The sequence below is a fragment of the Aethalodelphis obliquidens genome, unplaced genomic scaffold (genome assembly GCF_003676395.1).
Source record: "Aethalodelphis obliquidens isolate GAN/ISIS:26980383/991018 unplaced genomic scaffold, ASM367639v1 scaffold8, whole genome shotgun sequence".
Lineage (NCBI taxonomy): Eukaryota > Metazoa > Chordata > Mammalia > Artiodactyla > Delphinidae > Aethalodelphis > Aethalodelphis obliquidens.
Genome location: NW_020837952.1, coordinates 52,718,031 through 52,787,741, shown reverse-complemented (window position 1 = coordinate 52,787,741; position 69,711 = coordinate 52,718,031). Strand labels below are relative to the sequence as shown.

The 69,711-nt window shown below is 54.0% G+C and overlaps 2 protein-coding genes and 1 long non-coding RNA gene across 4 annotated transcripts; all 3 read right to left on the bottom strand.

The window, feature by feature from the left end:
• Positions 1 to 15,592: 15,592 nt before the first annotated feature.
• LOC113620973 (uncharacterized) lies at positions 15,593 to 17,452 on the bottom strand. The gene is made up of 2 exons (XR_003432995.1): positions 16,507 to 17,452; positions 15,593 to 16,476 (listed from the first exon to the last, which is right to left on the bottom strand). It is a non-coding gene; the product is annotated as an uncharacterized LOC113620973 (long non-coding RNA).
• Positions 17,453 to 28,279: 10,827 nt separating this feature from the next.
• On the bottom strand, positions 28,280 to 46,882 carry MCM5 (minichromosome maintenance complex component 5). Its single transcript, XM_027107494.1, has 17 exons — positions 46,530 to 46,882; positions 46,101 to 46,275; positions 44,581 to 44,707; positions 44,366 to 44,494; positions 41,529 to 41,701; positions 40,657 to 40,812; positions 38,416 to 38,582; positions 37,806 to 37,977; positions 36,689 to 36,800; positions 35,915 to 36,058; positions 35,501 to 35,566; positions 35,086 to 35,262; positions 34,318 to 34,430; positions 32,694 to 32,822; positions 31,531 to 31,673; positions 29,481 to 29,608; positions 28,280 to 28,566 (listed from the first exon to the last, which is right to left on the bottom strand). The coding sequence occupies exons 2-17, from the start codon at positions 46,265 to 46,267 to the stop codon at positions 28,465 to 28,467; spliced, it is 2,205 nt and encodes a 734-aa protein (XP_026963295.1). The 5' UTR covers positions 46,268 to 46,275; positions 46,530 to 46,882; the 3' UTR covers positions 28,280 to 28,464.
• A 2,577-nt stretch (positions 46,883 to 49,459) lies between these two features.
• On the bottom strand, positions 49,460 to 56,710 carry HMOX1 (heme oxygenase 1). 2 transcript variants are annotated; one of them, XM_027107492.1, is made up of 5 exons: positions 56,582 to 56,710; positions 55,273 to 55,393; positions 52,576 to 53,067; positions 51,134 to 51,233; positions 49,460 to 50,079 (listed from the first exon to the last, which is right to left on the bottom strand). In XM_027107492.1, the coding sequence occupies exons 1-5, from the start codon at positions 56,602 to 56,604 to the stop codon at positions 49,949 to 49,951; spliced, it is 867 nt and encodes a 288-aa protein (XP_026963293.1). In that variant the 5' UTR covers positions 56,605 to 56,710; the 3' UTR covers positions 49,460 to 49,948. The 2 variants fall into 2 exon arrangements, with proteins under 2 accessions (XP_026963293.1, XP_026963294.1); XM_027107493.1 differs by lacking the exon at positions 56,582 to 56,710 and adding an exon at positions 56,233 to 56,344.
• Between the last annotated feature and the right edge of the window lie 13,001 nt (positions 56,711 to 69,711).

Sequence of the window (69,711 nt, the reverse complement as noted above, 5' to 3'; positions counted from 1 at the left end):
GCCGGCACCAGGGTCACGGCCCGGAGAGCGGGTGACGGTGGCTCTGGAGCAGAAACACACACATAGGGCAAACCAGGAGCTCGAAAGTCGATGAAGAGCTGGGCTTCTGCTCCTGGAGGCTTCCTTGTCACTTCACCCGTAACGCAGAAAGTTAAGAGCAACGGTTGTCATCATGGAAGCCCAGCCCCATGCCAGGCACCTTCCCACGTGTGATCCCTAGTCTCGCTTCTCCAGGGGGCGCCTGAGGCAGCCACCGGCCTCTCCTCCAGCACGTGTTCACTGGTATGGCCCGATGCGCCTAGGCGGGATGGGGTACACGAGTGAGACAAAGTTCCCGTCGCACGGAGACAGACCTGACTCAGAGTGTGACACCAGCAACGGAGAAAGTGGACAAAGGGGCGTGATCCCGGCCAGCGTGTGAGGGGTGGAGGGGAGTGAGGTGTATAGAGGGATCGTGATCTGGGCAGGGGCTCGGCAGGTGCAAAGGCCTGGAGGACCAAGCTGAGGGTATCTGGGGAGTCGGGGAGCAGGGCAGAGTGGCTGGGACGTCCATAGTTAAGGGGACCATGGGGGGAGCAAGGCGGGGTCATATATGCAGCCCACCGGGTAAGGCAGGCCCTGGGTTCAACCCTGATCTGAGTCCAAGCGGGTTTCACGCGAGGGTGGAGGACAGGATTGGAGCAGAGGGAAGGGCAAGGGCAGAGGCCAGGGACTGAGGCTGCCCGGGCTGTGGGACCCAATCCCTCCCAAGCCAGACCCACCCCAGCTGCCCTGCAGGACGAGGTGCCCCGAAAGCGGATCCTGGTGGGGTTCAGACAGCCCCCCAAGGAGGCCAAAGGGCCTGATGGCCTCTAAGTGGCCTTGTCTATTCACAGATCGGATGGTAGCCTCTCTCCTAGTCACCCGCTGGTCTCAGTTTCTCCCTCCTTCTCCCGAGAGAGGTGCTCATTCTTTTAACCCACTCAGCAGCTGCTGCTGACAAAGCCAGGGTCACGTTCATCTGTGCTGAGAGCCCCCATCTGCTTTGCCAGGGGACAAAGGACAGACCAGTTAACAAGCGGGGGGGGGGGGCAGTAAGATGGTGACGAAAAGCGCATCTCAACACAAAGATGACCCAAAAGCCACCCTCTGGGAGCTCCATCCACCTGGAGGCTGCCCTGTGCAAAGCCACATGGGGCTTATCCCCTGTCGGAGGAAACCAGAGACAGCAGAGCAATCGTCTTGGCCCTTTGAGGCAGGCCTCCCTCCCCACAAATGCACAGCGTGGCACTGGCAGAACTGCCTGGCAAGGGGGCTGAGTCTGTATGACTGGCTAAGGGTGGTAATCTCCCCACACTGAAACCCAGGAGGTCCACTTAAATATTCCGGTTGCCATGGCAACCTTCTGGGCTGGCTCTTTCCCTGTCATTCTCCATCGCAAACTGTGGTAGGAAGTTTTTGCTTCAATTGGAAACTTATGGTTGCCAAGGCAACCACCTTAGAGCACACTGAAGATGCAGGTGGGCTGCAGGTGAGGCGGGGATCTGCCTATTGGGGGCCCGAGATGGCTGCATGATGGGCCGAGGAGGGGTCCAGGGCCATGATGGGCGGAGGTGAACACGTCTGGGGTTCTGGAAAGAGAGGACGATGGGCCTCCACAAACACATTCATTCACTCCCTCGCTGGTAAGTCATTCATTCATTCACTCACCTGCACACTCGCCACTTGAGCATCCGTTCTGTTTTCTGGCCCTTTTTTGCCTGTGGGCTGGGCGGATGGAGGCGCAACCAACCCTCCACGCGTGTACAGCCCACGTGGAAAAGGGAACAGAAAGTGCCTGGCTGTGGAACCCGGCAGACCTGGGTTTTTGTTTAGACCCTTGACTCTCTCCTCTTATAAATGGAGTGTAAGACTAGGACCTGCTTCTGACAATGCTGGAAGTAACAAACACCCAAGTGCCCATAACAAGGCATGGAGACAGGTCTTCTGCCCCTGAGGAGCATGTGGGCAGCAACCGTGGCTCCGGCGTGGTTCTCCAGTGGCAGGGGAGGGCTGATCCCGAGGGGGGGCAACTTGGAAACTGGGACTGGGCCAAGTCAGAGGGCAAGGCTGGTGGGGTCCTCACCCACTCGGAGAGGGAGACAGGAGCCCTTCCTTCCTCCCTTGAGGTCGGTCCCAGAAGGAAGCGAGAGGGGGGTGACGTTCCAGGAGGGCCTCCTGGCCTTCGCTTCATCCCAACGACCCCACCAGGCAGCCTTCCTTCCCCCAGTTTTGCAGATGAGGAAACTGAGTCCCAGAGAGGTGGAATAAGGTCAACCGGAAAGCAAGCAAGTTGATCCAGAATTCAACCGTGGGCCGCGCTCCTTCCAAAATCCCTCCTGTAATTCTCACAATGGTCCTAGGAGGCGGAGTCCATTCTCCCCAGTCCGTGGATGGGAAAGGCCGACCAAAGTGAGGCCACACAGCTCCCCCCGTGCCCGCTCAGCCCAAACCCCCAGACCTGGGGCCAGAGTAGGCCTGTCCCGCCCAGAAGTCACTGGGCAGAGGGGCGGAAGGGGAACTGACATCCACCTATTATTTCTGCCCCACCCTCAGCCCTCACCAGCCTGGCTTCGCTGGGACCCGGGCCTGGCCTCTGGTCCCAGCGCGAGATGGGGGAGAGGGGCTTGGGCGGGGCCCGCCGAGCTCCTGCGGCCACACGGGGGTGCACACAGGCCGGAAGCCAGGCAGGCAGCTGGGGCAGGACAGCCCCGTGTCCTGCTCCTTCACTGGAATTGTCAACGCCAGATGTCCGGGCGGCGCAGAACTGATCAGAAGCCCCTTAGAAGTGTGAAGGGGGCGGGTGGGAGAAGGGGGGAAGGAAGAAGGTGAGCCGGGGAGGTGCGGGAGTTGCATCTCCTCCCTACAGAGGAGGAAACCATGGTTCAGACGCATGAAGCGATGCATGCAAGGCTCCCAGTGACCAAAGGACATGCAGATCTGAGACTCCAGCCGGGCCTCTGCCCCACCTCCAGCGTCCCTCCGGTTACAGCGGGGATGCTTCTGTTTCTGGGCCCCGTTCCTCTTCCCCCCCACATGCAGCGAGGGCTGCCCCGGGCAGCAGACCTTCAGCAGCACATCAGGCCACCAGTTCTTCCTTATTCCTCAAACCCTCCAGGCCTCGTCCTTCCCAGGAACTTGGCCCTTGCTCGCCGTCCGGCCCGAACGTTCCTCCCCCAGATGGCCACTCACACTCCATGCCGGACTTTGCTTAACGTCCCTTCCTCTGAGAGGCTTCCCCTGACCATCTTACCTGATGCAAGCACCCCCTTTGCTTAAAATAATCAGCTTTGGGGGCGGAGGAGGGGGTGCCAGACGAATGAGGCGAGGTCGCTGTGCTAGGTGATGGGGGTCATCGATCAGGGGGTCATCAATCGATTCTCTGGAACTTTCTCTATGTTTGAAATTTCCCATAATCAAAGCTTTTAAAGGGAATTCCCTGGTGGTCCAGTAGTTAGGACTCCATGCTTTACTGCTGTGGCCCATGTTCAATCCCTGGTCAGGGAACTAAGATCCCACAAGCTGTGCGGTGCAGCCCCCCCCCAAAAAAATTTAAATAACAAATACTAGGGGAGTACCCTGACGGTCCAGTGGTTGGGACTTCGCTTCCAATGCAGGGGGTGCGGGTTTGGTCCCTGGCCGGAGACCTGGGATCCCACCTGCCTAGCGGCCAAGGGGCTGAGGCATGAAACAGAAGCTGTGTTGTAGCAAATTCAGTAAAGGCTTTAAAAAAGTAAATAAATAAAAGAAAATAATAAATACTAGAAACTGACATTCCTTCCCCCGACTCTATCCCATCACCCTGTTTTATTTCCTTCGTCGTCTCTGACTGCACCTGACATCTCATCGTGTGTCTAGCTGACCATTTGTAGGCGGCTCCATGAGAGCTGGGCTTTGTCTTGTTCACATCTGAATCCCAAGGGTCTGTGCCGGACACAGAGTTGGTGCTCTGTAAATATTTGCCCGGTCAGCGAAAGAATCAGACACGGCAATGGAAGTGCGTTCTGAAGAATAGAAGCGCCGTGGTTCGGGCTTTGGGCCTGGGCCAGTTTTAACCATAGATGTAGGATTGAGAGAGGGATGGATGCATTCCTCATTTATTCATTCCACAAATGTTTAGGAAACCCCTTCTTGCCAAGTCCTATGCTGGCGCTGGATTCACCAGGCTGGGTCTCCAGGGAGTGTGTTGGAGATAGGCCAGGTGCTATGGGAACCCTTGGAAGGGAAGCCTCACCCCGTCGCAGGCATCGGGGAGGGCCTCCTAAAGGGAGTGATTTCTAAGTTTAATCTTAGGATGAGTAGCATTTCTCCAGGGGAAGAGAAAGGATGCTCCAGGCAGAAGACACAGCCCAGCCAAAGGCCCAGCAATAGGACGGAGCACGGGCCCTGGGAGAACTGCCTACGTCGGTGTGACTGGGGCCGAGAGCGCCCGGGAGGCGCCCAGGGGGCCAAGGCGGGGGTGTTCAGCGCGGACCAGCGTGTGGAGGCCTTGATGGGCGGGCAGAGGAACCTGGCCCTGTACCAAGGGTGACGAGGATGACAGAGAGGGCGCTCCTGTCCCGCCTGCCTTTTTTTTTTTAATTGAGGTATAGTTGCTTTACAATGTTCTGTTAGTTTCTGCTGTACAACGAAGTGAATCAGCCACATGTATACATATATCCCCTCCTTCTCCTGCCACTTGTCGGTGCCAACGACGCAGCAGCTCATTCTCACTCCTGGCGTTTCGCGCTCGGTGTTCCCTCCTCCTGGAATGCTCTTCCTTGTCTGCACACGGGCTCTCCTCCTCCTCCAGTCTAGGCACGAGCCTGGGCTGCTCAGAGAGGCTGACCGTGACCAGCCATCAGAAGTGGCCGCCTCAGGCCACTTTATCTGTCCCAGCTCCCTCTCTGCCTCTTGCAGAGCCTGGGACAGTTTCCCTTACTGCTCCCAATTCTTCTCCCTGCATCCACCCTGTGTGTCCTGTGGCTTTGCAGGATCTCCCCACCCCAGAGGCAGGGTATCTTTTCCCAGCACACTGATGATGGACTTGCACATGACACTTGCTTTGGCCAATGGAACGTGGGCAGAAGTGTCCTACTTCTGAGCCTTAAGAGGCCTTCCAGGTTGCTCTCTGCCCCCTCACCCTTCTGCCATCCCCAGGAAGTCAGGGACGAGGGAGACCTACGGAGCAGCCCTGAAGCCAGGCCCCACTGAGCCCGGGGGAAATCCACTGAGCCCCAGCAGATCCGCAGACTTGTGAGTGAGAATAAGTGACTGTTGCTTTAAGCCACTGAGTTTGGAGATTGTTTGTTAGGTGGCATTAGCATGAGAGTAAGTGACTGATACACAGGACTTAACACTTTCTCATTAGTCTACCCATTTCACCATTGTCTTATCTTACACTAGACCACTGCCCTGTCTTCAGTGCCTGGCATGGTGTCTGATGCGTGGGAGAACTTCAAATACGTGTTGAGTGAGTGAATAAACGAATGTGATGTCTGGAAGAGTCTTAGGCAAAGGAGAGGCATGAGTGTACAGGGGGCCCAGGAAGATGATTGATTGCTATAAGAGGAGACAGACGTGGTGGGGGAGGATTTTGCAAAGGGGCCAGGGAGGAAGCTCTCGCCACAGTCCAGAAGGGGACAAAGGTGCCGGGACCCAGGAGAGAGCAGAGAAGGGTAAGCACAAAGTTAAGCCTGACTTAGCCTGTCCTGTAGGCCAGGTTCTCCCTACGTCTCACCTCATTAAATCTGCACAACCACCATACCAGGCAGGGACTTTGATAATCCCCATTTTCAAAAAGAGGAAACTGAGGTACGGAGAGAGTCAGAAACCTTCCCAGGCCAGGCAGAGAGTAAACGGCCATCCAGCCCTGGCAACCTCGTGCCACGCCTCGCCACCGCCACTCCAGTCTCATGGTTCAGAGCAAACCTCAGCAGACCCGAGACACTGAGGGCTTTGTTGGGGACCGAGAAATTCACCCGCAGCACGGGGGACGAGGGGATGGTTCCCTACGGGAGGGAAACCAGGGGGAGTGCGGTTGCTTTTTGTGGTTTAATTCAACCTGCTGGGTCATGGCCCTGGATTGCTTACTGGCCACAGATGCCAGGCTCCAGAGGCCCCTGACCCCAGGTGGGCTGGAGCGAGGCAGAGAGGCGGAGGGCTCCACAGGCCACGCGGCTGCCTTTCCCGCCCTGTTCCTGTTTCCTTCCCACTCCCGAAAAAAGCGCTACTCATTCATTCACTCATCCATTGACTTCCAGGCTGTCTGGCAGCTCCAGGAGCTGGAGATGCAACAATGGCTGGACGAGGTCTTACGTATGGGCGGCGTGGGAGCCAGCACGGGGCGCAGGAGAGAGGGCTTCTTTTGCTCTCACACCTGGGCACCTGACTTTCTCGGTGGCGAATCCAGGAGCTACCATGTTCCAGCCAAGAACTGGTCACAGCGGCCCACTCTCTCCTCACGGCAGCCTGGCATTCCCCAAGCAAGGCTTTGCTCCCCTTCCTCCAGATGTCGCTCCCTGTTAGACCTGCCCACCAAAGGAGAACACACTGGCCCCTGTCCATCAGTGACCCCTGGTGGGTCCTTGGTTTTATTTGTTCCAGTGCTTAGTACAGAGCCGGGCACGAGAGGTCACCGTGGGGTGTTTGCTGACTGGATACAGACAAATTCGTCTGCTCAGTAAATATCTAGGTGATGCCTGCTATGTGCAAGGCTCCAGGCCAGGCGTTGAGCACACCACGGTAAACCAGAAACATCATCGCAGGCCTGCAAGAACACAGGGTCTGGGGCTGGTGACAGGCACAGATCAAAACATCGCAATATGACGTGATGAGGAACCACATCTGTGTGGTCGCTCCAAGTTTCCAAGTATCAGGTATCACTGAGAATGTCTGCTGGGGTTTCCCTAGTGGCGCAGTGGTTGAGAGTCAGCCTGCCGATGCAGGGGACGCGGGTTCGTGCCCCGGTCCGGGAAGATCCCACATGCCGCGGAGCGGCTGGGCCCGTGAGCCATGGCCGCTGAGCCTGCACGTCCAGAGCCTGTGCTCCGCAACGGGAGAGGCCACAGCAGTGAGAGGCCCGCGTACCGCAAAAGAATGTCTGCTGAACTGAATTCAGGGGCTAAACGCCCAAAACTTCTCCAAAACACAGTCAAATGCATCTAACACCATATTACATTTTCCTTTATGGCCCAGAAGGACCATTAGAACTGTGAGACACTCTGACTGCCATTTCCCAGGTGAGACAACTGAGGCTCAGGAAGGCCACACAGCTAGGACATGGCAGACCTGGAGGGCAAACTCAGACCAGTGTGACCCAGCATCTATATTCTTTCCATGACAGTCCAGTTCCTGTTTTCCAAATAGCCTGGGCTTTCTCCTGCCTTGTCTTCCTCTACCAGTTGGAGAAGAGACCCGTCCGCAGCAGGAGGGAAGGAGCCCGGCACAGGGACACGCAGAGCCACGAGGTGCAGACCAAACAGGAAAACGGCAGCTTTCCCAGGGCCCTCCTAGCTGACTCCCATTTGCATCTCATGGGCCAGAGGTAGGTCACATGGTCAACCGAGCTGCAAAGGAGTCTGGGAGGTGGGTGTGTTCCCAGCCCCCAACACACCTGGCCTTCTTTCGAAAGGAAGAAGGAGGATGGACGTGGCTGGGCAACTTTGCTGTGCCTGCCTTGTTCTGGATGATGGTGATGAAGATGATCACTATGGTGATTATTATTATTATTATGGCCATTCCCTGCCTGTCCCCAGCACACCTCCCAGACCCAAGCCAGGAAGGCACTTTCCCCATCCCAGCCCACCACACACACACACACACACACACACACACACACACAGACCCTGCAGAAGGGACTCCCAAGCCCCCATCCCAGCCACTCAAGGCATAGGTCACAGGGGCTCCCTGCCAGGCTCAGGACCACAAGAGCCCAGGTCCCCAGGATGTGTCCAGACAGGGTTCCCAGCCCTGCCCCTCCCCCAGCCCCAGCCCCAGCAGGAACAGCTATTTTGAGAGCAGCTGGCTGGCAGGTGGCACCTCGTGACGGAGCAGTTTTCATCTGAGCCAGGCGGACCTGGCTGATGCCCTCTGCTCTCTCTGCCTCCCCCTCAGGCCACCTGGCAGCCTTCACTCCCCAGCCTCATGCCCCCTCTCTGAGTCCTCTCCCTCCCATAAAGCTCTTCCCAAACTCCTTCTCCTCTTTCTCTCTCTCTCCCTCTTCCTCTCTCTCTCTCTCTCACCTGCCTCCCAGTCCTATTAAATCCAGCCAACATTCCCTGAGTCCCTAGCAATGACCACAGATCTGATGCTGACGAGGCCTGAGCCTTCACTGTCTGCCAGGCACCAAGCTCTTCTCTTATAACGTCATCTCATTTCAACATCAAAGTCATTCTATGAGGCATCCCTCTCCCCACTTTACAGATGTGGAAACTGAGGCATAGAGAGGCTCAGTAACTGGCCCAAGATCACAGATCTAGTAACAGCAGAGCAGGGATCCCAACCCAGGTGCCCCGGCAGCTTCACCTCTGTATCTGCATCCTGCTCTTCTCCCCAAGGGCCTGCACTGGGCTCGAGGACACTGGCCTGAGATAGAGCAGCAGCCACCCTTGAGCTCACCATCCAGAGGGGGAGCAGCGAGGACTCGGCCTCCTGGATGGACAGGGGGACCCCTCTGCGCCATCGCTGTGCGGGCAGCCGCAGGACTGGAAGGGAAGGAGAAGGTGGCCTCCTATGTTGGAAGAGGCGGGCAGGAGAGAGGAATCCAGGCTGAAGGAACAGCAGGGTCTGGGCAGGAAAGGTGACATGGACACAGGGCCGGGTGGGGTGAGGAGGGTGGGGCACCGGCTCAGCCCTGAGAGTGGGAGCTTCCTTAAATCTGCACCCCAGGTGCCGTGCTTGCCACACCCCCCTGCCAGCCCCACGCACGCCACCAGGGGAACTTTAACCAGGGTGACCTGTGAAGGTGTGAGCAAGGCTGAGGAAGGCCAGGGCCCTGAGATCAGAAGCCACATCCACGGCTGGCACGAGAAGGGCGCAGCTCCACCTGGCCAAGGCAGGAGCTGTGGCCTCAGCAGGGATTCAGCCGATATAACAGCCCTGCGGGAGGGAGCCCAGAACACAGTCCCCAACCTCACTCCCCTCCACGTCCACCTCCAGCGTACCCATGATCCACACTGCTCAAACCCAACAGAAAAGCAAAGGCCAGGGAGCCTGTTGATGCTTCCATGGTGAGCAGAATGATGTTTCCCAAAGGTGTCCACAGATGCATCCCTGGAACCTTACATGGCAAAAGGGACTTGGCAGGTGTGATCCAGTTAAGGACCTTGAGGTGAGGAGATTATCCTGAATCATCCAGGTGAGCTCTATGTAATCACAAGCGTGCTTAAAGAGGGGGGCAGGAGGCTCAGAGTCAGAGAAAGAAGATATGATGATAGAGCTCGAGGGTCACAGAGAGACAGAGAGGCTGGAAGAGGCTCCACTGTTGGCTTTGAAGATAGAGAAACGGGGCCGTGAGCCAAGGAACGCAGGCAGCCTCCAGGAGCCAGAAGACAAGGAAACAGGTTCTCCTAGAGCCTCAAGAAGAAACCAGCCCTGCCGACACTTTGCCTAGCTATGTGGGGCTGATTTAGGACTTCTGATCTCCAGAACTGTAAGACAATAAATTTGAGGTTTTTGTTTTTTGTTTTTATATATATATTTATTTATTTTTATGGCTGTGTTGGGTCTTCGTTGCTGCACGCGGGCTTTCTCTAGTTGCGGTGAGAGGGGGCTACTCTTCGTTGAGGTGCACAGGCTTCTCATTGCAATGGCTTCTCTTGTTGTGCACGGGCTCTAGGCACAAAGGCTTCAGTAGCTGCAGCACGGCTCAGTAGTTGTGGCTCACAGGCTCTAGAGTGCAGGCTCAGTAGTTGTGGCGCACGGGCTTAGTTGCTCCATGGCATGTGGGATCTTCCCAGACCAGGGCTCAAACCCGTGTCCCCTGCCATGGCAGGTGGATTCTTAACCACCGCGCCACCAGGGAAGCCCTAAATTTGTGTTGTTTTACGCCACTGTTTGTGGTCATTTGTTACAGCGGCCACCGGAAACCGCCACACCGTCTCTGTAGACCAGCCTCCCAGGACAAGAAGCAAGTAGGGAAAGACAAGGGCAGCTCTGGAGGGGCAGACAGTGTAGCCCGCACAAGAGCAAAGGTACAGTGGGCATCAACCCACCCCCCCACCAGCGTGCGCGCGCGCACGCACGCACACACACACACACACACACACACACACACACACACACACACACGACATGTGTCTAGGGTATGGTAAACTGTCTGCTGGGGCTGGAGCCTAAGACACATGGTAGTAGGTGGCGCTAGAGAGGGTGGGACAGGAAGGTCTTGAAACAACACCAGGAGGAGGAGCTTGGACTTCATGCTCAGCCAATGGGGAGCCATGGAGGACTCCTGAGCGGGAGCAGCTTGACGAGCTTTGGATTCCATCAGATTCAAGAGGGACTGGACGGGAGTGGGGAGGCTGGAAGGGCAGAGGGAGGAAGCTGGTCAACACGCAGTTGGGATAAGCTGGCTGCCTGATAGGAAGGGCCCTCTGAACAAAAAAAAGGGACCCTACCGGCGGTTTCGGGTCTCCTGTAGGCAGTTCTAGCCCTGGCCCATTGGTCCCCGCCCAACCCTCACACGCATGCCATGTTCCCACATCCAGGCCTCTGTACCTACCGCTTCCCTGGCCTGGGGACACCCCTGCTTCTCTTCCCCACTGAGCTTTCCCAACCTGAGAGTTTCAGTTTGAGGGCACCTCTTCCAGGGAGCCATCCCTGATGAACCTCTAAAGCCACAGGGGCCTCAGGAACCATCACGCCCAGCCCCTCCCCTGCTCTTCTTTTCAAATTAATTTTTAAAATTGAAGTATAGTTGATTTACAATGTTGTGTTAGTTTCAGGTATACAGCAAAGTGATTCAGTTATATATATATATATTCTTTTTCCCATATAGGCTATTACAAAATGTTGAGTAGAGTTCCCTGTGCTATACAGTAGGTCCTTGTTGTTTATTTTATATATAGTAGCATGTACATGTTATTCCCAATCCCTAATCGATCCCTCCCCTCCTCTGCTGCTCTCCTGCATCCCCCTTCACCTCTGCTCACATGGCCCACTGCCAGGATGTTCATCACTTGTTCAAATCCCACCCCCTCCACTTCCTAGCAGGTGACTCACCCTCTCTGCCTTGATGTCTCAGCTGTAAACTGAGGACGGTGGTAGCATCTACTTGGTAGGGCTGTTGTGAGGACTAAACAGACACGAACACATGGAGATCCGCACAGGGCCTGTGGGGTGCTGGATAGGCAGCCAGCAATGTGTGCATCTGCTGTGATGAGCCCCAAACTGAGGGCTCAGGGGTGCAGGGCCCCTTCTTGAGCTGAGCTGGGTGTAGCCTTATGCTCACTCCTCTTGAGGCAGGAGATAGATGGGCACCAGGCTGAACAGTTTCTCCCCTGTGGACAGGAACTCCGTAATAGCAGAAACTCCATAAAAGCAGGATGATGGAGGAGGCTGGGCCCTGCCCAGATAAGAGATAAAAGACTACATATGCCTCATTCTCGAAGTCAAGGAGACCTCCCTGACTACACATGTGCAGAAAGGCTCCTTGGAAGTCAAAAAGGGAGGTGGTGCCACCCCATAGTAAGTGATGTCAACCACCCATAGGCCTCTTCACTAGAATCCATCTTGGCTAAGAGATTCACCCGCGTACATACGGACTCAGAACCAGGCAAAGCAAGATGATTGGCCAAAGGAAACCCGGAAGAAACGCCCCTTAAAAGTGATTCAAACTACCACGAGGGCGCGACTCTCTCTCTGAGCCCACGCATATGACTATCCCCACGTACTCTACTCTTTTTTTTTTTCTCCTAATAAAACACTTTACTTGTTTCACTACTTTCCATCTTTGTGGGAATTCTTTTCTGCAAAGCCGAAGGGCCAGGGCCTAGTCACTGGCCACTAGTCGAGTGGCCAGCATTTGGTGCTCTCACCGTGGCGACCCGACCTCAGTCTCTGGCAGGGGAACCAAAACCCTGCTTCAAGCTGCTGCAGGCCGCGGTCACCCGACATCACTCCCACTGGCCCCAGCCCTGCCCCTAAGTAGGAAGATAGGAGAGTGGGAAAAGGACAGGTGGGGAATTACCACTAACTTGCTGTGTGTCTTTGGGCAAATTGCTCCCTCTCTGGACCATGCCTAGGAGATAGTATAAGGCCAGGACTTCCTGTGGGTGGGCCTGGTTGGGTGGGCAGTGGCAAAGGAACAGTAAGAACACGGGGCTGCTCAGGGAAAACGGGAAGCCATGGGTTTGGGTTCAGTGCAAACCTTCCCACCATCACTGCCCTCCCTCCGGCCTTCCATGAAGTCTGCTGCCTCACACTGGAGACAGGGGTGTTGTAGAAACTGAGGAAAGGGCTGACTTCCACATCTGGGGTGAAGTCACACGTAGCAGAGGGAGCTCAGTGACGCCATGGGAAGCTCCGGAAGCTGGGTTCAGTCAGAGAAAGCAGAGCCACGGGGCCCTGAGGAAGGGGAGGCAGGAAGGGCGGGGGCCCAGTCAACACCTGGATCACACAGCACTAGACATTTTCCTTCTGTCTGGGGAAGCCCAGCAAAAACATCATTTCCTTTTCACTCTCAAGGAGACAGAGGCCCCAGAGGTCACCGGCAGGCCCGCAGCAGAAGCAGGCCTAGAACCCGGGCCTCAGCCTCCAGTAGAGGCTGGAGAGGCCTAGTCGAGAGGCTGACGGGAGGGAGCAGCGAGGGCTGAGGCAGAAGCCCAGAGGGGCTCCCCTTTCCTCCACCTGCCCCTCCTGGCCCAGGCACCAGAGGACAGGCCCACGGGACACAGGCTGCAGCAGGAGGGCCCGGGAACATCGCCACCACTGTGTGGACCAAGTTCTAAAATAAGCCCCAATCGCGAGAGTGTAGTCACCATGGCAACAGGAAAGTTGTTCCACAGAAGGAATCAAGCACAGCTGTCACCGTCAGTGTCACGGGGAAGAGCCTGCTGTGGCCAGGCCCTGGGGTAGGCACTTTTACACACACGCTGTCCCACTGAAGCCATCATCATCCTCATGCTGCAGATGAGGGCACCTGGGCTGAGACAGAGGCCCCGGCCAGAGTCACCCCGCAATAGATAGGAACTGGGAGGCCCGGATCCAAACTCCCATCTCCTTCCCTGTCTCCCAGGCACACCATTTCTTCTGAGCCTCAGTTTCCCCCTCCCCACCCAAAGCACTGTCAGGGGTAAAGATGGGGGTATTTCTGCATCCCTCCAGGGTGGCAGGGTGGGGGGAGCAGGCATGATTACCCATGAGCAGGGACTCTGGGACTCCTGTAATAATCTCCTGCCCTCTGGGCTTACTTACAGCAATGGCCCTCGTGGGATTCACTAATAGTGCTTCCCTTTGGCAGGTAGTGTTAAACAGACTTGTTAGTTAACACTTTATGAGTGCCCAAGCTTTCTCATCCCCTTCTTCTGGGGACCAGCCCTGTCCTCTGGCCACAATGGCAGGAAATGAGCCAGGTCTAACCAATCAGTCATTGACCCCATCTCTCTGACAACTATGACTGGTCCAAGAGAGAAGGACTGGCCCAGCAGAGCCAATCAGAGAGCTCCCATGGGACTGATATGTGGCTACCAGGAAAAGGAAGCTCTTGCTTTCCCAGAAGGGGGGAGGTTGCTGAGCTGGGACTTCCAGTGACCTTGTCCCATACACTGGAGAAGATGTGACTATTTCCCAGGCTTCAGTGACAACAGATTTTATTCTAGCTAGTCTAATCAAAAAGAGATTTTGTTTTAAAGCATATTAAGTGGCCGAGCATCCAGGAACAACTGCCCAAAACACACTGCAGAACTGGGCCACCAATGGGGCTGCAGCCCCTGCTTCCATCAGGAAGCTGTGGAAGTCACCACTTGGCTGCCAGCTCCAGAACCATGCCTGCTCGACTTCGATCCATGCAGGGAAACGGGTGCTCCGTGCTCTCTTTCCACACAAAACTCAGTTCCAAATTCTAGTCCATGCAAGTGTTCTTTATGGCAGGATTTGTTACAGCTGGATTGCTACCTGCAGGAGAGCCTGGAAAATGTAGTCGTGGAGTTTTGCAGCTTCTGCAGCACAGAAGGCATGCTACGTGGAGGTTGTGGCCAGTGTGACACATGTCACAGGCAAAGACTGACTCTCACCATCGTCACTATCACCCGAGGAAATGCTGTCACCACTTCCCACACGGCCCTGAGCTGGAGTCAGGGACCTTGCCTGGGTCCTGCTGTTTCCTCACTGTGTGTCCTCCAGCAAACCATCTCTCACCATGGGGCTCAGTCTGTTCTTCTGTCATTTGGGGATGTGGAGACCTGTCCCAAATACGTCTCCAAGCAGTTGTGAAGGTCAAGGTGAGAGAGTAGGTGGGAAAGGCCCTGTCCACTGCACAGACCTGAGCACCTGGGGAAGTTATTACTAGTCAGCAAGTGGCTTTAACCAAGAGGAAAATAAACCCAGAGAGGGTGAAATGACTTCCCCAAGGTCAGCTCAAAGTCAGGCAATAAAATGTGGAGGACTAGAACTTGAGACTGTGAACTCTCCCTTAGGTCTCAGGGGAGTGGGAGGGAGTGAGGAGGACCAGGGAGGGGGGGGGTGGCTCCAGGAGGTGGAGGTGATGGGTTTTATTAAGTTGTCCATGACTGTACATCAAACTTCCCCAAAACGTAGTAGAGCAAAACAACATACATTTATTATAGTTTCTAGGATCAGAAATCTGGGCAGAGCTCAACTGGGGTCTCTGGCTCAGAGTCTCCCATTGAGGTTGCAGTCAGGGTGTCAGCCAGGGCTGTGGTCTCATCTGAAGGCTCATCTGGGGAGGGGTCACTTGCACGTTCACTCCCACAGCTGTTGGTCGGCCTCAGGTGCTGGCTGGCTGTTGGCACTACCAGGCAGCTCATGACATGGCAGCTGGCCGCCAGCAAGCGAGAGAGAGAGAAAGAGGGGGGGGGGGCACTCCCGACACAAGCCACCGTCTTTAGTAACAAAATCTCAGAAGTGATATCCATACTGTAAGTCCGCTACATACGAACAAGTTCCATTCCGACAGCACGTTTATAAGTCCAACAAAGTTAGCCTAGGTACACAACTAACACAATCGGCTCTATAGTCCTGTACTGTAATAGGTTTATAATAATTTTCACACAAATAATACAGAGAAAACAAAGAAAAAATAAAGAAAACATTTTGAATCTTACAGTACAGTCCCTTGAAAAGTACAGTAGTGCATTATAACAGCTGGCATACAGGGGCTGGCATCCAGTGAACAGGCAAGAAGAGTGACTGACTGTTGGAGGGAGGGGAGGTGGGAGATGGTAGAGCTGAAGGACTGTCAGCAATAGGAGACGGAGGGCGAGCTGCAGTTCCACTCACGCCTGACGTGGATGGCACAGGTTCTGGTTCCTTGCTGGATTCAATTCTATCTACCCTCTTGAAAAATCGATCCAGGGATGTCTGGGTAGTACTGTACTGTGCCAGCTACATCACTGCTGCTTTTCGCCTGCTTCCAGACATCCTGGGCTTGAAGTAAAGATACTGTACTACTGTACTCTATACAGTACTGTACAGTAAGGTACACAGAAGCACAGCCTCTTGTAGAGGATGCACGCACGTGACAATGTACGCCAGACACGTGAACTAAACGTGACTGGACATGCAAACGCATGTTCGCATCTTTGAAAGAGCGCAACTTGAAGGTTAGTATGTAGGGGACTTACTCATTCCATTTTTAGACTCAAGTCTCTAGATCAGCCCACACTCAAGGTGGGAGGATGACACAAGAGTGCACGTACCAGGAGGTGGGGTCACCCAGGCCATCTGAGAGGGCACCCACCACAGAGCTTGAGGGAGAAGCCCCACCACAGGTCCCTGCCCCCCAGGCCCAGCCTGCCTCTGAGAAGAAGGTGGGTCGGTGGGGTAAGGGAGGCTGCCCAGCTCCTCTGCACCAGCCCTGGGCCGAGGGTGGAACAGCTGAACGGAATCTGCACTTGCTTGTGCCCTTTCCCCTGAGGGGAGAAGACGGAGGAGGGAGAACAGGACGGAGTGCAGGGTTACACACATCAGCAATGGCAGCAACGTGGCCCCCCTCAGATTAGGGTTTTCTAATAAAACAGGAGGCCCCGAGGCCCCAAAAGGCGGCGTGGTATCGTGTGAGGAGCACTGGACTAAGAATCAAGAGGTCTGGGTTCTGACTCTGGGTAAGCCCCTAACTGGCTGTGTGTCTGTGAGGAAGTTACACATCCTCTCTGGGCCTCAGTCTCTCCAGCTGCAACACAGGGGTGGTGATCTGATATTGCCCAGGTGCTCTTGGGCCCCAATGGTCAGACTTCCCCTCCATGCAAAGGGGCTCATGATCAGATGGAGGCAACACAGGGGTTTGGCCTAGGCTTCCACCACCTGCCCCCAAGGCACCCGCCCCCAAGGCACCTGCCCCCAAGGCACCCGCCCCCAGCAGCCCTCACCTTCCCCTCCATCCTCTCTCCCTCTGCCTCCCTCCTTAGTGCTGGTTCCCTGGCCTTCCTTCCTGACCCACCGTCTGTGTGTTCACACAGCCCAGCCTGCTCCCAACCTCCTTCCCTCTCCTCCAGCCACCCCAGCCCTGCTGCCGCTGAGGGGCAAGGTACGTGTTGGGACCGTGAATAGAACCGGCAGAGCAGCACTCTGGCTCCCAGGCTGGGGGCTTCCGTAAGCGCTGCCGGCCACCCCCAGCCCCAGCCAGCCCCCGTGGCTCCATCTCAAAGCACAAGGCCACCCCAGTCCCCACACACCAGGCCTGCACGGAGTCCCTTCCTATTGGAAGATCCCCTAGCGCTCTGTGCTTGCTGACAGGCTCCGCACCTTTACACTGGCAGCAACATTCTTTTCTGGGCCTTACTCCCCCAAGGTAGGAAGGAACAAGCTCTGTTCTCTCTAGTCCCAGGAAACACAGTGGATGCTCAGTAAATTTTCTTGAATGAACTAGAAAAGACTGATAATAACAATGGAAACATTTATAGAGTATTCACCATGTGCCAACCACTCTAGGAACCTTATACACATTAATGTATTTAATCCTCATCACAATCTTATATTGGAGGTACTATTAATATCTCCACAACAAAAATGCATGAATGAGTGAATGCCATATTCTTTCAATGGGAAGGCACTAACCCACGAGAGATCAGACACATCACCAGGCATAAAGCATGAGAGGGTGTGAGGGTGAGTGATAAGATAATAATCTATTCCCTGTTACATACATCTCTTTTGATTATCACAACTCTCCAGGGAGGTATAAAGGGCAAAAATAAACAAGGTCCTACTGTATAACACAGGGAACTATATTCAATATCCTGTAATAAACGATAATGGAAAAGAATATGAAAAAGAATATTGTATGTGTGTGTATGTGTGTGTATAACTGAATCACTTTGCTGTACAGCAGAAATTAACACACCATTGTAAATCAACTATACCTCAATAAAGTAATTTAAAAAAAAATACCGTCATAGGGCTTCCCTGGTGGCGCAGTGGTTGAGAGTCTGCCTGCCGATGCAGGGGACGCGGGTTCGTGCCCCGGTCCGGGAAGATCCCACATGCCACGGAGCAGCTGGGCCCATGAGCCATGGCCGCTGAGCCCGCGCGTCTAGAGCCTGTGCTCCGCAACGGGAGAGGCCACAACAGTGAGAGGCCCGCGTACCGCAAAAAAAAAAAAAAAAAGTTTATTTCTCACTTGTGCAACATATCCAGTAGAAGGGTGGGAACAGGGATCTCTGTTCCCTGCTGTCGCCGCTGAGGAACCCACCTGGAATTTCCCATCACTGCTCAGGGGGAGGGCAGCAGGAAGAACCATGCACTAGTTCTGAAAGGTCTCCACCCGGAAGTGACATGCTACTTTGGCTCCGATTTCATTGGCCAGAGCACGTCACATAGCAAACTCAAGGGGCTGGGATGTGTAGTCTTCGGTGGGCCCAGAAGCAGGCGGAACTGTGGGTCTGGGTGGAAAGTATTGGGTTAACTGAGTCATCTATGGAGTGTCTGCTCTGTGCTAAGCAATGGGAAGAAACACGAAATTTGGTAGGGCCCTGTCCTCCCCGAGCACACCTTCTAATGCGGAAACAGATAAACAGAAGAAAATCACAATCCAGTGAGACTAGAGCTCTGACAGAGGAGAGGGATGCTCAGAGGGGTCCCTGACCTGGCCCCGGGGAGGAGGGCTTCTGAAAGAGGAAATAACAGTTGAGTAAGGCCAGCCTTCCAACCCCGATCCCAGGTGGAGAAAGGACACGGCAAGGCCTGCCCTGCGTGGACCCACCACCCTAAGCCCCCATCTTGCAGGGTACCCCATGGGGACAGGGGTCTAGCCTCGGTGCCCAATGCCTACCATGTGACTCTGGGCACTTCCGCTCTTCCCTCCACAGGGGGCAAATAGAAAGTGGGTCCACACCAGGAACAGGGGGGCCTTTCTGGGATGAGGACCCCTGGAGGAGGAGGGGCAGAGACAGAATGCAGGACCAACTTCCTTTGTACTGGTGGGGACACTCCTCTAAGTACCACTGCCCCTTCTAAAGGGATGGGTGGACTTGAAGCCGGGTGTCGGGGGGGATTCCAAGAGCCAAGAAAGACCCTTTAGATCACCTGGGCTGTGACAGAGACACCAGTGGGAGCCTGAGGGCAGGGGGCTAAAAGCAGCTGGGGCCCAGGAGACCAGGTCACCCAGAAATCCACCGAATTCTAACATCTGGGAAGAGACCCAAGAAACTGTAACAGTGGTCACCACCAGGGAGGGAAAGTGGATGGCTGGGGCCAGGCTGCAGAGAAGGGGGACTGATTCTTCCTTTTGTTTTTTCAACCAGGTATTACCTAAGTGGGAAAAAAATTAAACAAGTATATATTTGACTTGAATAAAAACTTCTATGGGTCTAGACTTTATAAACCTCTAAGATTGTAAGATCCTTCTAAGACTAGGGTTCTCAGAGGCAGCTGGCAAAGACATGGGGGTGAGATGCCCCTGGGTTTGAACCCTGGCTGCACCCACTGCTGTGACTTAATCTCACGGTGCCTCCGTTTCCTGGTCTGGAATCGGAGACAAGGATACCTCCTTCCCCTGGAACATTTTAAGATTAAATTAGATAAAGTATGTCAGGTGTCCTCCCAGGGTCTGGGACACCACGAAGCCTTTGTCTAAACAAAGCACTGGTGAATACCCAGAGCCTAGAGGATTCTCCAGGCTGAGTCCCAGCCAGGGCGTTTCCTGATTCCCAGGGAGGAACAGGAGGTCCCTGGGAAGCCGCTGGTGACAGCAGGTGGGCAGGGAGGGAGGGAAACAGACACTGCTGCTGTGGCTGGTGCTCTGGCGCCCCCTCCTGGACACTGTCCTCCTTACACCCCTGGGAGAACGGGAGGCTTCACTTTTATCAAAAATCTCCCTTTGTTTGGGGTTATTTTTTAAAAAAGGACCAACGCTAGGGACAAGGTAAGAGGCCCACTGGCTGCTTTGGGGCCCCAGCCCAATATACAGCACTTGGCAAAAGTTCCGCAGCTCTTGTCAATGACTTAGTAAGCACATTATTAACCACAGGCACCACCTGCTGAGCCAAAGGCGATGCCCGCACTCTCCAACGAAGTGCTCTGCCTGCATTGTTTCACTTCAAACTCCTCACACTTACTCAGTCTGCATGACTATTAACCTCTTCTAAAATCTGGGGAAACAGCGGGCTTCCCTGGTGGCGCAGTGGTTGAGAGTCCACCTGCCGATGCAGGGGTCACGGGTTCGTGCCCCAGCCCGGGAGGATCCCACATGCTGCGGAGCGGCTGGGCCCGTGAGCCGTGGCCGCTGAGCCTGTGCGTCCGGAGCCTGTGCTCCACAACGGGAGAGGCCACAACAGTGAGAGGCCCGCGTACCGCAAAAATAAATAATAAATAAATAAAAATAAAAATCTGGGGAAACGGAGGCCCAGGGAGATAAACTAAACTCAGGGCACACAGCCAGGCTGTGGCAGCATTAGGATCCAGGCTCAGGCCTTTCGGCCTCCACCTCGCACTCAGGAAGGCTCAGTACCTGCACCTCCCATTGATCGAGCACTGGCCCTGTGACGGGTACCGAGCTGAGTGCTTTTACACATGCCGTTCAACTCTGATTACAACTCTTCGGGGTAGTTTTTTATTTCCCCCATTGCAGGGGGACTGTCCTGGTTTGCCCAGGATGGAGGGAGTTCTGGGATGTAGGACTTTTGGTACTAACACCAGAAATGCCCTACCCACGTTACAGACAAGGAAACTGAGATCCAGAGAGGGCGATACACTACAAGCAACTATATGCCCATAAAATGGACAACCTAGAAGAAACGGACAAATTCTCAGAGATGGTGATAGACAGCACTGCTATCAGGCGTGGAGCCTGAAGTCTGGATCCAGAATAAGGCAGGTCAAGTAGCTCAGAAACACAGGCTGAGGGACTTCCCTCGTGGCGCAGTGGTTAAGACTCCGCGCTCCCAAAGCAGGGGGCCCAGGTTCAATCCCTGGTCGGGGAATTAGATCCCACATGCATGCCTCCACTAAGGAGCTGGCAAGCTGCAACTAAAGGAGCCCACCTGCCGCAACTAAGGAGCCCACGTGCCACAACTAAGACCCGGTGCAACCAAATAAATAAATATTTTAAAAATCTTTAAAAAGAAAAAAGAAACACAGGCTGAGGGACTTCCCTGGTGGTCCAGTGGTTAAGACTCCACGCTCTCATTGCAGGCGGTCTGGGTTCGATCCCTGGTCAGGGAGCTAGACCCTGCATGCCGCAGCTAAGACCCTGGCACAGCCAAATAAATAAATATTAAAAAAAAAAAACCACAGGCTGAGCTGGTTCCATAAGGAAGAACAAAGTGAGAGGGTGGGAGGGGGTGAGGAGAAACAGTGGGAGAGACAAGAAGCCCTTGAAGGCACTAATAAGACAACCCTAGGTTGGTAACCTGGACCCTCCACTTACGGGCTGAGACCTTCTTTTCCTTAAAATCCGAGCCTCGATTCCCCATCTGTAAATTGAGGATGTGCTGCTCATTCATACAACGTCTATTTACTGAGTCCCTATGGCAAACCCGGCACGAAACAGAACGTAAACACAGTAACGTGTAATTAATGGGTGTGAGTCCCTGGCACAAAGTACTGATTAGTCACCAGGGAGAATTCTAGACCCCCAGACCTGAAGACCACGCCCTGCAATGGGTCCTTGACTGCCTACAGAGACAGGGCGCTTACTATCCCACAACACTGCCAATCTTTTAGCACGTGCCAATGCATGTCGGTTCCTATATGTCTACAAACGTTTCTTTTTAATAAATAAATATATTTATTTATTTACTTTTGGCTGCGTTGGGTCTTTGTTGCTGCACGTGGGCTTTCTCTAGTTGTGGTGAGCAGGGGCTACTCTTCGTTGCGGTGCGTGGGCTTCTCATTGCGGTGGCTTCTCTTGTTGGGAGCACGGGCTCTAGGCGCTCGGGCTTCAGTAGCTGTGGCTCGCGGGCTCAGTAGTTGTGGCCCACAGGCTTAGTTGCTCCGCGGCATCTGGGATCTTCCCAGACCAGGGCTTGAACCCGTGTCCCCTGCACTGGCAGGCGGATTCTTACCCACTGCGCCACCAGGCAAGTCCTATCTATGAGGCTTTTTTTTTTTGGTCGCGGCTTGCAGGATCTTAATTCCCCAACAAGGGATCAAACCCATGCCCCCTGCAGTAGAAGTGCAGAGTCCTAACCACCAGACCACCGGGGAATTCCCACGTTTGATAAGCTTTTACTCTGTGCCAGGAGCTTCTAAGTGTTTTCCATGTTTTAACCCATTTAATCCCCATGGCAGCCCTCAGTATCCGGGCAGGGTTTGGGCTGGAGCAGTCTGTGCCAACGGAGAAGGAAAAAGCTTTCCGACCAATTTGAGATGTGGACTCCTCCTCCCTCTCTCTGCCTCTGCCAGGGTTCTGCCTGAGTTGGGGTTCACCCTCCTGATATCACCTGACCCCCCTGATTACTGATTTGCTTCCTCAGGCAAAGATTTCACTGGCAACCTGGCCCAGCCCCAGCAGGACCTCCCTGCCCCCAGGGCTCTCTGGGAGGGGGAGGTCTGGCTGTGAGCACCCTCCCCACTGCAGCGGTGGTGGCATCATCAGCCCCCGCCCACCCACCCTGCTCCCCGAACTGACCCAGGAAGGCATTAACCCGGAGAGCATGCTGAGCATTTGGGCCTTCCAGTGAGCAGCAGCTCCAGCCCTTCCAGCTTCCGAGGTCCATCCTAGCCCCAGGCCTCCCACCCCATCTGTGCCGCAGAACAAGGCTGAAAGTCACATAAAGTCCTCTCTGGAGCTGCAGGGGACTGCTTGAGAAGAGACCCTGGCAAAGTCTCAGGGGTCTTCCGACACTATGGACACAACATCAGACTTGTCTTTGTCTGATACATGTATCAGGCAGCTCATCTGTACATGAGAGTCCTCAGTGTGATGCCACTGCTACCACTCTTCAGCTGTGTGACCTTGGGAGCCTTACTTAACGCCTCTGTGCTCGGTTTCCTCATCTATAACATGAGGGTAATAAACCACGAATTCACGGGGTCTCAGGGAGGATCAGATCATAGAATGTACAAGGAGTGCCTAGCACACAGCAGTGCTCAATAACTGTGGGTCGCTGCATTCGTTCATTCATTCAACAAGCATTGTGCTGGGGAACTAGACTCAACCTACACATGAACTGCCAGGGAGCAGGCCAGGGTAAAGGAAAGCACCAGAAGACCCTGGTCCCCAGGTGAAGCCTGCTCCCAGTAACCCCTCCGGCCTAGACGGACCATGTGAGGCAACGACAGGAAGGCAGCCACACACAAGCCACGGAAAGGAGCCTCGGAAGAAACCAAACTCTCCAACCCCTGGATCTTGGACTTCCGGCTCCAGAACTGTGAGAAAATCAATGTCTGCTGTTTACGGTGCCCAGTCTGTGCTATACTGTTATGGCAGTCCTAGCAAACCGCTCCACTCCCCCCCACCCCGCCCCCCAAACCCCAAGGACAAGTTACAGGCTCGCCGGAGCTGGCCTTTGGCTGAGTTTGGGTGGAAGGTGCTGGTTACCAGTCGACTGCTCCCAGCCAATTCCACTTCCCACTAAAACAGCTCTCGAGACTCAGAACATGGGGGTGGGAATCATAACTGCCTCTTGCAAAGTTTCCAAATGATAACTTGCTTATTCAACATTGTGCTCGAATGTTCTAAATGCTCACTGAGGTGGCCGATCCACTGTCCCCAGGGCCTGCCACATCCTCCAGCTTCTTTTTTTTTTTGATTCACAAACAGTAACATGTGCCATGAACTTGGAACCCACTTTGAAATGTTTATGCTTTTGTAAGTTTAATATTAGCACATACCCAGAACACTTCCTGTGTACCAGGCACAGTCCAGTGTGCTTTATAAACACTAACCTATGGAATCCTCACATCTCTCCTGAAGAGACAGTATCACCCCCATTTGACAGGTGGGGAAATCAAGGCTCAGAGAAGTGCAGTTAAGTGGCTCAAGGTCACGAGCTAGAAAGCAGCAGAGCTGTAATTTGAGCACAGGCCATCCGGCTCCAGGTCCATGCTCTTAACCACTATGCCTTATTGCCTCACAGTGTAGGAGAAACATTGTTCTTTTTGATCTATATCCTATCAAAAGTTGTACTAGAAATCCTTTTAATGTACTCCCTGGCCAGACCATAATGATTAAAACAAACATCAGGACTTCCCTGGCGGTCCACTGGTTTAAGACTCCGCACATCCCAATGCAGGGGGCATGGGTTCAATCCCTGGTTGGGGAACTAAGATCCCACATGCTGCACGGCACAGCCAAAAAAAAAAAAGTCTACTTTGGCTCCTCCAGACATGAAGGTTCCATTTACATCATTTATTGTCAAATACAAAACTGACATACATACTTTTATGTTTAAATACATAAATTTGTTATGGCATCCCAAAATATAAAAACTCCTTTCATGAGCTGATAGATGGAATGCCTGTCTCTAGTATTTTTTTTAAATCCAGTTTTTTTTGTGGTTTTATTTCTTAAAGAGTAGAGAATGCGTTAGGCTGCTACTCACAAGCACTTCTCCAACATCACACATTTCAAGTGGGGACTCTGTTTATTTCCAATGCAAAAAAAGCCAAACTCACATAATCTTCACTACACTTTCCTTTATAATATGGGTCTTGAGCACATCTGCACCGTAAGACGTCTGATCCAGTGCGTGTGAACTGACAGGGGAAGATCACGTTGAGGGTTCCCACTGTGGGAATAAATTAAGCCGTATCTGACTAAGGGCAACTGCAGCGGTGTAAGTCTCCAGACCACGGGCAGAGGGCCTCAGTCACAGATCCTCATCAGCTCTCTCCTCACTCATGCTTTTTCTCCTGAATTTTGGACTGGGGATGGGGTACAGGGTGGTTCTCTTAGTGGAAACAGAAGTTCAAAGACCCACAGAAACCGGGGATGGGTGGGGGACAAGGGTGCCAGGAGAGGCGCTCAGCCATCTGGGTAGGAAAAGGTGGAGACAGAATGCAGAAGCCAGAGGCAGAGAAAACCACAGATGCCCAGCCCTTCCTGGGATCCCCTCCTCTGTACCAGGCACAGGCCCGATGGGATATCGGTCACCTCATGCGTCCTCATAGCCACCCCAGGAGAGAAAGACTACTTGTCACCTCCTTCTTACAGATGAGAAAAGGGAGGTGAGAGATTACAGGACTTGCCCAGTGGAGGAGTCTGCAGGAGAGCTCTCCTTGGGCGAAGGGAGGGAGAGATCTGAGAGCAGTGAGGTCTCAGGAGAGGGAGCTGCCTGGGACGGACCCAACCTGGGCCAGGACCCTTCTGCTCAGACTTCACCAAGACCCTGGGCACAGTCCCGCATCGCTCCCACCCTGGATGCATCCACACAGCCTTCCTTCCAGTCTCTGTGGAGGCTCCGTCGGCTTCCCCAAATGCCCAAGTATTCCACCTTCACAGCCCCTCTGCCTGGAAGGCTCGGGGCTCCACGACCTGTAGCTGTCCAAGTTCTCAGCATGAGCCCCACTCCTGCCCCTACCAGCCACAGCCAAGCTAGTCGCACCCCATCCGGTCCCTCAGCCCTCCGCCTGCCACAGTCGGGCCATCTGCCCCAGGGGACAGTGACTACGCCCGGGAGGTCTTGCCCCTGGACCGGCACCTCCGCCAGGCTGTGGTCCAGGAGGCTGCGTGGTGGGCAGGTTCAGAGCACGGCCGGGTCTGAATCCTGACCCCGCCCTCACTCACTGTGACCCAACCTCTCCGAGCCTCAGTTTCCCCATCTGTAACAGTAACAGCAGCCATGACTGCTGGGGGGACAAGTGCATCCCAGCTTACAAATGTGGGGTGATGGAGCTGGAAAATCACTGCTTTGCAGTCTCCATGGCTTTGGGCACCAACCCTCACTGGCTGAGACCTCCAGTGAGCATATTCCTGGGAGAAAGTTCCCTCTCCATCCCCAAGAAATGCAAACCCAACCCGGCTGCAGGGTTAAGGCTCCCACACTCCTCAAACAAAGGAACAGAAGGATGGGTCCTGCAATGAATGTAGCAAACACTCAAGTGTCTCCGGCTGAACAAGATGAAAGGTAAAGAGGAACCGGAAATGCTCTGATGCTCTCAGGAAGGTCGGCATCCAGACAAGACAACAAAGCGCTGTGTGAAAGGTTCTCCTCCAATTATCAAAGCAGAAATGGGCTTTGAACACGAGTGAGTCAGAGGAAAGCTGATTTAGCCCTTCTCATCTCTCCGTTTCCCGCAACGGTGCCGTCTGAGAGCTTGAAGCAGCTGGAAATTGTGGCACAAAAATACACTGTGATTCAGCAATGACCACACTGGGGCATCAAGTCTTCCTGTTCAACTCTTTAGGAAAATCAAATCGTCTTACTCTGGGTTTCTCATGATTGTCTTCATTTTTATATGATAGTTATTTTTAAACACTTTAATAATTTATTAGAATAAGATATTAAACATATACTGGTACATTCGTGCTTTGCTTGAGGTTTTCTATTTCCAAATGTATTTTAAATATCAAATATTTTATTTCACTGATATGTTGTTAATTTTGTGAATTCTACCTTTTTAAAAACAAAATATACTCATATTAGTATTTCAGTATTAGGCAAAATAATGACCAAAAAACTGGCACTGGGCTTCCCTGGTGGCTCAGTGGTTAAGAATCCGCCTGCCAATGCAGAGGACACAGGTTGGAGCCCTGGTCCGGGAAGATGCCACACGCAGCGGAGCAACTAAGCCCATGTGCCACAACTACTGAGCCCACGTACCACAACTACTGACCCTGTGCTCTAGAGCCCACGAGCCACAACTACTGAGCCCGAGCACCACAACAACTGAAGCCCATGCACCTAGAGCCCGTGCTCCGCAACAAGAGAAGCCACCGCAATGAGAAGCACGTGCACCTGCAACGAAGAGTAGCCCCCGCTCGCAGCAACTAAAGAAAGCCCGCACGTAGCAACAAAGACCCAACACAGCCAAAATTAAATAAATAAATATTTTAAAAAATGGGTAGATCTGAATAAACATTTTTCCAATAAGACATACAGATGGCCAACAGGTCCAGGAAAAGATGCTCAACATCAGTAATTGTCAGGAAAAAGGAAATCAGAACCATAAGGAGGTTATCACCTTACACCTGTTAGAATGGCTATTAGCAAAGACAGTAAGTGTTGGTGAGGGTGTGGAGAAAAGGGAGCTTCACCTTGTGCACTGTTGGTATGAAGGTAAATTGGTACAGGCACTAGGGAAGAGTATGGAGGTTCCTCAGAGAATTAAAAATAGAACTACCGTATGATCCAGCAATCTACTTTTGGATATTTATCTGAAGAAAACACACACTAACTCAAAAACGTATCTGCACTCCCATTTTCATTGCAGCATTACCTACAATAGCCAAGGTACGGAAACAACCTAAGTGTCCATCAGTAGATGGAAAGATAAAGAAAATGTGGTGCATGTACACAACAGAATATGATTCAGCCTTAAAAAAAAAAATAAGGAAATCCTGCAATTTGTGCCATGGATGGACCCTGAGGGCGTTGTATTAGGCACACTAAGCAAGACGCAGAAAGAGCAGTACTGCATGATCTCACTTATAATGTGGAATCTAAAACAACAACAACAACAAAGCCAAGCTCGGAGATAGAGAACAGGTTGACGGTTGCCAGAATCGGGAAGAGGAGGGGGCCGGAAGGTACAACACACAAGGGAAGGGGTTTAAAGGTACAAACTTCCAGGTATAAGATGTGCCATGGAGATGTAATGTACAGCACGGGGACTATTAGTCAATAATATATACTGGGTATTTGAAAGTTGCCAAGAGAATAGATCTTAAAAGATCTCATGACAACAACAACAAAACAGTGTGTAACTACGTATGGTGGCGGACGCTAACTAGACCAAAAAAAGAAAGAAAGAAATGGCAAAATTAATTACGGCATATCAAAAAGAACAAACAAACTTGGGAGTTCCCTGTTGGCCTAGTGGTTAGGATTCCAGGCTTTCGCTGCTGTGGCCCGGGTTCAATCCCCGGTCAGGGAACTGATATGCTGCAAGCCGCGTGGCTAGCCAAAAAACAAAAAACCAAACTCAGGCCCAGAGAAGTCAGGAGCCTCACCCAAGGCCACACAGCTTGCAGGTGGCCCGCCAGGAGAGATCCAGTCTACTGAATTCCAGCACCCCTCTCTTACCTACTTTGCTCTAAGGCTCAGTGAGAATCCACCTCCCTGAATCCAAATGCCATCAGTCTCCCCACAATGCTGGTCCTTCCTGGACACTCACTACCAGTAGCTCTCTTCTCCTAAACTCAACCCTGTGTCACCCCCATTTACAGATTAGGAAACTGAGGCGTGGCAAGTTTCGGTGAATCCAGTCTGATGCAAACCCACGGCTGTCACCCACACATTGGCTGCTGGGGAACAGCTACGGACTTTCCCAAGCACCTCCGCACACTGGATCTTGCTGAACTCTCACCAGTGCTGGCAAGATGTGCGCTGGACCCTCCCCACTGAGCAGCTGCAGAACCTGAGCACAGAGGTGAAAGCCCTGCCCAGGAGCCCAAGGGGCAGACGCAGGTCAGAAACCCAGGTCTGTCAGATTCCAAAGCCTGTCCTTGCCCCGCATGAGGGCAGGATGGGGGTGACAGGCCACCCAGTGCAGAAGCCCACAGACATCCAAACACAACACGGCTTTATTATTTCAATAAACTCCAAAAGCACCTTTCCTGGATCTGCACGCTGAGGCAGAAGCCAGACGCAGCGAGGCAGGGCAGCTGGGGTCCCTCTGTCCAGAGCGCGTGGGAGGCTCAAGGAAGTGGAGGTGGGGTGGCAACAGCATTCCTGCAGCGGGAGGCGCAGCTCACTTGAGGCGGTAGAGGACCTTACGCTGCATGCGATGCTGGATCTCGCCCCGCCGCAGCATGAGCTGCAGGACCTTGTGGATGGCGTGCTCCGGGTATTTCTGCAGGACACGGGGTCGGATGAGGGGCGTGCCTCCCACGGAACCCCAGACACCCCTCCCTCCGGAAGCCCAGGTGTCCCGTGCTCATGGGGGACTCTCCAGCCTTCACATCCTGCCTCTCTGCATCCTAAGACAAGCTCACACTTCCTGAGCGACTACCACGTGCCAGGCCCTGTTCTAAGTCTTCACATACTTGAACTCGTTCTATCCCGTAACAACCTCACGCAGCTGGTACTGTGATCATCACCTTTATACAGAAGAGGAAACTGAGGCACGGAGAAGCTAAGTCACTCACTCCAAGTCACACAGCAATTAAGTAGTAGAGCTGAGACCTCAGCTGAGCCCACGTGACTCTAGAACCCGAGCTCCTGACGCCCCTAAAGCCCTGTAAGCCTCCGTCTGCTCGTCTCTCAAGCCGGCGTGGTATCACCTACTGCATAAAACTGCTCTGAGGATCAAGAGGAGATGACGCACATGAGGGGAGCAGAGCCCAGAACCTGGGATTGTCCCTGCGATTTCAAAGACGGTGACAAGTTGTGCACAGCTTCTAGAAGACCCATCCCTTCTCTATGGGGTCAAGAGCACTGTCCCCGGCGAGCTGGGTGGCTCATCCTCCTGGCTCTGCCCCTCCCTTTCCCCCACACACAAAGGCCAGGCAATGAGGCGAAGGGAGAGATAGAGGGCTGGGGAAGCCTGGCAGACTCCAGCAGGACCTCAGCCACCTCTCCTCTCCCCACAACGTGACAGAGAAAGTCACAAGGGGAGGCACACTGGGGACGGACCCGGGCCGAGGAACAGCTGCCCCTTCCCCATCCTGGGCCTGTCTGCTGAGCAACAGGACGCAGTGTTAGGTGGCTGGGAACGAGGCCACAGGGAGCCCGCAGGACTCCCACCGGGACGCCGGGAAGGCCCACCTGCTTGGTGAAGTCCTGGATGATGCTGTGCTCCGACACCTGGGATCCAATGGCGAAGCGGCGCTTGAGCTGCTTCTCGATGCGGCTCAGCAGCTCCTGGTCCTCCTGGCTGGTGAAGCCCTCCACCCCTGTGGGTGTGAGGAGGGAGACGGGTGGGTGGGGACCACAGTCTGCCCACAGCGGGTAAGAGTGAGCCAGGCCCGGAAGAGAAAATGAGAGGAAGAGGAAGAGCGTGCCCGGGGACAACCAGGGCCTGACCGAGATGACCGACAGAGACCCAGGGTCAGGGATGGGGCTGACATGTGGGAAGGATACTGCAAGCAGAGGGGACAGCAGGTGCAAAGGCCTGGAGGTGGGAAATATGCCCATCTCAATCAAAACTCGGTCAGCGGGCCAGGGACATGGCCAGAGTGGGGGCACGTCCTGTGGGCCCTGGAGGCCACGGCACAGGTTTTTCTTTGATTCTGGTGAGCAGAACAGCCACTAGAGGGCTCTGAGGACGGCCACGAGCTGACAACAGCACCTGGCCCCCAGGCAGCTGGATAGGCAGCAGCAGGAAGACTTCCTGGAGGAATCTATCTCAGATGGAGAGCTGGAGGGGACCCAGCAGTGACCCAGAAGGGCGCGCAGGCTGCCCCGGAGACCACATCTGTGAGGCACCCCAGCAAGCAGCCCAGGCAAGCAGGCTCGTAATTTCCAACTATTGCCCCAGGATGGATCTCCCCTGCTGACCCAGGCCTGCAAAGGCCTTGGTGTTTCAGCTACAGAGAGGGTTGGGACCGTGGTGGGGGAGCCACAGAGAGGGACGTCAAGGCTCCAAGTTGAAATGAGTCTGCAAGGTAAACTCCTACCCAGCCTGCGAAGCCCAGCTCCCGTTTCGCTGCCAGGAAGGCCTTCCAGGGCAGAGGCTGAGTCATCTTCACCGAGGGGACGGCGGGGCGATCAGACACCACCCACCTCCCTGGCTCCAGCCACACGGGCCCTTGAACACGCCGAGCCTGCTGTCCTTGGGGTCTTGCCACTCAGTCCTCACTCTACGTGCGGTGCCCAACCCCACACTCTGGGGAGCCATGTGTCCTCACTCACGCCAGTCCCTGCTTCCTGCCACCTCCTCAGAGCCCACCCGGACCACCCGAGGATGGTCCCCAATATTCCTGACCTGCTGGGCTTCTCCCCTCCGTGCTCTTTACCCCCTGAGCTTGATCTGTTTGCCTCTTTGCTGCGTCTCCCCCGTGGAGAAGGGGGGCCTCACAAGGCGCGGTCTTAGAGATCTGCTCACTCCTAGACTCCCAGCACCTAGAACAGCCCGGCAAATTCTAAGCACTAAGTACCTGCTGGGGAAGGAATGAATTCGTCCCAGGGGAGCGTGGCACAGAATCAGCGCTCCAGAGGTGCTCAGAGGCTGAGCCCGAAGCAGGCAGCAGGACTTAACGGCAGCTTGAACCCCGCTGGCCTCGGGGTCAAGAGACCTGCATTCTAGCTGGGCGAATGGTGACCTTGGGCACTGTGAAAAGGCCTCTTTGGGTGTCAGTTTTCCCATCTCTAAGAGGTGAAGGGCTAAGTGCCCAGCCTGGCTTCTGGGGGTTTTGAGGGCAGCTGTAAGTGAAACGGAGGAAGAGCTCTGGAAGCACTCAAATGGTTACGGCTCAAAAACAGGGGTTCATGCAGACTTCCCTGGAGGTCCAGTGGTTAAGTCTCCATGTTTCCACTGCAGGGGGTACAGGTTCGATCCCTGGTCAGGGAAATTCCATATGCTGCGTGGTGCAGTCAAAAAAACAGGTGCCAACTACCATTCTTAACGGATGATAAAATTGTGAATTATAATAATGAACTGGGTCAAAAGAATTGTGCTCCAGAGTCTGGAGAGAAGCTGTTCTTCCCATCTTGGGGGAAACTGGCTGGTGGGGGCTGGGGACAGGAGACGGGCTTACTCCCAGGAGGAAGCATGGAGAAGCAATGCAGAGAAGCAACAAGCACAGCAGGTGTCCAGCATGAGCCCTGCCCACGGAGCCCACAAGCCACCCGAGCCTGGGTCCCCGCGTCTGCTCACCTGACAGGGTGCCGGACAAGGCGGCGTCCAGCGTGGACACCTGGAAGAGCCTCAGAGCCTCCTCCACATCTGCCTCCGTGGCAAAGGGCTGCAGCTTCATCTTGCTGAGGGCCTCAGCAATGCGCACGACGGCCTCCAGCTGCCTGTGTGGGAGCGACGGGACGCCAGGGCGGACTCAGCCCATCTTCTCTCCTCATCCCACCCTGACCTCCAGGAGGTGCCTGCCCCAGGCACTAAGAGTACAGGGGTGACTGCTGGCTGTCCCCGTGATCCATCTCCCTCAGTAACAGAACCCCGACTTCTATTCTAGCAAGTGGCGCCCACCTAAAAGACATTTCCCAGACTCTCTTGCGTCTAGATGTGTCTGTGTGACTAAGATGTGGCCAGTAAGCTGTAAGTCCAAATATTTTATGGGAACTTCAGGAAGTGTCCTTAAAAGATGGACCTTTCTTTTTCTTCCTCTCCAGCCACCTGGAATGTGGAGGTGATGGCTGGAGTTCCAGCAGCCATCCTGGACGATGAGGATAAGGGTGAACCTGAAGGAGCCCAGGTTGCTGATGACTGAGGAGCCATCACATAGGTAGGACTACCTACCCTCAAATGTTTTTACAGAAGAGAAAAATAAACTCCCAATTTACTTAAGCTACTTCACGTGGGTTTTCTATTACACACAGCCAAATCCACTTCTAACTAATCAGTGCTGGAAGCAAGATTCAAACGAGGTAGGTTCAAGCTCTTAGTCACTCTACTGCATAAACTCACAAGAGTGACAAGAACTAACAGCTGAGAAAACTGTGATCCAGAAAAGGAAAGCAATTTCCCTGCAGTCACACAGTGGGCTGGAGGCTAGGACCAGGTCTCCCTGGACCCCAGGTCCCAGCCTGGACCCTCCTTCACCCTCAGGCTTCCCAGTGATGAGGGAAGCTAGACCGAATTCAGAAGAAAGGGTTCCAGATTTTCTCAAGAGTAAACAAAACAAGAGATACAGATGATCAGGGAGGCCACCGTTTTCACTCCCAAAGGAGTGCTCCCTGCCCCGCAGCCCTGACCACGGCCTGCACCACGCAGTCAGCAACAGCCCCGGCCCCAGACTTGCTGGGCACATCGTGCCTTTAAAGCGAGGCCCTCTGCCCAGCCCGGCCCTGGCCTGCCCGCCTGCTCACCGCACGGTGATGGGGATGCTCGAGCGGCGGTCACTGTCCCTTTCGTGCTGACGGGCCCCGCTCCGCATGATGATGTACCGGTTCTTCAGCTTCTCTGCAGCCTCTGCCGACAGCCGAGGGCCACACTTCCTGCAGGATGGGGAGTGGCTGCCATGAGGCCAGGAAGAAATCTTGGGGTACTCACCCCATCCCCGGCCCTCTGCTGGCTTGCAGACATACGCTTTCCGGGCCCACCAGACGGTGGCCTCTCAGCGGTCCTCCCCCCAACACATTCAGGGACAAGATGCACAATGACACCCACAAGAGGCTCCCAGAGACCGCTGTCCAGGGCAGGGAGCACGCCAGGCTGGGGGTGGGGGAGGGGAGCAGCAGGGGTGTCTGCTCAGGATCTACCCCCACCACCCCGCAGCCCCCCCCCAGCCAACTGAACTGTCACTGATTTAAGGCAAGCCTTAGCTCACCTAATCCAACCCTCATGCTGCGGATGAGGTGGGCAAGGCCAGAGGGAGGGAGGAAACTCCCCATAAGCCACGTGGGACCTGGCGTCAAGGGAGGACTAGAATCTGGGGCTCTCAGACTCACACCCAAGGGCCCAAGCCTCTGAGGACAGGGCCATGAAGAGCTCAGGCATGACAAAGACCCAGGTACCAATGGGCACCGCACTACCCATCACCCAGGAGGAAGCGGTGAGTAGGGACCCACCTGAATGCAGCACTTCACCTCCCATTAGAAAGGCACTCAAAGATTCCTCCACCCTTGGGTTTTAGTTCCAGTAAGAGACAGCTGAGGTGTGTGTCTAGAATCTTGGTACAGGGGCTAAAAGCACAGCCTTTGGAGCCAGGTACCTGGGTTCAAGTCTTGGCTCCACTACCTCCTGTCTGTGACCCTGGACAAGTTACTTAAGCTTTCTCTGCCTCAGCTTCCCCATCTGTAAAATGGAATAATACACCAACCTCATAGGTCTGGGGAGAGGGATGGTGTTCACTTATACATAAAACTCTCAGGATAACATCTGGCACAGACTAATTACTATGTGTATGACTATTGTCATTGTCATCTGTGAGAACAACAATATTTAAGGTTGCAGCTGCCATTTACTGAGTATTTACCTGGTGCAGGGCTGTGCCACTCACTCATCATTTTGTGTGATCCTTACAAAAACCCTAGGACACAACCACCCCAGGAAAGCGAGGCTCAACTGACTTGCCCAAGGTCACACAGTGGGGGCAGGAGTTACCCAGAGCCCATGTCCACAAGCCTCCCTGCACACCAGAGTCAAGGGGGTCTTCAAGGCCATCTAAATTCTTTTTATTTTTTTGGCCTCACCGTGCAGCATGCAGTATCTTAGTTCCCCGACCAGGGATTGAACCCATGCCCCCTGCATCGGGAGCGTGGAGTCTTAACCACTGGACCGCCAGAGAAGTCCAGAGACAATCTAAATTCTCCACCTTCGCTTCGGAGATGGAGAAACTGAGGCCAAGAGCCACTGAGCAACTGTGCGGGGTCAGGAAGGAGCAGAGCTAAAATCCTCAGGGCCCGATCTCAGACATCCTGAATGGGGCCCTCTCCCACTCCAGGGGAGCCGGGCAGCCCCACCCCTGGGGGGCCTGCATCCAGGACTCACGCGCGGCAGTAGGCGATGAACTTCTTTAGCTTGGTCAGGTCGATCTCGCCCTCCACGGCCTGGGTCTGTGTCAGCGCGCTCATGTGCAGAGTGATGACGTGTTTGGCCAGCATCTGGGAGGCAGAGGGGACACGGGGTCAGCCCACAAGCCTTCCCAAGCCAGGTCCCAACACAGAGGTGGAGCAGGCAGGGAGGGAAGAGCTGCCAGGGCTAGAAGTGGTGGAGAGGAGGAGGCCCTCGCTTTTCCTGTGGGTTGTCAGCTGGTAAGACGACATCCTAGAGATGCCAGGCTGCCAGGCCCCTCTCTGCCACCACGAGGTGCAGCTGCCTGAGAACAAGCCTCCACTAAAGGAGGCCAGGCCGAGAGGCAGAGACAGCGGCGCCCAGACGACCCAGAGACCTGACCCAGCCGAGCCTCGCACCTCCAGGCTTGTCCATTACGTAAGCGCTGGAGTTCCTTTCAGAAGCTGACTGACCGGAACTGGGGTTCTAGTACTTGCATCCAAAGGCCAACCCCCTCATTTCACACAGAAGGGACCGACACCCAGGGAATGACTGACCCCAAATCTCACGGCACATCGAGCACAGGAGAGGTAGGACCCGGGACGCCCAGTGCAGCGCTCCTGGAATCCACAACCCCGCCTCCTTGGTGGCCCACTCACGGGCCGATCTGGGGGCCAGGACTTCGGGTCAAGCCCCTTGTCTGCCCACCCTCGCCCCCCAACCCCTAGAACCGCGGGCCTGGCTGGAGTCCAGCCCCCCACGCACCATATCCCTCTCCTCGTTGTGCTCGTCCTTGACGATGAAGATCATGTCGAAACGGGACAGGATGGTGGGCATGAAGTCGATGTTGTCCTCCCCCTTCGTCTCGTCCCAGCGGCCAAACACTGAGTTGGCAGCAGCCAGGACTGAGCAGCGGGAGTTGAGGGTGGTGGTGATGCCGGCCTGACAGGGAAGCGTGGGGGGAAGCAGAGGACAGGGAGATGGGAACGCGGGGTCACAGCCCTCTCAGGTGCGCACACCCATGCCTGCACGCACACACGCACACACACAGGATTCCAGGACCACTGCTGCGGCCAACAGAGGTCGGGCCGCTCAGGGCAGCCTGAGGACGGGGCCAGAACCCGGCCCCTCCCAGCACCCCGGAACAGCTCTGCCGGGCTGGACCAGGGAGGATGCTCACCTTGGCGATGGAGATTGTCTGCTGTTCCATGGCCTCGTGGATGGCCACGCGGTCGTCTTCTCGCATCTGTGTAGGAGATAGAAACGTCCACTAGACCCAGGTGAGGGGCCGGGGCACGGTGGCAGCAGGAAACCCTACAGGAGCTACCATTCCCAAGTCCCGACCCTGTGCCAGGCCGATGGCAGGAACCGGGTCACCTCTAGTCACGGGGACAGTGTGTGGGCTTGGCTCTCCTCTCCCCACTCTCAGGTGCGGAAACTGAGGCTCGGAGAGGTGCAGCTACTTCCCGATAGTACCGGGAGGTCTCCACATCACAGGTGGTTTCTGCCGTCCAAGCACAGAAGGCCACACGCCCAGCCCGCGGCCAGCAGGCACCACCACCACTGAGCCACCACCTCACCCTGCCAGGCTCACCTTGTCAAACTCATCGATACAGACGACCCCACCATCGGCCAGGACCATGGCTCCCCCCTCCATGATGAAGTTCCGGGACGAGGGGTCCCTCATCACCGAGGCTGTCAGGCCAGCCGCGCTGCTGCCTTTCCCGGACGTGTACACCTGGGGGAGGGAGGCGGGAGGGTCAGGGCCCATCATGGCTCCATGCTGACCCAGTAAGTAAAGGGGCCCCAGGAGCTAGGGCTCAACCAAGGTCACACATCACAGCTGGCTGCAGAGCACAGACAATCTCAGTGTTCCTCCTCTGATGGGCGGACCGCCCCAGCCCCAGCCTGGCGGCTCTCCCACAGGGGAGCGTTCACATCCATCACTCACCTGAACCCCACGACTGTCCCATGAAGCAGCCCCTGGGGGCCCAGCTCACGGAGGAGCAAACTGAGGCCGAGAGGAGAGCAGTGACAGTATTCCAGGGGGCCTCGGGGCTGGGTCGACTCCTGACTCCCAGGAAAGGCATCCCCACCCTGAGTCCCTTGTCATCTATTGCTATCAACGTTAAGACTTAGCGGATGGATAAACTGAGACTCAGAGAGATTGGGTGACTTGCTCAAGGCCCACAGCCAATTACCAGCCAGGCTGAGACCAAACAAACCCCATCGAGTCCAGCACTCCGCCTGCTGCCCCAAACCTACACATGCCGTCGGCCCCCTTCCTCCTCTATCCTCTGCGGCCCCGCCCGCAGCCTTCCTCTCCGCGGCGCAGCTAAGGCGGACAGAGGTCACCCTGGGCACTCACCCCGATGGGAGAGCACTTCTCCACAAACTTCAGCAGCTGGGACTTGGCCGTCCCCGGGTCCCCCAGCATCAGCAGGTTGATGTCTCCTCGGCGAGTGAGGCCATCGGGGAGCCTGGGGGAAGGCGGGCAGGCGGGCCAGGTGAGCAAGGCGAGAAACCCAGGGCTGGTTGGTCACAGTGGTCTGGCTGGCGGCCCCCCCGACCTGTCATGAGCCTCAGAGCAGGCGGGGAGGCAGGGGCTCTGGCCTGAGAGCCACGTTCATAGCGAGCTGTGTCCCCTAGTCTCATCCGTGGTAACTTGCTTCCAAGGGAGGGGAGGTTCAGAGGAAACGGCACTTAGAGCTGGGCTTGGGCACACACAGTCAGCATCTGATAAACACCCCCCAACCCAGCTGGAAAGAAGGAAAGAGAGGGAGCCACCAGCGGGCCGCACGCAGTACTGTGGAGGGGACACCGCGAGGGCAGGCTCCTGGCCCCAGCGCACGTGCCTGTGAGCAAGTCCCTTTAGCTCTCTATGCCTCAACTTCCTCATCTGTGAAATGGGCTCGATTGTAGCTTTCTCACAGGGCTAATCTGGGGACTGACTGGGTTGGAAACACATAAAAGCACTCAGAAGAATGTCTGGCACGTGGTAAGAACTCGGTAACTGGTAGCTGCTAATATTATTACTTCCTCTACCTCTACTATTTTATCTTAAAAGGACGGGACGTCCCCTGAGTAAGAGGCTTTCACCCGTCTTATTCATGTGGAGACTTGGGTTCAGAGAAGTGGTGTCTCTTGCCCAAGGTCGCAAGGTAAATAAGCAGCCCTGAGAGATGTCACCCCGGTCTCAGACTCCAAGCCCGAGCTCTCCCCGGCACCGGCCAGGCCCCTCACACCGCCAAGGCCCCGGCCTAGCCAGGGCCGGGCAACCGCTCCGGAGGAAGGGTGTGGGCCAGCCCCCAGCCGGCTGGCAGCCAGCCTGGGAGGCGGGGAGGGTGCCTGAGAGGGGCAGGCGGGGCTGAGGGTCCTGGGCAAATAAATGAAAAGGGCATTCATGTCCTGACCACCTGGCAGCTGCCCTCCTGCGGGCAAGTCACTAATTCCCCTCCCCGGACCTGGGGGGCCTGGACACCCACCTCTTTCGGGAACCCCCAAAGAGCAGGCAGGCGATGGCCTTCTTCATGTCTGTGCCCCCGAAGATGGAGGGGGCGATGCTCTTGGAGACGACCTCGTAGACGCTGGGGAGGGCAGCCAGGCGCCGGAACTCCTCCTCCTCCTGCGGGGTCACGGCCCCAGCAAAGCTGCGGCCTGGGCGGGCAGAGCAGGGGCCTGCGTGAGCGCCCTGAGGGAGAACGTGCTGCCTGCGGCCCACCGCCCTGGGCCGGCCCAGGGCCTCCCAGAGCAGGGCCCTCAGAGCCAGGCAGCACAAGCGTCAGTCTGAGCGAAGACAGAACCCCAGGTCTCTGCACCAGGCGTGGGCCTGTGTGTTCCAGGGTCCAGTGAGCAAGCGGAAGAGTGTGGAGGGCGGGGGGGTGACCTGAGGAGGACCAGGTGACAGGGGCCCTCAGGGACATCTTCCATCTTGCCGACGGGGGTGACACAGCGTCTCTGGTGAGAACAGCACCACTCACCCGGCTGCCGTGGGGGACAGAGTGCAGGGGCAAAGGTGGACACGGGGAGACCAGGACGAGGCCCACCGACAGCCCAGGGGAGGGACGACGGGGGTTCGGCCCAAAGCACACTCACTGGAGCCATCTGTGTCCACCTGGATGCCCAGGACCCGAATGTAGGCGCTCCGGATGCCCACGCCCACCCTGTCGCGGCCCCTGCTGGTGGTCAGGCCAAACTTCTTGATGGAGTAGATGCCCATGATGGTGACCCTGTTCCCAGGGACGACCTTGTCACACAGGTACCTGAGAAGAGGATGGGGAGGAAGAAGGTGAGAGGCTGGTGGGGGCAGGGAGCCCCCGGCTCCCCCGACCCCGTCACACTCGCCATCCATCCACCTCGCCATCTCTACACGAGGCCCCAGCACCGTGGGCTCCAGTCCCCGCACCGCCCAGGGCCCTCTCCCTCCCACCACAACCCAGCCCATGCTTGGACGGCCCAGCTGCTGGGAGGAAGACAGGCCTTGGCCTGACCCCTCCACGGGCCTCAGGAGCTCATCCATTATGCTGGTTGGAGTTGGGGGGGCGCCCACCCCAGCCCCTCAGGTGCCCCGCCTCCATCTCATCTGCTGTCAGACGCATTGCAGGACCCCCCCTCGGCCATCTCAGGGGAAGCCCCCCTCCTCACGCCCTCCCAGCTTCCCTGCAAGGGCCGCGCGCCGCTTCTGCCTCTTTCACGGCTCCACGAGCTCAGCCAAGTCATTCTGCCTCTGGATTTTAATTTCCTCTTTTAAAAAAAAAAGGTGTTGAGGGACTTTCCTGGTGCTCCGGTGGTTAAGAATCCGCCTTCCAACGCAGGGGACACGGGTTTGATCCCTGGTCGGGGAACTAAGATCCCACATGCCGCAGGGCAACTAAGCCTGCGCGCCACAACCAGACAGAAGCCTGAGCGCCACAACAAAAGATACCACATGTCGCAACAAAGATCCCACGTTGCCGCAACTGAGACCCAGCACAGCTAAATAAGCAAATAAATACTTTAAAATACATATATGTATATATATGTGTGTATATATATATATATATGTAGAGAAAGAAAGAGAGAGAAACAGGGAAGTCTCTGAGCCCCTCCAGCCTGTGCAGCACAGAAAGGACACTGGGGCATGTATCCGTACTCTGCTGCTTAGAAGCTGTGTCACCTCTCTGAGCCTGGGAGGGGATGATAAAGTGATCTGACCTGCTGGGTTACTGTGGGATCAAGTGAGGTACGAGACTCAAAAGTGCTTTATCCACTAGAGTCATATCCTCTAAAGGACCCTCACTGTCTTTGTTAACGTTCTATGACTCCCCTCTTCCCAGACCCCACTTCCTCAGCTTTGAATAATCTAATCATAGACCATTTGAATAATCTAATAAATACCGAATATTTAATCTGTATTAAGGAATTGTGCTAGAGACACAGTGTAGAGGACAAATGTATGGACACCAAGTGGGGGAAAAGGGGGGTGGGATGAATTGGGAGATTGGGATTGACATATACACACTAATATGTATAAAACAGGTAACGAATGAGAACCTGCTGTATAGCACAGGGAACTCCACTTCTCTATACAGTAGAAACTAACACAACATTGTAAAACAACTATATCTCGACCAAAAAAAAAAAAAAAAAAAAGAAAGAAAAAGGAACCGTGCTACACACTCAACATGCATTTTCCAATTTAAATCTCCCAGCAGCCTGATGAGGTTAAGGCCTGTCACTGTCCCCATTCTCCTGGTAAGGAGCCCATGTAACTTGCCCAAGAGCCTGACCTCTACACCTTCCACAGCCACTAAGGAAGCTTATGACCTACGGAGCCCCTCCTCAGAGAAACGTGCAGCACAGACCATCTGCACGTGATGTCGGGGTGCAGGAGCCCAGCTGAAGAAGCCCAGTCCACAACTCCACACCTTCCTCCCAGGTCACCAGGAGGGGACCGGGCTGGCCCAGTACCCTCTCCCCCTTTCCCATCACCCAGCAACATCCAAGGAAGAATCTTAACAGAAAGCCTGGGGTGGGCGTCAGGCTGGAAAGAGGCTCCCCCAGCTACTGGCTGTCCAGCTCTGGGCCTCCCAGTTCTAAAAGGGCTGCGGAGACTCTGCAGGAAGGACGCAGGCAGCCCAGCCCCTCCACTCACTGAGCCGGTCACACATCCTCGTCTGCAAAGAGGGGTGGACCCACCCCTGCAGATTATGGGGAGACGAGATGAGAGGAAGCATGGGGGCGGCACCAGGCACAGAGCAAGTGTCCTGTAACCAGCCACCCTCCCCCGCACCCCACTGCGCTCAGCCAGCCACTCGCGGCACCCAACTCAGGGGCACGGCCAGGGAGCCCGCTCACCTGTCGCAGTAGAGCTGCATGTGTCTGGGCATCTCGCCGTGGGGCACCGCATCCGGCAGCTCCTGCAGCTTCAGGGTCTGGAAGTCCACGCACTTGCACTTGTCCGGCATGATGAAGTATGGATCCAGCGGGCACTTGGGGCGCCCGGCCTGATCCCTGTCGGTGGGGAGGAGAAGGGTCACCAGAGCTGCCCCCAGAGCCCCAAGGCCAGCAACAAGCTAGGGGTCTCCGGGACCCTGGGAGAAGGCCCTAAAGGAGGGCAGCTCAGCGGGGGATACCCACAGGGCTAGGAGTGGGGAGACCTGCACACAAACGGTATTCAAAGCCCGAGACAGGCAAGGGGATTAAGTATAGAGAAAAGAAAGGTGGCTGAGGCCTGAGGTCAGGAAGCTGAGGGGAACCAGCAGCCAGAGAGGGCAGGGGCCCTTGCGATCAGGGGTCAGCAATGGTTTTCTGTAAGGAGCCAGAGACAAACATTTTCAGTTTTGTGGGCCACGAGGCCACACACTCTGCCTCCGAAGCGCAAATGCAGCCGCAGGCAATGTGTAAACGAAGGAGCCTGGCATGTTCCTGGGCCTTCCCTCCAGACCTGCCCCAGCGAGCCAAGGTTTGCTGTAGAAGACTCCCGGCGGACTCCCAACCCTGGCTCCCGGCACAGGTTGTCTGGGCGCCCTGGAGGGACAGAACTCCCCACTGCAGAGGGACGCCACCGCCCCAGGGCATCAGGTCTGCCCCAGGCCCACAGGGCACACCGCTGCCCCAGCCCCTCCCTGCTGCAGGTGGTGCAGGCCGGGTCCTCCTCCTTCACATCTCCACTGAGATGTCACCCTGTCACCCCCACCGTGCCACAGGGCCATGCAGAGCCCACTCACGTGTTGCACTTCCTGGGCAGGGCGTAGCCCTCCAGGCCGGGGCGCATGGCGACGTTGGTGAGGGTGTTGCGGCAGCTGCGGCACTGGACGGAGATGCGGGTGGCCTTAGCACGGACCCCAGAGGCGGCAATGATGATGCCGGGGATCTTCACCAGGTGTGACATCGTGTCCGACTGCAACAGAGCCACGGGGAGGGTGGCTGGTTAAAGGGAGCCGGGAACACCTGAGATCACGTAAGAGAATCTTTTTCTAATGTGTACTGAAGTATTCAGGGATACAGGACCATGTCTGTAACTTACTTTAGAATACTTTAGCAGGGGGCTTCTCTGGTGGCGCAGTGGTTAGGAATCCGCCTGCCAACGCAGGGGACGCGGGTTCGAGCCCTGGTCCGGGAAGATCCCACATGCCGTGGAGCAACTAAGTCCTGTGGCGCCACAACTACTGAAGCTCACGTGCCACAACTACTGAGCCCACGTGCCACAACTACTGAAGCCCACGCGCCTAGAGCCCATGCTCTGCAACGAGAAGCCCGCGCACGGCAACGAAGAGTAGCCCCCGCTCACCACAACTAGAGAAAGCCCGCACACAGTGACGAAGACCCAGCACAGCCAAAAATAAATAAGTACATAAATAAATTTATTTAAAAAATAAATAAAATAAAATACTTTAGCAGAAAAAAGAAAAAAGCAAATAAGGCAAAATGTTAACAGCCATTAAATCCAAGCAAAGGTAGATGGGGTTCATTACACTATTCTCACTACTTTTGTCTGCGTGATATTTTTTTTTATAATAAAAAGCAAAAAATAAGAAAAGCTCCTTTCAACATCATCTCTTCTTCCCCCTCCCAGGAGCTTTTCTGGGACAGACAGGCAGGCTACAGGTTCGTGCTGAGGCCCCTCAAAGCCCAGAAGGTGGGGAGGGAAGGGGAAAGGTTCGGGAAGGAGGCTGCCCCCCCAAGAAGTGAGACCAGAGGCATGTGTTGCTGCCACGGCCCGGGGACCCCAGACCTGCTGAACACCCCCCCCACGCAGGGCTTGTCTTCTGGAAAACTATCTACAAGCTGCAGGAAGCCTAGCCCTCCAGAACCCCAGGGTTGGAAAAGACTGAGGCTGCCTCAGCCCATAAGCCACCCCGACAAGCGATCCTTCTAGAGAGGACCCCTCCTCTACCACTGGACACCCGTCACCCAAGGCAGGCCAGTCACTGGGTTTTCCAGTGGGTCTGAGAATAGGAAGCTTGTCCCATGTGGCGCTGAGCTTTGCTTCTCTGAGGAAACAGCTGCCTCGCAAAACAAGTCCAATACCGCCTCCGCAGACAGGCAAATGCGTGATGCTTGGGTGAGTTCCACACACGGTCCCAGGTCCCCTCCCCGGTGCTGGGCACATAGACGAAGCCAACACGCTCCACAGCCTCAAGAGCCCACAGCCCAGCCCTGCTTCTGGAACAGAACTGCCATTGTGCTAATCAAGGAGGATTTGGCAGGGACCCCAGCCAAGCTGCAGGACACGGGGATTCCAGCAAAGACCGGGGCGTGGCCTTCTGGTGAGTAACACAGAGGTGACACTACCTGGGCCCACAGTTCAAAGGCACAGCTACACGCATCCTTTCATTTGCACCTCACGACAACCTCGTGACAGAAGAACCAACGTCAGGCTCTCACTTCCTCCTCAGGAAGCTCTCCTGTCCCACCCCTGCCTGTTGTATCAATTCTTTCACACGGCAGCCCAAGGGAACCTTTGAAGATAGAATCGGCCCATCCTCCTACCAAACCTTCAACTCAAGCTGCTTTCCACAGCAGTCAAGGCCCTGGCCATCTGGCCTCTCTACCCACTCCCTCCCTTCCTCTCCTCCCACCCTCACTCCCTGAGGTCCAGCCACACTGGCTTCTTTCTGTCCCTTGAAACCTGCTGCTGTCCCCACCCCAGTACCTTTGCACCTGCTTCTCCAGGAGCCTGGAACGCTCCTCCCTCAGGCTGTCACAGGGCTGCGTATCCCTCAGGTTTTCGCACCAACATCACTTCCTCAGAGGGGCCTTCTCCGACCACCTCCCGGACCCCTGGCCACTGTCACATTGCCTGTTTCCTTTGCTTCGTGACTGGTATCACAGGACCTGAAATCAGCTCACTGCTCCTTGTCTGTTTCTCCCACTGTAAGCTCCATGGAACCAAGTCCTGTCTGTCTACAGTGAGGGTCCCCCAGCACCCGGCGAGGGGCAGTCGCTCCATAAGTGCTCGTTGAATAAAACCAAAACAGACTGGATGGCAGACTGGCTCTGCCAAACTCTCCCTCGGCCTCATCACTCTCCAGCCATGCTGGCTGTCCTTCCCTCGGCCTGGCACACACCCTGCCCCCCTTGCCTCGCAGGCTTTGTACCAGCTGTGCCCTCCCTGCCCCCCCGAACGTTCTCTCCCAGCTGTTTGCGTGCTGCCTGTTCTCACCCTCAGATCTCCACTCAGACGTGCCCTCCTCAAAGCAGCCTTCTTGATGTTTTCCAGAGGGGCCCCCACGTTTTCTCATCGCCCTCCTGGTTTCTCCCATTGCTCTTACGGTCATCTACAGTGACCATGGGTGATGTTCACCGGCTTATCCAGTCTCCCCGGGGACAGCAGCTTGTCCTGAGTTCACCACTGTTTCTCCAGGACCCAACTCACGCCTTGCCCACAGGAAGAACTCAGCAAACATTTGCCCAATGAGCTAAGTTTTCAGGGGCGCAAAGAGGCTCAGAAAGGTCGAGTGAGCTGCTCAGGGTCACACAGCTGGCACCCAGGTCTCTCTCCAAAGCCCCTCCTCACATGCAGCTGCCACCGCCACCCTTCAACTGGCCTGAGTGGACCCACCTTCAGGCTACGGATGCTGGACGGGCTGGCATCCGACTTGAGCATGACTTGGATGTCCTGGAGCACCTCATCGCCAGCAGGCCGGGGCCGGGTCACCTCATCGGCCACCTCCTTAGCAGCCTCCTCCAGCTGGAGAGGAGGAGGGGGGCAGGCTGTGAGTGACCAGAGCAGGGCCAGCCCTGGGGGTTCAGGGGGGACGGGGAGGTCCCACTCACCAGCTGCAAATGCTCAGCCGGCTGCTTGTACAAGTAGTCGGCCAGGTCCTCGTCGAAGCTGGCAAGGTCCTCCATCTCCACCTCGATCCAGTACTCCCCCAGGTTATAATGTCGCTTGAGTTCATCCCTGGGGTGGGGGTGGGGAAGGAGAAGAGGAGACAACACTGGCTGAGGTGCGCCTGCACCCCGAGTCTCCCACACCACTGCCCCGCCACCCTGCTTCCCAAACACATCTAGTTCCAGGCGGTTCTGTTATTTAACCCTGCAGAGGTCCCCCCACTGCTGAAAGGCATCCTCCAGAGAAAGCTCCACGGAAGGGGTCCAAGCAGTAATCAAAGGACAGTTCAGCGCTCACAGACAGGGTTCTGTGCACAGGTGTCTGGAAGACTCTCACTGCAAACCAGTCCTTTCAGTGGACTCCTCGGAGCCTTTAATCCTCTCTCAGATACTAACAAGGCACACGGCTAGAACCTGGAGATTGAAGGCAGCAGAAACCATGCCTGTCTTGTCAACCACCAGAATCTTTTTACAGAGCATCCTATGGGACTATTATCCCAAAAACATATTTGGGGGCCACTGACCTCCTTGGCCTCACCCCTGTCTACCTCATGTCCGGAGCCGCATATAACAACCAGCCTGGCCCCGAGAGCCCCTTGCTGTAACACGCCACCCCATACCCTGCCCCTGCGTGCAACTGCTCCTATCTGAAATGCCTTCCATGCTCGACACTCTCCTCTCAGCTCAAGGTCACCTCGGCTCCCCTGGAAGCCTCCCTAACTCCCCTTGTACATTCCTCCTTTGAGGTAATTATCACTTTGTAATTTATTTGTAGCTCCCTATGCCTCATTCCCACTGACTTAGAAGCTCCTTGAAAGCAAGTAGTATGAATCTTTTCATCTTTGCATCTCAGAGTCCAGCACATAGATGGTCAATGTCGGCTGATGCATGAATAAATGGAGGCAGGAGTAGCTGTGCCGTTTTACCGATGAAGAAACTGAGGCCCAGAGAGACCGTCACTTGGAAGTCACTTAGTTAATAATCAATCAGGCCCAAGCCTGGACCTGCAAACTCACGTTCTCTGCATTTTAACAGCCTCTGAGGATCTGGTGCGACGGCACCAATGTACAATGACCAGGAACAAGGGCCTTGCCCAGCTCGTTCAGTGCTGCAGCCCAGCACCTGGAACAGTGCCTGGCATGCAGCAGGTGCTCAGTCAATAGGAGGTGACTGAGTGGAATGAAGAATGAATGAATGAGTGAAGTAAAACATAACTACCATCTTCACCTTTTGCACCCACTGAGAACTTCGTTTACAAGATATCGCAGACGTTACACGAAAGGACAGTAACAAACAAATGAACAGGAACAAATCCTGGACGAAGAAACCAGGTGAGTCACTCAATCGTTAACTTTAGATGTGAAACGTACAAAACCATACGCCACGGGGGTGCGGGGCCCCAAGTGAGTGGACGAAACACCGCTGGGACCGCACCTCCCCTCCTGCACCGCTCCGGCCCGCACCTGTACTTGAAGGTGAAGCCCGTGCGGTCCGTGCCCACTCGGTACTGCCGCAGGAACTCCTTGAAGCGCCTCTGCAGCTGCGACTTGCGGGCCTGCCCCTCATCGGCCGCGTTGTCGCCCCCGAAGCTGTCGCTGTAGAAAATGCCGGGGTCGTCGAAGCCCGACATGACTGCACCTGGCGCGGGGACAAGGAGCTGGAGCAGATTCGTGGGGGGGGGGGTGTTATGGGGCCGCGCGGCGTCCCCTCCGACACCTGGGTCCTAGGCTCCGAATGCGGGACGGGCGTGAGCCCGGTTCCGCCTCCCGGACCCCTACCCCAGTTCTCCCAGGAGAAACCCCTGCCCAGACCTACTGCGCCCCAAATGCAGATGCCTGTCGACCCCTGGGCCCGGCTCCGCGGTGCCCACTCCCCAGCCCCAGTGGCCTCACCTCTCCCTTCCCGCGCTCCCTGGAACCAAAGAGACAAGAGCCCCGACGGTCCGCCGCCGCCTTTCGCGGGAAAAACCAGACGCAGCGTTTGGACGCCGCGGCCGCTGCGCCCTCATTGGTTCGCCGGGACCCCGCGGCCAGCGATTGGACCGTGCTGCGCCCGCGAGTCCCGCCCCCCACGAGCGGGCCGCCGGAGAGGATTGGCGGCAGGGCGCATGACGTCAGCCCTCCGGGCCTCCTTCCGGGCTCCATTTTGTGTTCTGGACAATTTGGCGCGAAACTGACCCGGAAGTAGCGGCGGGGCGGGGCGCAAAGATGGCGGAGGGGCGGGCCGAGGGCCGGAGCGGGCGTGCGAGGGCTTTTCTGTGTACTCTTCTTAAACCTTTTTCAAAGTCTCAGGAGGAAACGACCCCTTTCAGAGCTATATAGGTCCCTGAGAAGTACCCCTTGCCGGGTGTGAGCCTGCTTCCCCCTAGCGGCTGGAGGGGGCGCTGCCTGCCTGCGCTCCCAGCTCTCACCCTAAACACGCTTCCAAAAGTGGGGGATTAATCATTCAGAAGCCACCTCTGGTCTCGTTAGCGCCTCTAGGACGAAACTCAAACTTGGGACTCGAGGGATGTTTCCTTAGACCCAATTGGTGATTTTTTTTTTTTTAGTTGTATAAGAGTTTTCATTATCTGGCAATGCTTAAAATTTGTGAAAATTCATGACCAGATTCCCAGCCTAACTTTAAAAACGGGAAGATCTGGCAAAACTTGACGGATTCTCAAGCGGCAGTAAGGACTGCATAATCTCCCCTCCCTTCTTTTCCATTCTCACTGGCAACATGAACTATTTTTTCTAATGTTTATTATTTATTTGGTTGCACTGGGTCTTAGTTGCGGCAGCCTGGCTCCTTAGCTGCAGCACGTGGGCTCCTTAGTTGTGGCATGCAAACTCAGTTGCTGCATACATGTGGGATCTAGTTCACTGACCAGGGATTGAATCGGGGCCCCCTGCACTGGGAGCGCAGAGTCTTAACCACTGTGCCGCCAGGAAGTCCCGCAACCTGAACTATTGGAAAGAACTTTTTATTCCATAGGCTACATTGGCACATACTTACGGGGAGTGTTTAAAATATGAGTCTGTTTATAGGGTTTCAAAATTAGATCAAACGAATCTGAACCTTCAGGGAAGTCCCTCTGCATGGAGACATAGCTTTAACTCATTCTATTTAACAGTTCTTTTATTTTCCACCGTGTGAAGAGAATACAAATTATTCAGCCATTTTCCTGTTAGTAGAATTTAAGATTCTCTCTCCTCTCCCTCTCTTCCTTCCTTCGTCACTACAAACGGTATCAATGCCCTTGTCACAAAAAAACTGGCAACAGGGCCCAGGGTGGGAAGAGCTAAGTCGCTATTTTGAGTGCCTACCCTTGGCATACATATCTCATGAACAGTGGCTCCTGGACCTGGTTGCACCTTGGAATCTCCCAGGAAGCTTTTTTTAAAAAATAAATTTATTTTTGGCTGCGTTGGGCCTTCGGTGCTGTGTGCGGGCTTTCTCTAGTTGCGGCGAGCGGGGGCTACTCTTCGCTGCCGTGCGCCGGCTTCTCATTGAGGGGGCTACTCTTTGTTGTGGAGCACGGGCTCTAGGCGCGTGGGCTTCAGTAGTGGTGGCTCGCGGGCTCTAGAGCGCAGGCTCGGTAGTTGTGGCACACGGACTTAATTGCTCCGCAGCATGTGGGGTCTTCCCCGACCAGGGCTCGCACCCATGTGCCCTGCATTGGCAGGCAGATTCTTAACCACTGCGCCAAAGCTTTTCATAAACAGCGATTCCGGAGTCCTGTCCCAGATCTCCAGAATCAGAACCTCTCTGCATGGGGCCCAGGATATGCGGGTGTTGTGATGCCACCATCCACAGACTGGGGTTTGGAGGGCACTGGACCCTCCTAATAGCTGTAGGAGGCAGGTGTACTGTTAGTTTCAAGGAGACTTGAAATGACTTAACCAAAGGTTCCAGACTTGATGACAAAGCCAGAACTAGGGAGAGGTCTCCTGGCACCCAATCCTCAGTCACATAGGAGTCGTATAAGGAAAAGCCTTGTCCCCTGCTTTGCTAAATACACCTCCAGCCAAGGGCTTTCACTCTCCCAGACTGGGAGGCTGCATTTCTACCACTTCAGTGCCTTTCGGGACTTCGGAGAGTGGAAAAGACTTGGGTTTAGAACTGGCCGGACCGGGTTTAAATCCTTCCTGACCCTCAGAGAGCGTTAACTCTCCTCACAGCTTTTCTCTGAGGATCAAATGAGATGATATCATGGGTGAGATGGTTAGCAGGAATCACAAAACACTGATCTCCCTTGTTTCATGATAGTATTATACACTGTTGGTATTTTACATGCATCTCATTTGCTTCTCAAAACAGATGAGCTGGGTCTCACCGTATTCATGTTAAAAGTGACAGAACTGGGCCCCAAAAAGGTTAATAACTAACCCCAAAGGCAGAGCTACAAAATGGAGTAGCAGGGATTTGAACCCGGGATCATACTCCAGTCCTTAGGGTTCACTGTACAGGACACAAATTTTACCCCCGAATCTGCTCATTTCAGCCTAACAGGGAATCCCATCCTCAGTAAGGCTGAGTCTTGCATCAAGCAGCGTTCACCACAAAGATCTGCCCACCGACTGCTTAAAGGTCACCACCCCCCCATCCTCAGAGCAGAGCACAACATCCCAAACCAGCTCCTGTCATCCCCACCTTCACCCCTTCTCCCCAGCAGGCTTTCAAGAAACAAGTGAGGACAAGTCAGCTCCCCAAAGGTAACAGAACCCGAGAAAAACACTTCAGGTTACTATTAAGCCATGTAGTTTATTATTTCACATAAAAGTTAGCGACCAAGGCCACAGTGCTGTTAAACCCCTCCCTCCCACCCCAACCCTGTTATAAAAACAAAACAGAACACAACAAAATACCACAGCTCAGGCCGAGTCAGGAACGAAAAGTGGCTCCGACGAAAACAAGACGGAAACACGAGACACAACATCTTTGCATATTTATACAAAAACTGCCACAGCCCAGGGGGCAGGCGGTCACAGCATGTCAACAGGGAGACCGGGGACCCAGGGCATTTGGAGGTTCACGACAGCGGTCACTTCTGGCTACATCTTTTGGGCTCTACTGCAGGAACGGGGTGGGGAGGGTGCCCTCAAGGCTGGGCAGGACCCCTCGTCCCACTCTAAAGTTCAGGTCATTGGCTGGACGTGCTTTTGGTTGGGGGAGATGCCGCAGACTCCTTTCTTCCAGAGACAGAGGAACGCAGGGAGACGGCAGGGACCCCGACAGCTGCTCCCACCCCCCATGCCCAAGGGAGGGAAGTCGGCCAAGAGGCTGTCCCTCTCCAAAAACAGTTCACGGCCAGGAGCCAGCATGCTTACATTCACAAGGTGTAAAGCCCCACGGCAACCGTTGCCAACAGAAAGCTGAACATGAGGACCCATCGCATGAGCGGCACCTGGGAGAGGATGCTGAGCTGGGGCTTCCCCCTGGACGCCTCTGTGGGAGCAGAGTCTGAAAGAGAAAGGGGACAGTGTCAACACCAGGAGGACAGAGGTGGGCCCGTCTGACATCACAGAAAGACAAAGCAGAGGGGCCTCAGCAGGGTCTAGTACAGTCCCGCTCAACGCAAACCAGTAGCCCTCCGGCCACTGCTTACATACCTCCGAAGACAGGGAGCTTACTACTTCTCCAAGCTCTCCAGTCTTCCATTTTCGGCTACATTGTGAGAAAGTACCCTCCAGGGATACCCAGGGGACCACACTTTGAGAACCAGTGCGTTAGGGCCAAGTCCCCTCACCCCCACCAGGTAGCCAATCCCACCAGGACTGGCCACATTCCAACGTTCCCGGGCTCAATCCCGCCAACAGAGGGGTCGACGTGGGCCTAGCACACATGAGAAAGCCGCAGGGCAGGCGGGCGAGGGCGGCCCCGGGAGCAAAGTCCTGAGGTGACCTGCCAAGCAGGTGGCTGAGCCTCACCCCTCCCCTCCCCCAACTCCCGAAGCCACACTGCCACCCACCGGGGTGTCAGGGGACATTGGGTGGAGCACTCCGGTGCTTTTGGAAGTTTCCCAGATGTTCTCTCAGCACAGCCACCCCGTCGAGAGCTGTCTGAGAAGTGTGAGGGACGGACTGACACGAGACACGACCCCGAGGTTACGTGTCTTCCCCGCGTCCATGGCAGGGGAAGAGCTAGCAGCTGTCCTGGGCTCCCTGCCCCATGTCAGGGCGTCTCTGTGTGGGAACCATTAAAAGGTCCCCAAAGGAACCTCAATTAAGAGGGGAGAGGGCTTTGCCGTGACTTCTGAGGGTCCTTGGTGTGCAAGTCTTCCTTTCGAGCCAGTGACCTAGAACGAGCCCAACCTCCCTGATTCTAGAACTGGGGAGACCGAGGCGTGGAGGGGTCACCCACGTGGCTGCAGTCACCCGCTGAAGGCTGGCCCCACGCCCTCTGCCCACGCCCGACTTCGCATTTAAAACATTGAGGAGACAGAAGAGTCAACAGGTGCTGGAGCCAGAGAGCTGCGCCACGCTCCCTCCAAATGCTGCCCCCTGGAAGCCCTCACCTTGCGCCCTGCTGCCAGCCCGCCTGCGAAGGCCTGGTGCCTGCGAGGGGCTCTGGTCCTTGGCGTCCTGAGTCAGCAGTTCCTGCAACTCCTCAAACAGCTGCAAGACAAAAGACACATGTCTCTGTGAGAGGTGGGGACCGGCCAGCTGAAGGGAGGTTTGAGGTGTGTGGTTGTGAAACGTCAGGACATACCAGAATCACGGGAAAAGATACTGAACATCCATGGACCTTTCACCCAGCTTAAGAGATAAGATGTCACAAGTCCATCTGACCCGCCTGCCTGCTCCTCCCCAAATACTCCCCAGTAATAGCCACCGTGAATTCAGAGTTCACCGTGGCCACTCACGCCCTTATGTTGCATCCCTCTGCAACTGATGTCACGAGCGGTACCCTAGCAGGCACTCCATTCTCTTGGTGAGATTCGCCCCTGCTAAGTGTGCTCCATGGTATTCATGAGCCAGGGTTTACAGATGAGAAAACTGCAGGTCCCAGAGATTCAACGCCTGGGGCCGAGGCTATCCCAGAGGTCAGGCAGCACAAGCCGACTCTCCCATGGGGCTCTGGCTCCAAAGCTCCCGTTCTTTCTATACCACCTCTCTGAAAGACAGATTTTCTTGGAGGACTGACCAGGTTTTGTGTGTGATGATGTTGTTTTTTAGGGGAATGCAAGGAAGGGGCATTGCTCCATTAAGGAGTGCTCGGACCAGGCTCTTCTGGGGTCCCAGGCTGGGAATAAAGAGCCAGGGAGAGCATAAGCTGGGAACCCCAGTCCCCGTGGGGCCTCCAGGTGGGGGGAGAGCGATGGGATTCTCAAACATTCGGATTAGAAGAAACCTCACCCACCCTGGGAACACACCCACCCCCAGCCCTGCCCAAGAAGTCATCCTTCAAGGAAAGGCCTCGCTTGAAGCTCACCTTCCCCTAGATTTGAGACACTTATAGAAAGACACACCCAGCCTCCCTGGCTGGGCTGAGGCCCAGAAGGCGGAGGCCACGTCTACAGCACCCATAACCCCTGCAGTGCCAACCTGGCTACACACAAATGCACAGGCAACTTGTATGTTGTCACAGAGGATTGCCACAGAGTGCCACAATGGTGACGCTCACATCCCACAATAACCAACCATAGCTAATATTAGACAGGTGATGCCATGCCAGGCCGTGCTATTAGGACCTGATTGATTTAAATTCGCTTAAACCTCACAACTCTTACGAGATAATGTCATTTCCCCATTTTACAGACAAGGAAACCGAAGTACAAAGCGATTAAGGGATTTGTCCAACATCATCCAGCCAGTAAGTGGCAGAACTGGAACCCTGGCCCCCGAGCCCCTGTCCCTAACCGTGACCCTCGGCCCCCACCTCCCCTGCTCTGCGTGAAATGTCCCTGGAGGAGCAGCTGAGGGACACGGCGGCCACGCAGGGCAGCCAGACCCTCACCTGGATGTTGAGAAGGAAGGCAGCCTTGGCCTCATCGAGGGCCCTCTTCCTGACCTCGGGGGTCATCTCCAGAGTGTTCATACGGGAGCGGTACAGCTGCTTGAACTTGGTGGCACTGGCGATGTTGGGGAAAGTGAAGAAGGCCAGGCCCTCTCCGGAGCTGGGCAGGTCCAGGGCCTTCTGAGCGATCTTCTTGAGGACCTGGCCCCCGGACAGGTCACCCAGGTAGCGGGTGTAGGTGTGGGCCACCAGCAGCTCAGGCTCGGCGCGCCCCACCTCTTGGAGTCGCTGCACGTAGCGCCTGGTGGCCTGCGTGTAGGGGATGGCCTCCTGCCAGCGGGACCCGTACCAAAAGGCCATGTCCTGCTCGAGGGCCCCCCTTCGGTGCAGCTCTTCCGGGAAGTAGAGGGGAGTGTAGACCGGGTTCTCCTTGTTGCGTTCGATCTCCTCCTCCAGGGCCACATAGATGTGGTACAGAGATGCCATTACCAGCTGAAACCAGAGCGAGCAGGTCGGTATAAGAGCTCCCCATCCAGCCCCTTCACACTACTGTCTTCAGAGGGACCCTCGTCACCTCCCCGGGCCGGGCCCCCACCTCCTGCCAGCTGCTCCAATCTCCTCCACACAGCAGCCAGAGGGAGTGTCACAAGAGAGAAACTCGATCATGCGCTGTCTGGGCCTAAAACCCTTTTATCACACTGCATAAAACACGCAGCCTCACTTCGTCCTTGGAAAAATCCAACAAAGGCATAGCTATGCCCATTTTACAGAAAAGGAAACTAAGGCCCAGAGAGAGTATGTGACATGGAGGTCACACAGCTAGTAAGAAATGGAAATGGAGCCAAGCCCAGGCATGGCTAGGGGGGCCATCCTGGCTCTGGAAAACGTACGTGAATGAAAGTACTTATAGGAGATGCCAGGCACCTCCGGCCTTTGACCTCTCGATGACCATCTACAGGGCATGGTTCTCCTCCCCAAAGGACCCCTCTGGAAGCTGAGCTGGGGGACAGGGCCAGTGCTCCTCGGTTCGGGGAACTCCCGTTACACATTAATTCTCTAGTTTGAGTTTGAAAGAGGACAAAGGATAAATGCTCTGGTGGAGGTTTCCAGATGATTTCTGAGCCATAAACGTTCACGGCAGCGCCATTTCTCACCGGGGCAGAAAGCCAAGCAGCCTGGTACAGAACAGCCTGGGCCTTCGACTCTGACCGGCCTGGTTCTAACCCGGCTCAGCCAGTCCTCAGCTGTGTGACCATGGATAAGCCACTCGCCCTCTCTGGGCGATGTGAGGTCTGAGTGGCTCTGCACAGGTCAAGCCTCGGTTCCCTTCCCTGCAAAGAGGGGTAATAACACCACACAGTAATGGGCTGGTGTGCAGGTCCAGCAGGATGACACAGGTAAAGCGCTAGGTGCAGCCGGGCACGTAGCCCTTGAGTCAGAGGCCATGGTGATAAAAAAATGCTACCTCCATCAGCATGATCCGAGTGAGCACTGGGTCCTCTCGCGGACCTTTGTGCTGCCTTTGAACTCAGCGGCTGAGAAGAAAGACCCAAAGTCTACAGTGGCTGGGGATGGGACACTCCAGCAGCCACGTCCCCACTGCCTCTGCCCCAGCCTCATCTCAGCAACTGTAGGTCAGCTTTTTTTTTTTTTTTTTGGGCGGGGGAGGACAAGGGGGCAAGGGCATAGCCCAGGGCCCCAACCCCTTAGAGCTGCGCCTTAAATCTCCCTTCACTGAAGCACCTCTCATGTTGGAAGTGGGAGAGGCTCCCGAAAGCAAAAGGCAGGGGTGTCAGGAGTGGAGGGCTACAGCTCCCCAGCCCCACAGCTCAACCGGAACGAGCCTTTCCTCACACCCAGCACCTGCCTGGTTCTTTGCCACATGCTTTCCTTCTATTTTTATGAATTTCACAGTTGTACTGGGAAATAGCAAAACCTGTGCCTCACATACAACGGGCACTTAAGAAAACCCTGCAGGGAATTCCCTGGCAATCCAGCGGTTAGGACTCTGAGCTTCCACTGCAGGGGCCACGGGTTCGATCCCTGGTCGGGGAACTAAGATCCTGCATGCCATGCAGCACAGACAAAAAAAATGAAGAAAAGAAAACCCTGCTGTTGAAAAATCTCATTTCATGGATGAGAAAAAGGTACCTTAGGGAGGATAGATGAGGTGTCCTTAGTCTTACTATTAGGAAATGGATGTGCTCGGGCTCGAACCCACATTCCCCCTTGCCTTCAGAGGCAGATGAGAACTAGATCAGAAGCATAAGCTCTGAAATGAAACCAGCCTTGGTTCCCTTTTGGCCTTTCCCATTTACCTACTGGCTGTGTGACCTTCTGGTAATTACTTAGTCTCTCTGAGCCTTCCCTTCCTCATCTTCCTTATCAAGACTGAGGCACTAATTAGAAATTAAGTAAAATGCCAAGCAGAGCCTAGGTGGTCAGCTGATGGTAGTACTGCCCCAGCCCCTCCACAACACCACATAGCAGGCTGTGAATCTGCTGTGTGACCTTGGGTAAGTCACCTCCCCTCTCTGAGCCTCAAAGTCACGATCTGTAAAAAGATTCCCTTGAACATGCCCATCTGGCCCCTCAGCATCCCTGGTCCCCACCCCCACTTAAACCACTGCCCTGAGCCTTGGGAGCACCCACACCCAACATTCCCTCTGCCAGGGCTGGTACCACCAGGCCACATACCTTAAAGCCTTCTCGGGTCACCTCGCCCTTCTGAAAGTTCTTCATGAACTGGGCGTTCTCCGCCAGGGTGTGCACCTCCTTGGTGGCCTCCTTCAGGGCCTCTGACAAATCCTGGGGCATACTACAGAGAAAGGGAGGGACGTGAACAAGGTGGGGGGCTCTGAGCAGAGTTCTTCCCAACGTCGAGCTTCTGAGGGTACCCCCCCGGTCGGCAAGACTTAGAGATTTCAGCTTTTATCAGGCTTCTCTGCAGAAATCCAGCCTCCCACTTAATAAACAGCCATGTTCCCAACTGCCTTAAGATGCAGCCCCATCCACACTTTTCAGTCATTAAGATACTATGTAACACGGTCCCCCCCAAACCAAGAGGGAAGTCCTGGTACCAGTTATTCTCAGTGGAGGAGAGGAGGCAGCAGCACAACCCAGGGAGAAGCAGCAGTTGGCAGGATGCACATTCAACTTTGTAAGTGCTTTGATTGGCTTTTAGACCCAAGATTTAATTCATTAACTTTGTTGAGCTCAGATACAAATCTCATGACCCCTTATAATATTTTGCTCATCACAGAAGTGTTTGAGTTAAAAAGGCTAAGTAAATTCAGCTTTACTCAAGAAAAAGTCCCTTTCGGCGAGTATTTCTGCCGTATGTCTGCAACCGCCTCCCGAGAAAAGGGTCATTTCTCCTTTCTCTCCCACACCTCTTCCAGAAACATCATCCCCTCTTCTGTATGTGCTGATCAAATTCGTGGGAGAAGGAAAGGAGCCAGACTTGGAGGGGGACAAACCAAGGTTCACATCCCAGCTAGCCAGGGAACCTTGGCCTTGCTGCCTCCCCCAGCTGTGCCATTCTCATCGGTAAATGGGGACACAGAAGCCACGGTGATGTCCTGCTCCTGCATTCAACAGGTAGTGAGAGGTGGATGCGGCCAAGAGGGGGCTCTAGTGAGAAAAGCAGGCACTCACAGCCAGCCTTGGACAGCCCCCAGGATCTCGGATTCAGCACACGGCCACCTCCAAGCACACACAAGTCCAAAGCCAAAAACAAAGTTGGATCCCACGGCAACACTCCCATCGGGTCACCCACCCGGAGCCAGGCATGTAATTCATCTTTCATCGCTCCGACTACCCCACCGGGCGGGACTGGAACCCCGCTCCTCCTTATACCAGAGCCCAAGAGACCGGCCGCCCAGCGAGGTCGCTTCCTGCTTCCCGGCTGAGTCTCGGCAGCTCGGCAGGCGGGCAGGGGCAGGGGCAGGGGCAGGGGCAGGGGTCGCCCCTCCCGGGAGAGGCCGGTCCCTCGCCCCGCGCTTGCCTGTCGGGCTGCGGGCGCTCCATCCTGCGGTGGTGCTGGTGCGGGGTCCGGTGCTGGCTCCGACGTCTCGGGATGGGCTCTTGGAGGCGGGAGAGCGACAGTGCAAAGCCCGGACCGTGCCGTCTATTTATCCCCGGGGCGGGTCACGTGGCCGCCGCCAGATAGCCGATCCACACTTACTGGCCCGACATTGCAACACCCGCGAGGGCCGGCGCCCCGCCCGCCCCTGGCCTGCGGGGGTGGAGTAGGCGCGGTCATATGACCCTTGGAAAACAAAGCTATTTAAAACAGGACGTGAAAAGGAAAAAAAAAAAAAAAACCAACAACTTCTGGAAATCTGAGCAGCTGTGTGATCCTGCCACTTCCAGAGCCTCCCACCCAGTGATGGGACTTGAACGCTCCAGGGGTCTGAATGGTTCCTGAGGGCTGGGAGGCAGCGCTTCTCAGAGCAGGAGGTGTGTGTTGGGGGGTGGCAACGTCAGGGACTCTCCGACCCCAGAGCCTGCCTGCAGTTCCCTGCTTCCCCTCCCCAGCCTGCTCCCTAAGTATCACCTCCTCCCGGGTCCCTCAGCTGGCAGCCTGCCTCCTCATACACCCTTTAAATGTCCACTTAGGGCCTTTTTTTTTTTTCTTGAGAACCTACTACGTGCTAGAGACTGCTGTTTTCATGGTTCATCCCTCCAGTTACCCTGTGGGGTAGATCACTACCATTTTACAGACAGTGAAACTGAGGCTGGGGAATGAAGTGGCATGCCCAAGGTCACACATAAAGCAGGAAGACGGGACCCAAGCCCCAGGGTGAGTCCAGGTCGCTGCCTGCCTTCTCTAGGCCTTCTTAGCACTTGGTACCCAACCGGACAGCAATGCTGGTCATCCGGACCACCTCCCTGCTTACCTGCGTAGGGCGCTCTTCCAGGACTCATCAGGTCTGATTCATCTCACCCTCAGTGCCTGCACCAGGCCTGGAACGGAGCTGGCTCTCTGATCAACTATGGAATTAATTATGCAGGAAATTGATCCCTTAGGACTGGGGATAAGTATGTCACTGGGTGAGCCCAGATGACAAAACAAACAGCGAGGATGATTCCTAAAGCCCCTTCCCAATGCTGCAATACTGGATTCTAGATTAAACAAAACAAACAAAAAAGGTAATTTTGGCTCATTACAAGGATGTTGTTTGTAAACAGGGTAGCAAGTGCCCCATTTCTGAAGGAATGTGAGTACAGGCTTGAGGACTGCCCGTCAAGCACGGATTCCCCAACTGGGGGACTACAGTGGCTGAGGCATTCCTTCCCAGCTGTACCCCTATAGGAGTCTCCGATGTTTGGAGGAAGTCTGGAAGAACCAGGCAGGTATGGGAGGTCAGTGTGTCCATCCAGTCCAAAGTCAGAGCTCTGGCCCATGATCCACACTCTTCCAGGGTCACTGACCTGAATTTCAGTCACCAAATCAATCCAGTGACCTGGGGGTTGCTGCGCCTCCTAGATAGAAGGGCTATACGCCAAGGAGTTCAGCTCTTGGTATAAATTATATACCCACCGTCTGCTTCAATGAACAGTGATAGCAATACTAACAGCTAATGTTCACTGAGCACTTACTGTGCGCCATACGCTGTACTGAATGCATGTATTAACTGATTAAATCCTCATAACACCTCCATAAGGTTGGTACTGTTATTGTCCCCGTTTTACAAATGAGGAAGCTGAGGCAGAGAGGTTAAGGGTTTGAACCCAAGCAGCGTGGCACAAAGATTTCAAAATTCAAGGTGCAGTGTCATCTCCCAGAATACAGCGGAGGGGGAGACCACCCGAAGGAACATGGTTATCCCACTACAGCCCAGAAGTCATCTCCGAGGTTGTCCTTGAAAGGCTTATTCTACAGAGGGTGGCATTTACTGGTTCACAAGATTCACAGAGGTCAGACCTAGAACTGGAGCTGCTAAAAGATTTCAAAAAAGAGTTGCCAAGAACTTTCTAGAAAGAACAACTATTAGAAACAGATGCCCCCATTAGAATGTAAGCTCCAGGAGGGCAGGGGCTTTGCTTTGTTTTGTGAAATCTCCAGAGACTGGAGCCGTGCCTGGCAAGTAGCAGACAACATCGAATGAATGAATGAATAACTAAATAGTTGCCACAAGATCTCTTTCTGGTAAACATGATAATATCGCTAGGCTGCCAGAAAGGGCTGGAATCAGGCTACAATTACGAATTGCGATCTGAGCCAAACTTTATTGAACACTTACTATGTGTAGAACCTTTACGTGCAAGATTGCATTTAATCCTGGCAACAGCTCTGTCATTTTCATCTGCGTTTTGTCCATGTAAATATTAAGGCACAGAGAGGTTAAGTAGTTTTCCCAAGTCACACAGCTAGTGATAACAGAGCCAGGATTCAAACCATGGCACTTTGAAGCCACAGCCCATACTCCTGACCCCCACACCACATGCCTTCTTACAGGGGGGCTAGTCTGTCCTCCAGGAGTTTAGAGGATAAGCGTGTGAAGGTCTGAATGCTTCCCATCAGCCTGTCCGTTCAGAAACCCCAGAAGGTAAAGCTCGTGTGATCTGACATCTTCGTACTTAACGTGGGGGAGCAGAGGGCCCAAGAGGGGAGTGACTTCCCCAGGCTGTGCCCCGTAGGACACAGAGCCTTCAGTGACCCAGAGTTCCTGGCTCCCAGTCCGGGTTTGCTACTCATTCCAGCTTCTTCCCTGGGAGCCCCTGACTTGGTAAGAAGAGACCACCCCTCCGTCCCAGACGACCCCAGGGCAAAGGAGGCCGGGTAAGAGTTGATCTAGTGTCTCGTCTGTCCCAGTGTTGAGCTTGTGGCCCTTATCCGTGCTGATTCAGACTTCCTGACTTACCCCCTTCCCTGTCCTCAAGCAACTGGAACGATGTGAATGGTATTCTTTCTCCTCCTGTGGTAGGCTGAGGTTCACATCCTAATCCCAGAACCCCTGCATATGTTACCTTACATGGCAAAATGGTTTTTGCAGATGGGATTAAATTAAGGATCTTAAAATGGAGAGACTATCCTATATTATCCTCATGGGCCTAATGTGATCAGAAAAGTCCTTATAAGAGGGAGGCTGGAGGGTTACAGGTATGGAAGGTGATGTGATAAGGGAAGCAGGACACAGAGAGCTTGGAAGATGCTGTGCTGCTAACTTTGAAGATGGAGTTAGGGGCCATGAACCAAGGAAAGCAGGCACCCTCCAAAAGCTAGAAAAGGCGAGGAAGTAGATTCTCCCCTAGAACTCCAGAAGGAATGCAGCCCTGCCCACCCATTTCAGGACTTCTGACCTCCAGAACTCCAGAGAATCAATCTGTGTTGTTTCAAACCACTGTGTTTGTGGTATCTGCCACGACAGCTTAGGGAAGCAGGACAGGGATGGATAGAGAGATCCTTCCTGCCATTTCCCAGCGTTACAGCTTTATTGCATCAGAGAACCCACCACCCTCTCTCTGGGATTTCCTTTCAGAGTCAAATGCTTGAGCAGCTGAAACGGGCCAGTTTTGTATGTGTGCTGGAGGTACGAAGCTGAAGAGGCTAGAAGCCCACCGTGACAGAATGTGGGTGCTCAGGGTCCTGATGAAGTCTGGGCCTGGGGAAATGATCCAGAAAGGGGGCAGGGGGCACCAGAGACAAATGTGAGTGGAAATCGGAAAGAAACACTGGGGTCTGCTCTGAGCCAAGCATTCTCCCAGGCATGGTCACGTTTCATCCTCCCCAAACCCAGGAGGTGGGTGTTTATCTGTGGTGGGCAGAATCATGGTCCCACGAAGATGTCCTTGCCTAATCCCTGCAACCTGTGAATATGTTCTATTACCATCGAATAGGGGCGTACTTTGCAGATGTAATTAAGGTTACAGACCTCAAAGCAGGGAGATCATCCTCGAGTCTCTGGGTGGGCCCAGTCTAGTCACAGGAGAGAACTTTCCCAGGCTGGAGGCGGAAGAGACCTGGCAGGAGAAGTCAGAGAGACGTGAGGTGTGAGGACTCAGCGATCGTGATGCTAAATCAGAGTCAGGTCAGGGTGGGCCATACAGGCTGGGAGATGTCGGGGGTGGGACATTGTTTTGGGGCCGCAGGGAAAAGGCACAGCCGAGGCCCCTGGTGGCACAGACCCGGCAGGGACAGGCAGCAGCGTGGAGGCCAGTGTGGCTGCAGCAGAGAGTGGGAGGGGACAGGGCAGAAGACGGAAGCACGAGAGATGCGAACAGAGCCTGTAGGGCCTGCAGGCCGTTGCAAGGACCTTCTGCGAGTAGGGGAGACTGCAGGGCTTGGAGGGGAGGAGTGCTGGGGTCTCACTTGGGGTTTCCTGGGATCAATCACTGGTTGCTATGGGTGACACAGGACATGGGCAGAAGGCTACCTACTGCACAAATCCAGGGAGAGATGATGGTGGCTTGGAAAGGGCGGGGAGAGAAGTGGCCTAGGACATTCATATTTTAAAGGCAGCACTACCAAGAATGTCCGAAGAACAGGAAATGGGATGTGAGAAAGGGGAGAAGTCAAGGATAACGCCAAAGATTTTGGTTCAACCAAGTGGGAGGATGGAATTGTCAGTTTACCGCAGTGGGGGAACCTCAGCAGCTCAGTCCTGGACAAATCCATTTTGAGATGTATGGGACAGGGCTTTGCCAACGCTGTGCAAACACTTGAGTGGGAAGCTTCTACCCTTTTCTAGAAGTTTCACTTCCTCCTGCCAGCTGTGAAAGCTGCCCTTTCACCAAGCACCCCGTTGGAGGCTGAGGAAGCAGCTGGTGACTCAGCAAAATCTGCCTTTCCTGTCTCCGCCAGTCCCCCCTCCCAACCATGACACAGCAGAAACGCAGCTGGTGAGAGGGCAACGTGGAAACGGAGACTCAGCATTCCGAAGGCGCCGCCCCGCCCGCCTGCCTGGAAAACAGAAGTGGTTTGGACTGCAGGGAGGGGCCAGGGCTGCAGCTCCCGAGGCTCCAAAGTGAAAAACAGAGGCAAGGCCCCCGCTGAGGCTGGGGGAACACGGGGTTGGGGGGTGGGCGGCCTCTAGCTTCAGCTGGACCGGTATTCCAGGGGAATCGGTGGACCCCCGCCTGGGTAAACAGGGTCACTCAGGGTGTCCTGACCGCACCCATGCCCCACACAGACCTTGACCCAGCGGGTGTGGGGCGGGGGGTGGCATGGGGAGCGCAGTAGTGATGTGCAGCCTAAATGGACCACAGCCTTCCTCTCCGCAAGGCAGACGAGCCCAAGTCGTGAAAACCATCCTCAGTGTGGACTGTAAAACGCTGAATCTTTCAGGGTTGTGAGAGACCTCATAAAGAAGGTTGAAACCCCACCAGGAGAATGGGAGAAAAACGTTTGCTCCACGTGTGACAGACAAAAGATGAACATTCCTAATAAAAGAGCTCCCCATGTTATATGTGTATAACTGAATCACTTTGTCCACTTGAAACTAACACAACGTTGTAAATTAACTGTACCTTAACACAAATAAAAATAAAGTAAAAAAGAGAGAGAAAAAAAAAGAGCTCCCCAAAGCAGTAAGACGGTCACCAGGAAATGTTAGCTTTTTTTTTTTTTTTTTTTGCGGTACGCGGGCCTCTCCCTGTTGTGGCCTCTCCCGTTGCGGAGCGCAGCCTCCGGACGCGCAGGCTCTGGACGCGCAGGCTCAGCGGCCACGGCTCACGGGCCCAGCCACTCCGCGGCATGTGGGATCTTCCCGGACCGGAGCACGAACCCGCGTCCCCTGCATCAGCAGGCGGACTCTCAACCTCTGCGCCACCAGGGAAGCCCCAATGTTAGCATTTGATAGGGGTTGCTTATCATGACCTTCCTGGGAGGGCTGGATGCCCTCATCCACAAAAATGCAGGAGAAGGGGGGGGCCCTGGCCCTGACGGAACACCTTTTCATTCCTTATCTCCTGTACTCCTTCACCTGCCCCTGATTTTGCTGATAAGGCAACTGAAGTGTTGGCAGCATTCCTCTGGTCAATACGCATGGCTAGCTCCACATGGCCCCTGAGATAAAGTGCAAACTCTTTAGCCTGGCACTCCGAGCCCTCGGCCACGTCTCCAGTGGGAGGGATCTCACCCTTCTTGCTCCGTCACACCCTGTGTGCCAGTCTCAGGAATACCTACCTCCCCCTGAACTACCGAGGCGCGCACGCCTCTGGTCCCTCTTGCCTAGAATGCTCTCTCCTGTCCCTTTGCTGGGCTGGTCACCTTTCAAGACTCAGCCCAGAAACAGATTATAGGCCTCCATGAAATAGCTAAACCTATAAAACATATAGAATAAATCATAAAGGAAAATCTTACTGACCTTAGATTTGGCAAAGATTTCTCAAATACAACCAAAAACAAACAAACAAACAAAAAAGCACAAAATATTAAAGAAAAAAAACAACCAATGGGACTTCATTAAAAGTTAAGACTTTTGCCCCTTCAAAGACACTGTGACCAAGAAAAGAGGCGTCAGAGACTAGAAGAAAATATTTGCAAACATATATCCAACAAAGGACTTGTCTGTAGAATATGTAAAGAACCGATATGATTCAATAATAAGAAGGCAAATAAGTGAATTTTTAAAAACAGGTAAAAAGTCTGAACAGACAATTTACCAGAGAAGATATGTGAATGCTAACTAAACACATGAAAAGATTTTCAAGTTCATAGGTCATTAGGGAAATGCAAATTAAAACTGGTATGAGACATCACTACACACCTATCCTAATGGCTAACATTAAAAGCTGGTTCTTCCTGCTGCTGAGAATGCAGAGCAACGAGAACACTCATTTACTGCTGGTGGGAACATAAAATGGTACTCGCAGGAGGCCAGAGTGTGACACCCCCCAAACTACCACTTTGGTATGAGGGTTATTTTGAGCTGAAGACAACTGAGAAAGAGCAAATGTTAGCAAACCATTCTCTGCTTTCCCCCTTACTTGCTTCAAAGCAGGCTTAGACAACTCCAGACTCTTAGCCCAGGGATGGCACTCAGAGGAATCGGCATAACACACCTTGCCAAATTAACCCTTATCTTCCATTAGTTTCCCCCATATATTTACCCTCCCCCAGCTTGCTGCCCCCCAAAGCCTAAACTCTTTTTCCTTTTTCTTGTCACCTGTCTACACATTTATTCTAAGATGCTACATAAGCCCCAGTTCTGACCACTCTTTGGAGTTACTCAGCACTGTGTTCCTCCCATGTGGATGTACGCTGTGTGTGTTAATACACTCTGCTTCTCTCTTATTAATTTATCTTTTTAAAAATTAATTAATTAATTTGGTTGCACCGGGTCTTAGTCGCGGCTCGTCAGCTCCTTAGTTGCAGCACGTGACTCCTTAGTTGTAGCATGCGAACTCTTAGCTGTGGCATGCATGTGGGATCTAGTTCCCTGACCAACGATCGAACCCGGGCCCCCTGCATTAGGAGCTCGGAGTCTTAACCACTGCGCCACCAGGGAAGTCCCTAATTTATCTTTCATCGGCTTAATTTCCAGGGCCCCCAGCTGGGAACCTAGGAGGGTAGAGGAAAAAGGTTTTTTCCTCCCCTACAGTACAGCCACTTTGGAAAACGGTCTGGCAATTTCTTAAGAGGCTAAACATACACCTACCGTACACCCCAGTGATTCCACGCCTAGGTACCTATTTGCCTACAAGAAATGAAAGCATATGTTCACACTTGTACATGAATGATCACAGTGGCTTTATTTGCAGAAGTCTCAAACTGGAAAAAACCCATCAACAGGTGAAGGGATAAACGAATTGTGCTGTGAACATACTCTGGTTACGCAGCAATGAAATGGAATGAACCATTGACCCACACAACGTGAATGAGTGTCAAAATGATTATGCTGAGTGAAAGAAGCCAGGCCCCCTGCAAAAGAGTACTCACTGTATAATTCCATTCATATAAATTATATAGGAAATGTATATAGAACTATATAAAGTTTCAGGAAATGCAAACTAATATAATCAGATCAGTGGTTATCTCATTGGAGGCGGGGATTACGAAGGACCATGAGGAAACTTTTGGGAATGATGAACAAGCTCATTATCTTGATTGTGGAGATGGTTTCGTGGTATACATATGTCAAAATTCATCAGTTTGCATACTTTAAATACGTAGAGTTTATTGTATGTCAGTTACATCTCAATAAAGCTGTAAGTCAGCCCAGACTTTGCTGATGTTCTCCCCTTCGCCTTATGGGGTCCCCCCACTGAGGTCCCTGTGTCCCAGTTGCCCCCATCCTGACCGTGAGCTCCTTGAAGACAGTAAGGACCGTGTCACTTCTATGCCCAGAGCCTGGCACAAGGCAAGAAATCAGTATGTATTAAATGAATGAAGCTTAGCAGGGTTACATCTCCTGCCGATGGTCACACAGCTCACCTAGGACTTGAGGCCAGGTGTGTCTGGCTCTAAAGCATGCTGAAGTTCTACAACACTGAGCTGGGCCTAAGGCAGTGAGGGATGGAGAAGGACCAGTACCTTCCTCGAACACTGCCTAGCCTCCATTAGCACAGGTCCAGGGGCTGAAGACCTATGGCGAGACCAGGCAGCAGTCCAGTGTTTGGGAGCTTAGATGGCTGGAGAGCTAGGCCAACATGGAGGCTGACTATGGCTCCAAGACCTGGTTGGACCTGGTTCAATCTGATCACAGCACTTGTAGGTAGTGTAGACTGGTCAAAGCAATGAACCCTAAGCAAAAGGACTGCCGTCAAATCTGGGATTCATGACTTACCTCATGTGTATACTTCAACCCCACTAAGCTTTTATTTCGTGTCTGACAAAACGAGGAGACATAATTGCATCAGCTCAAGGGGATGTGGTGAGGATTAAATCAGTTTAATATCTGTGGGAAGCTCAGAGCCGGGCCTGGCACAGGAAGCCTGTAATGAGTGTTAGGTGTTGTTTGATCAGAAAGGGCCATCCAGTTCCCCTTTCAGGATCCCCCAGAGCCTTCTTCCTATCTAGAAGTCTCTGGATGGTTCTGAGTAGGGTGGGGGTCACTAACATCTGACAAACCTTGCTCTCAGTTGGGAGTTTTGAATATCAGATTCCTCATCTTTATTTTTTTCTCAAAAAGTAATCTTTGAAATAATTCCAAATATGCAGAAGTTGCAGGAATAATATAGAGAATTCCTGTGTTTTCACCTAGATTCACCAGTTGTTGGGTTAGCATTTGGTCACATTTGTTTTATCATTCATCCTGTCTCTCTCTTGATTTTTTATATATATACATACTCTTTTTCATATAATATATATTTATTCGTTATTTTTTAATTAAAAAATTTTTTATTTTATTTGGCCACACTACACGGTGTGCAGCATCTTAGTTCCTTGACCAGGGATGGAACCCATGTCCCCTGCGTTGGGACTGCAGAGTCTTAACCATTGGACTGCCAGGGAAGTCCCCATATAATATATATTTATTTTAAATAAAATTTTCCTGGCTCATTTAGTATGTATTATATCTAGAAGACTGTCTCTCGTAACCTGCAGTACAAGTATAAACATCAGGAAATTTGACTTTTATACAAATCATTATATAAAGCCTATATGCAAATCTCACCAATTGCCCTCAAAGGTCCTTTATAGCCCTTTCCCTCAGTCCAGGTTCTAACCCAGATGCTGCATTGCATTTAGTCGTCCTGCTTCTTTGCCCTCTGCAGCCTCTGTTTCATGACTGTGTCGTTTGGGGATGCTCCGGACTGGCTGTTTCCCAGACGACCCTGCCTTTGACTAGATCCCCATCTCCTGAAGAGGATCATCACGCCCACCCCACTGGGCTCTGCAATCTGCAGTGTGAATCCTCCAGCACTGCGCCTGGCCGCCAAGAAATGTTAGTTCCCTAAAACAGGGATGAGGCGAGGACAGCAGGCTGGGGAGGAGGGGAAGGGAGGAGGAGAGGAGGGCTCGCCTTGCTGGACTCCGCTGTCCGAGGGGACGTGCGGGATCCAGGGAGTCACCGCCTCCCCCCGCCCGGCAGCGGAGATTTTGCCCAGAGAGATTAAACCGGGAGCAGCTGGAACCGTGACTCAGCGAAAACAGATCTCGGGACCGTGACTCAGCGAAAAGCCGCAGGGGACCGTGACTCAGCTGTACGTGCTGGGAAATGATTACTCAGCAGGACAGGCGGAGCCCGGCCACGTGCGCTGGCGCCCAAGCAGTCCTCAGGAAGGGGACAGCGTGCCGGCCTTGACCGCCGAGTCCTCCCCAACTCCTCACTTTTCTGAGAGCCAACAGCCGTTTAACACCAGGGCCAACCGTACAGGGCTGTTGGGAGGCTTACATGAGCTCTGGAATGGCAGACGTTCACAGGGTACCTTAACAAATGACCTGGAGCGAGTGACACCGCCACTCACTGCCTCAGCAGTGTGGGAACTGCTGCAGCGCCTCGAAGGTGGTTGGCCCAGCCGAGTGATCAGCGATTTCCTTCTGCCTGATTCAATAAATACTTGGTTGTCTCTCTGAGACTTCAGTTTCCCTATCTAAAAACTGAGGGACAGGGACTTACCTGGTGGCCAGTGGTTAAGAATTCACCTGCCAATGCAGGGGACACGGGTTTGATTCCTGGTCGGGGAAGATCCCACATGCCGCGGAGCAACTAAGCCCGTGCACCACAACTACTGAGCCTGCGCTCTAGAACCCGCGAGCCACAACTACTGAAGCCCACGTGCCTAGAGCCCACGCTCTGCAACAAGAGAAGCCACAGCAATGAGAAGCATGTGCACTTCAACGAAGAGTAGCCCCCGCTCACCGCAACCAGAGAGAGCCCGCGTGCGGCAACGAAGACCCAATGCAGCCAAAAATTAATTAATTAATTAAAGAAAAAGAAATTAACAACAACAAAAATACCTGAGGGACAAGATAAGCTCCCTTCATTTAATGACAGTCCATGGTCTATTATCATCCTTGACGCTTAGATAAATTTTTAAAATAATCTGATTTACCCACCAGTTATGAAAGTACTGCATGGCTGTTTGCAACAGTGAAATCTGTAATCTCACACTTGCAGACAATCAGTGTTAATATGCTAGCATTTTTTTAATTGAAAAAATGAAAAAGTGTGTCATACTCACAAAGGAGTAAGTATACAATATGATATGTAAGAAACAGTGAGCACAGCTTAAGAAATAGGTGTCTTTCTTTACAGCCTTTTTCTTTGCAAATTCTATATGTTGTGATCATGTCTATTTTGTGCCTTTTTTCCCCCTTTTACTTAACCATTTTCCTCAAATATCACAAGCCCCTTGTAAGCATCATTTCAAAGGCTGCACAAAAATCCACTAAGTGGACATATATATTCATTCAACATATAATATACCTAAGTGGCCAGCCCCTATGTTTAACCTTTGGGTTGCTTTTTCTTTTCTTTTCCTTTTTTTCTATCAAAAGGGGAAGATGAGTATTTAAAACAAACAAACAAAAATAACCTCAGTGGATTTCATATAGCAGGGGAGGGGCATAATTCACATCAGAGATTTGCCTTTTTGATTTTGGAACACACTTTGCTGCCTCACACCCACCCCACAAGGTCTGAAAGGAGAAGGTGAAACAGAAGGAGAAGGGGTGGAGAAAGGGTGCAGGAAGGGTGAAGGGGGAGGGGCTTCTGAGACAGGGTCCTTCAGCTGAAGCTGGAAAGTCAGCCCACAGAAGTCAGAATACAGCCCAGCTGCTACACTGAGGCTTAGGGTGAGAAAGTGGTGAATGGCCACTGGGCTTGTGGACAGAGGTAGCAAATATTCAACTTTAAGGTGCTGCCTTTGCTGCGTGCCCTGTAATTCTCCTCCACCACCCCAGACCCTCAGTCAAAATCTGCAGTTCACAAAAGTCTCAGGCAGCGATCTTTGCAGGAATGAAAAAATGGGTTCCCTGAGAAGAGATGGAGGCTTCAGAAGCAAGAAATGCGGGCAAAGGGGGGTGGCCTGGGGGACTGTGAGCTCCCCCAACAAGAGGTACCTTGTGGGGGAGGGGCTGGGGACTTTGTATTTGAAAATTAAAAAACAGGGTGTTTCTACATAATTCAAGAAGTTGGGGCACCAGGGAGGCACACACTGGGTTACACATCATTGTGAATAACAACAGAAGGAACATCTTCAGGCAAAAAGTGTTTCCTTATATAAAGTAGATAAACAACAAGGACCTACTGTCTAGCACAGGGAACTATAGTCAACATCTTGCAATAACCTATAATGGAAAAGAACCTGAGAAAGAATATATATGTATATATGTATAACTGAATCACTTTGCTGTATACCTGAAACTAACACAACATTGTACATCAACTGTACTTCAGTAAAAGAAAGTTTTTTGAAAAAGTGTTTCCTGCATTTTTGACTATGGGTTTCCATAGAAACCTGAGAGCAGAATTACTGGGTCAAAGCATAAACATATTTTTAAGGCCTCTAGAGTCTTTTGCCTAATTATAGGTAAAAGTAAGTTATTGCTTTTTAAAACTTTGAATATTTCCCACATTTTCTATAGTAAATATGACTTTTATTATTGAAGCGGGGGGGGGGTTGTTTTCATTTGTTTGAGTGACAGCCTGGGGGAAGGACCACCTCGGGGTCCTGTGAGCAAAGGCAGCGAGGGGTCCGGGGCCCACCCCCTCAGGAAAGGAGAAAGGATTCTGGGGCTCCAGGAAGAGGCCTGTGATGCTGCACCCAGGGTAGGGAGGAGCCTTCTCACGGGTCACTTGGCAGCCCTCACCCCCAGTACCTCAGTATGTGACTTTGCCCTGAGCAGTTGGCTGGGCAGCTGGCTGTAGGTATGTGTAAGTGTGTGCCTGTGTTGTGTGTGCCTGTGTTGTGTGTGCATGTGCTGTGTGTGCCTGTGCTGTGTGTGCCTGTGTTGTGTGTGCCTGTGCTGTGTGTGCATATACTGTGTGTGCCTGTGCTGTGTGTGCATGTGTTGTGTGTGCATGTGCTGTGTGTGCCTGTGTTGTGTGTGCCTGTGCTGTGTGTGCATTGCAGTGTGTGCCTGTGTTGTGTGTGCATGTGCTGTGTGTGCCTGTGTTGTGTGTGCATGTGCTGTGTGTGCCTATATGGTGTGTGCATGTGCGGTGTGTGCCTGTGCTGTGTGTGCCTGTGTTGTGTGTGCATGTGCTGTGTGTGCCTATGTGGTGTGTGCATGTGTGGTGT

Bases quoted from the DNA above. Each gene is read 5' to 3' on its own strand.
- HMOX1 (XM_027107492.1), bottom strand. From the start codon at position 56,604: ATGGAGCGCCCGCAGCCCGACAG. The intron at 55,394-56,581 runs GCAAGCGCGGGG...CTTTCTCTGTAG, and splicing joins GAGCGCCCGCAGCCCGACAG to TATGCCCCAGGATTTGTCAG. The intron at 53,068-55,272 runs GTATGTGGCCTG...CTCTGGTTTCAG, and splicing joins TGACCCGAGAAGGCTTTAAG to CTGGTAATGGCATCTCTGTA.
- MCM5 (XM_027107494.1), bottom strand. From the start codon at position 46,267: ATGTCGGGCTTCGACGACCCCGGCATTTTCTACAGCGACAGCTTCGGG. The intron at 40,813-41,528 runs GTGAGTGGGCTC...CCCCACCGACAG, and splicing joins CTGCCCAGGAAGTGCAACAC to GGATCAGGCCGGGCGCCCCA. The intron at 28,567-29,480 runs GTGGGCCTTCCC...CGTGTCCTGCAG, and splicing joins TCCAGGACTTCACCAAGCAG to AAATACCCGGAGCACGCCAT.